This window comes from Opisthocomus hoazin, chromosome 36 (assembly GCF_030867145.1).
Source record: "Opisthocomus hoazin isolate bOpiHoa1 chromosome 36, bOpiHoa1.hap1, whole genome shotgun sequence".
Lineage (NCBI taxonomy): Eukaryota > Metazoa > Chordata > Aves > Opisthocomiformes > Opisthocomidae > Opisthocomus > Opisthocomus hoazin.
The window spans coordinates 504,730-571,533 of NC_134449.1; the positions used below are offsets into that span (position 1 = coordinate 504,730).

At 55.9% G+C, this 66,804-nt stretch overlaps 3 protein-coding genes and 3 long non-coding RNA genes across 16 annotated transcripts in view; 4 read left to right on the plus strand and 2 right to left on the minus strand.

The window, feature by feature from the left end:
- Nucleotides 1-8,544: 8,544 nt before the first annotated feature.
- On the plus strand, nt 8,545-21,026 carry LOC142365346 (medium-chain specific acyl-CoA dehydrogenase, mitochondrial-like). Of its 2 annotated transcripts, none has more exons than XM_075446084.1 (12): nt 8,545-8,707; nt 10,771-10,867; nt 11,589-11,686; nt 11,797-11,866; nt 14,081-14,181; nt 14,273-14,353; nt 15,146-15,276; nt 16,797-16,905; nt 17,276-17,416; nt 17,493-17,588; nt 18,795-19,043; nt 20,939-21,026. In XM_075446084.1, the coding sequence occupies exons 1-12, from the start codon at nt 8,684-8,686 to the stop codon at nt 21,008-21,010; spliced, it is 1,269 nt and encodes a 422-aa protein (XP_075302199.1). In that variant the 5' UTR covers nt 8,545-8,683; the 3' UTR covers nt 21,011-21,026. The 2 variants fall into 2 exon arrangements, with proteins under 2 accessions (XP_075302199.1, XP_075302198.1); XM_075446083.1 differs by having other exon boundaries at nt 8,603-8,707; nt 10,768-10,867.
- LOC142365352 (uncharacterized) lies at nt 19,037-22,212 on the minus strand. Its single transcript, XR_012766441.1, has 3 exons — nt 22,048-22,212; nt 20,689-20,872; nt 19,037-19,673 (listed from the first exon to the last, which is right to left on the minus strand). It is a non-coding gene; the product is annotated as an uncharacterized LOC142365352 (long non-coding RNA).
- A 143-nt stretch (nt 22,213-22,355) lies between these two features.
- LOC142365361 (uncharacterized) lies at nt 22,356-36,174 on the plus strand. 9 transcript variants are annotated; one of them, XR_012766452.1, is made up of 7 exons: nt 22,356-22,608; nt 23,667-24,482; nt 31,285-31,684; nt 32,438-32,601; nt 33,006-33,143; nt 33,688-33,754; nt 34,342-36,160. It is a non-coding gene; the product is annotated as an uncharacterized LOC142365361 (long non-coding RNA). The 9 variants fall into 9 exon arrangements; XR_012766447.1 differs by having other exon boundaries at nt 33,006-35,099; nt 35,177-36,173; XR_012766449.1 differs by having other exon boundaries at nt 33,223-36,173.
- Nucleotides 36,175-38,768: 2,594 nt separating this feature from the next.
- On the plus strand, nt 38,769-51,227 carry LOC142365359 (medium-chain specific acyl-CoA dehydrogenase, mitochondrial-like). 2 transcript variants are annotated; one of them, XM_075446095.1, is made up of 12 exons: nt 38,769-38,891; nt 40,973-41,069; nt 41,791-41,888; nt 41,999-42,068; nt 44,282-44,382; nt 44,474-44,554; nt 45,346-45,476; nt 46,997-47,105; nt 47,476-47,616; nt 47,693-47,788; nt 48,995-49,243; nt 51,140-51,227. In XM_075446095.1, exons 1-12 carry the CDS (start codon nt 38,868-38,870, stop codon nt 51,209-51,211), a joined length of 1,269 nt encoding a protein of 422 aa, XP_075302210.1. In that variant the 5' UTR covers nt 38,769-38,867; the 3' UTR covers nt 51,212-51,227. The 2 variants fall into 2 exon arrangements, with proteins under 2 accessions (XP_075302210.1, XP_075302209.1); XM_075446094.1 differs by having other exon boundaries at nt 38,786-38,891; nt 40,970-41,069.
- LOC142365362 (uncharacterized) lies at nt 49,707-54,967 on the minus strand. Its single transcript, XR_012766454.1, has 3 exons — nt 54,806-54,967; nt 50,890-51,073; nt 49,707-49,873 (listed from the first exon to the last, which is right to left on the minus strand). It is a non-coding gene; the product is annotated as an uncharacterized LOC142365362 (long non-coding RNA).
- Nucleotides 54,968-64,157: 9,190 nt separating this feature from the next.
- The window catches only part of LOC142365360 (uncharacterized), a 5,686-nt gene continuing 3,039 nt past the window's right edge, over nt 64,158-66,804 (plus strand). The window contains exons 1-3 of the mRNA XM_075446097.1: nt 64,158-64,236; nt 64,334-64,426; nt 65,180-65,343. Of these exons, the coding sequence (XP_075302212.1) occupies nt 65,339-65,343 (5 nt within the window). The 5' untranslated portion in view covers nt 64,158-64,236; nt 64,334-64,426; nt 65,180-65,338. The remainder of the gene's footprint in view (nt 64,237-64,333; nt 64,427-65,179; nt 65,344-66,804) is intronic.

The window sequence follows — 66,804 nt, forward strand, 5'->3', positions numbered from 1 at the left end:
GCAGGGTGGGGGTCAGGAGGACGGGGCCAGACTCTTTGCAGTGGTGCCCAGCGGCAGGACAAGGGGCAACGGGCACAAACTGGAGCAGAGGAAGCTCCAGCTGAACCCGAGGAAGAACTTCTTCCCTCTGGGGGTGACAGAGCACTGGCCCAGGCTGCCCAGGGAGGCTGTGGAGTCTCCTTCTCTGGAGATATTCCAGCCCCGCCTGGACAAGGTCCTCTACAGCCTGCTGTAGGTGACCCTGCTTCGGCAGGAGGGTTGGACTAGATGACCCACAGAGGTCCCTTCCAACCCCTACTCTTCTGTGATTCTGTGTTCTCCAGAATGTTGCAGATTCTCTGGCTGCGTGTCCGAGAGGGCAAGAGTTACCCAGCCAATGGTGGGAGTGCTGCTGCACCCCAGTGGGTGCCCAGCGTGCCCTCTGAGCGTGCTGCTCGCACTTGGACCTAGCGGTGCTGCTCCCAGTGGTGTCCCAAACTTGGGGTTGGTTTGCCCGGTGTGCATGACGCCAATGTGCACTCCGAGCAGAGGGGTTTGGCTGCGTGTCTGTGCAGATACGGGTGTCTGTCCTGAGGCAGCAGCCCTCGTTCACAAGCCGACAGCCATTGATGCTCTTCGCATTGCCATAGTCCTCTTCCTAACACACGTGCCCTGTGATTCTGTTAACCGAGTGGTTTGAGTCTCTTTGCGCAGCCTGTAAATTAGTAGGCGTGCTGAGTTTCTTCATCCTTGGAGTGCGGGGTCGAACTGGGGCAGGTGGTCCGTGAGTCGGTGGCTGCGATCTCCCCGTGCCGCAGTTGGCTTTCCCCGAGGTCCCTGTTCCTTTTGGCATTGCCCGCAGCTTTTCACAGCTCGTTAGCTACGCTTACGATTTGTCGCTCTGGGGTTCTGCTTTGGACAGCTTCATCCTTCCATGAAACAGTAACACGTTCTTCACAATCCTGTTTCTTAGTTTCTGTGGTGAATTTTGAACTTACAAGATTACGAAACTTAATTATAGTAAGGGTAGGGCTTTACAAAATTACCTACAGCAGCAATAGCCCAGCTGTTTCGATGATCATGTCACATTTTGATTCCCCTTCTTATTCCTCAGTACAACAGCAGCACGCGTCGGGCCTCGGTGAGAGCCACGTGTTGCGCCAGAAGCTGTGCAGAAGTCGGGTGAACGGTCGCTGCGCGCCGCACGCCGCGTTGGTGAGGACTCTCGATGCCTTGAACGTCTGAGCCAGCGCTGCAGGGCGTGAGCCACGTCTGGTTTTCAGATGACCTGCAACGAAGTGGGAGTGCACACCATCCCGGGCGAGTGATGCTCCTTGACGTGCTGTCCTGATGTCTGTCAACTAGTGACGGATCCGGCGTGCCACCTCTCATGCAGAGCATCTCCTCGGTCCCTCTTCCAGGCAGCCAGCCCAGGCAGAGCAGTCACAGCCATCACCTCTGTCCCTGCTCCGTCAAGCTGTAGGGAATCCGAGGAGCAAGTTGAAGACACTCGGGTGAGAAAACTGTTCATAGAATCACAGAATCTTTAAGGTTGGAAAAGACCTCGAAGGTCATCAAGTCCAACCGTCAACCCAACCCCACCATGCCTGCTCAACCATGTCCTGAAGTGCCACGTCCACACGTTTTTTGAACCCCTCCAGGGATGGTGACTCCACCACTGCCCTGGGCAGCCGGTTCCGCTGCTCGACCACTCTTCAGTGAAGACGTTTTTCCTAATGTCCAATCTAAACGTCCCCTGGTGCGACTTGAGGCCATTGCCTCTCCTCCTATTGCCTGTCACTGGGGAGAAGAGACCGACCCCCAGCTCACTACAGCCTGTGTTCAGGCAGCGGTAGAGAGCGATAAATCCCCCTCAGCCTCCTTTTCTGCAGACGGAACAACCCCAGCTCCCTCAGCCGCTCCTCATAAGACGTGTGTTCTAGACCCTTCTCCAGCCTCATGGCCTTGCTCTGGGCACGCTCCAGCACCTCAACGTCCTTCCATTCTGCTCTGCTGAGAAGAGCCTTTTGTTGCCTTCTGGGGAGAAGCGGGCCCGGAGGACGCCGAAGGATGAGCTTGGAGCAAGCGGTGGCTCCAGCACCGAGCTCGTGGCCAAGCACTGGATCCCATGAGTGTGGGCAGGGTTTCTGGCTGTGGCATGCTGGCATCGGCCCATTGAGAGCCTGCTGGGTGGTGACGTCTGTCCTGGTGACAGTGAGGGCCTTGAGTCATGTTTTGATGGTCCCTTTGGTGTGTCTCCCCTGCAGGCTGCGATATTCCAGCTGACCAGCGCTGGCTGCGGGGACCTGGCTGCTGCGCTCAGCCCCAGTCTGCAGGAGCTGGACCTGGGTGATGGTGACATTGGAGACCCCGGACTTCAGCTGCTGTGCGAGGGGCTGAAGCAACCCACCTGCCCGCTGGAGATCATGGGGTGAGGGACCCGGGGCTCCTCGGGGCAGCCCTTGGTGAGGTCTGGGCTGGGGCTGGGCAGCTGCTGCCGGCGGGGACGGGGAGAGGCTGCCGTGGGTCCCTGCACATCCCATGCTCCCTGCCTGCCCACCCGCAGACAAAGAGGGGAGCGTAAAAGTGTGTCCCTCCAGGCACCTTCTTCCCTTTCCCTGGGTCCTACACCCCTGGGGTGGCTTCCAGGTGAGCCTTGTGGGGCAGAGCGGGTGGATTCTCACTCAACGCCTGAAGAAGTTCGCTGGTAGCTCTAACTGTGCCATTGCTTTGGTCCAGCCACGTCCAGTCAACTCCTGGCCATGTTAGCATCTTGCCTGGAGGGTCGTATCCCGTTTCTAGAATTGCCGCTCCAAGATTTACCTCTTTCTTAAGGCTGTTGAGAGGTTGAACGACATTGCTGTTTGGTGGTGGAAGACCTGAGGTTGGACTTCAGTGGTTGTCCTGTCCCCAGCCAGAATGGAGCAGACTCCACCTCTCCGACACCGGGAGATCTTCGCGCTGCGCGCATGGGTGGGTCGTGCCTCCTCTCAGCGGAAGAAGGGTTCTGGTACCAAGGTCCTTCTTCTGAAGGAAGGGCGGGCTCTGTCAGACCAGAGTCGTTCGTGGGGCTGCTGATGGACTTTTCCCAAGTCCGCGAGGTCTTGCGCTGCGCTGCTTTGGCTGAAGAATCAGCAAAGACGGGCGCCCTGCTGGTTTCCACTGCCTGAAGCCCGGCTGAGTGTCAGTGACCTGGGCGAAGGGTGAGCTGGCTGGGGCTTGCGTGCTTTGGACAGAGACGAATGGCCTCGATGAAGGGTCCTCAGGGGAGCAGAAATCCTCAGACCAGCTCAGCCCATTAACCTCCCCGCTCCCCGCCCCGTGCCAGCTCCCGGGCAGGGAGAACAGCAGCTGGGGAGTGGGGAGGACAGCGAGGGGGGCTCTGGCAGGCGCTCGGGAGTGGGAGGGGGTGAAGCAGAGGTGCTACTGGTGCCCGGTCGTGCAGTGTGCTGGGGTGTCAGGCAGTGGTCAGTGCCAGGCGGATTTAAGAGTTCTTCTTCTCTGCTTCTCTCCAAAGGTTGATCAGATCTGGATTAATGAAGGGACGCAGCAGAAGCTGGCTGTCTGAAAGAGAAAAAGCCGAGGTAGAATAAATTGCACATTTCTGGAGCAGGACGAGGTCCCTGGCCTCATGGTGCTCTCACAGAGACAGGCTGAACACTAAAAGTGAGGCAGGGCTGAGGGGATGTTTGTAGCATTTATGGATATTCCCTTTAATGCCAGAAAGGGGTTACCAGCGTCTCTGGTCGGGACGTGGCTGCAGTCGTGGCTGACTGTCGTGACGAGGGCGGGAGATGCTGCTGGGGACTGAGTTCTGCTCGGGCGCGACGGCAGCTCGAAGGGGTCCTGTCCGGATCCCCGTTAGGGCGCGAGGCGGGCAGAGGGACTTAGGGCAGGGATGCAGAAGAACGGTGCTGAGGGTGCAGACAGAGGAGTGTAGGCCCTCCTGCTTGAAGTTTCTGGGAGCTCTGTATGTCAGGGCGGGTGTTTTTCCTGTTCCCAGGGCCCATGGATGAAGATTTTGATAGTTCTGATTTGACAGCTTCAGAGGAGCTTGCTTCTGTCTCTTTTGTTTGTCTTGCTTTTATGCCGGAGAACTGCTTCTGGTTTTGCAAAGGGGGCCTGGCTCGGGGATCTCCTCAGGTTGTGAGGTTTTCCTCCCCTCCCGTAGCCGGTGCCAGCCTCTGGACTCTCCTGGTGCCAGACGATCCCTAGGGATGCCAGCCATGAAATCTTTCCGGGTCTGGTTTTCAGTCCACGAGCAACAACAACATCGCAGTGGCAAAGCAGGAGCACCCTGACCTGCGGAGACGTCCTCTGCTTTGAACTCCCTTGGCCTCCCAGGAAATCCCTGAAAATACCCGTCCAGGTCCTTCCTCCTCCCACCTGGCTGTTCCTGTGCGTGTGTAGTGACGGGATCACGGATCGGTTCTGACGCGAGGGGACTTCGCCGTGAATGCACAGCAGTTTGTGCCTGTAACCACGCGGACGAGGCGAGCATCCCTGACGGCGCTGGGGCGAGGATTCGTGGAAGCAGAGAATGGCAGAATAGCTGGGCTGGGAAGGACCCAACTGCCTGCTCGAGCTGGGTCGGCGGGAGCAGCTTGCCTCGGTCGTGTCCCATCGGGTCTTGAGTACCCGCAGGGACTGAGAAGCTGCAGCCTCTCCGGGCAGCCAGGTCTGACGCTTGATCACGCGCACAGTAACAAGCTTTTTGTTACGTTTGCAGAGTCCCCAAGTGCGAGGTGCAGCAGCTGGGGGGGACAGGGGACGGAAAGGAGGGGCTCCTGGGCTCGGAGTGCCCGCCAACCCGACAGCCGAAGGTGTCTGCTGGTGCTGCTGGTGGTCTGGGTCTGTCCCAGCCCAGCCCCTGCCTGGCAGAGGGGCTGCGGAGCCGCAGCTGGACCACGCTGAGCGGGATCTCCTGGGGTGCGACAGTGGGGGGGTGCACGGGCTGCTCATCTCTCCTGCTCTGTGCGTGTGGGTGCCAGCGCCGTCCCCGCCAGCAAGTCTCGTTCTGCCTCCAGAACAGCCGAGGAGGAGTCTGTCGGAGCAGCTGCCGTCCTGTGTTCACTGTCCCTGCGGAGAAGCGACTTCGAGCCCATTCTCAGAGCCGGCGAGCCAGTGACCACGCTTGGGCGGACGTGCCCGTCCTCGGGCCCCTCCTCGCGCTTGCGCTCGGTGGCAGCGACAGCCAAACTCCTCCAGCAGTGCCTCCCCGGGGGGTCAGCTACAGGAGAGGTGGTCTGCGGGGGGCTGGGACCAGTCTGTGCAACTCAGACCAGTGACCAGGGGTGATGTTCAGGCAGGGCGAAGAAAGGAGTGTGTGGAGAGCAGGAATGGCGGCCATCCCCGAGCCGGGGCTGCTCTCAGACCCAGTGTCACGGCCCGCAGCCGTCCCCGCCACCTCGATGGCACCTGGCCCTGCCAGCGGGACGGAGCTGGTGCCGAGGGCTGTGTGCTGCGGCTCTGCCCGCGCCGTCCTGCTCCCCGCTGATGCCCAGGGACGATCCCGTAGGGGTCTCATCCAGCATGGCGGCCGGGGAGGGAGCGGGGCCGGTGCTGCGGAGGAGACGGCCCTGCCCGGCAGGAGCTGCGCTGGTGCCCGGGCAGCCGGGCAGAGCTGGGGGGTTGTGCGAACCCTCCCTCCCTGCACCCGTTTCTGCTCTCAGAGAGGGAACAGAGGGTGGGGGGCAACAAAGCCATACAGATTCTTGTTGACATGTCGGTGTTGGAAGGAGCTGTCAGGCAACAATCAAAAACTTTCCATAAATAATAGGATATTTAGAGTTGTTTTGTTATTTATACGAACTTTTAGGGCACCTCGAGGTTTCCGAATGCTCTGCAAAGAAAGGCAGATGTTGGCACGGCCTGATCTCAGCTGTGTGCTCCCCCGTTACGCCCGCTCAGCGCACAGCAGGGCAGCGAACAGAAGGTGCTGCTGCCCTGTATCCTGCCACAGGCAATGAAATCGTGACTTTGTGGCAGCCATGACAGCAATGCAGACAGATAATTTATAGCTCTGCAGAGCGGGACGCCGCGGGCTGTCGGGAGCTGCCACCGCCTCCAGCAGAGCCGGCCCGGGACCCCCGGGAGCCGCGGTCTCTGCCCAGGGCGGGGGACGCGGCTGCTGCCGGCACAGACCCTGCCCGACCGGTACCCCAGCCCGGGTACCGATTCCCCGGTGAGTCCCCCCGCACCCCCCGCCCCGCTGCCTCGGGGGGACACGGACCCTCGCCCCCTTGCCCCAGGCACAGAGCCCCTCACTCACGCCAGTCCCCCCCAGCAGCTGGTTTTGGGGACCCAGACCGTCCCTGCCGCAGTGGCTGGAAGCTAAAGACCCCCAGTTGCTCCCACAGCTGCACGGGGAGCCCACCGGCCCCAGCAGCGGCACTGGGACCCCACTCCCACTCCCCCCCCCAGCCCGGGGCACCCACGCCCTGGGTCTGGCTCCCGTTGCCGGCGCCGGATTCCAGCGAGGGGCAGGGAGGTGTCGCCAGAGCTGGCACTCGTCCCTGCGGCACGCGCACGGCCCCGAGCGGGAGGTTACGCAGAGCTCAGACGAGGTTTTAAGAGACAGGTTAAAAAAGATGCGATGAGACGATACAGCGTGTACAGCGTCTGCCCCGCCTGTTTCTTCACAGCTCCCGTTCGGCAGCTGTAGAGATGTAACCCAGTTGCACAAAAAAAAGTATTTGATGTGTTACATACAGCAGCCAAATTAAAAGCCCTGAGCCTTTGAGCAGATACGGCTTTAGAATTAAAAGAAAAAGAAAAAAAGACTGAAAATTTGAAATGAAGTAACGATTGCGATAGTCAGGAATGAAACAAGCTGAAAACATACCTGGCAATATTTTTATGGAATTTTGCGATGTTCTTTCGCGGCAGCAGCTTCAGTGACCTGAGCTGCATCAGCCCCTGCGTGACGTTCCGGCCCTTGCCCTCGCTTAAAGACCGGCTCAGCAGCAAACGCTAGAACACAGTTTGTAATATTCAAAAAAATAAATTGCAAAACATTTATACCTGTTACAGAAGCTGGCCTCCCGTGACGAATTCAAATTGAGCAGCCAATTGTTAATTAATCAGTTGTGAACTTATTAGCAATAGAATTTATTTAAGCAAGCGATGAAGCAGGCAAAACAGCGCTGGGCGGCCGGGGAGCCTCCTGCTCCGCCAACGGTCCGCACCCCACCCCCCAGCAGAGTCTCTCTTTATAGTTTAGTGGTTCCGGGCTCTATGTGGCACATCCTGGTATATTTTTTTTGCAGCTGCACGTACTGTTGCGAGGGGGTCATCCTGGTCCCTCTGGGGGTCGTGAGAATGAAGGTCGTAGTTTTCCTCCGCGTTGTGGATCAGTTTCTTTTCTCATTTGGTCATGCTGGTCCAGCACGAAGCAGGAAGGATTCGTGCTCGTTTGCTCAGCAGGATGTCGATACTCTGAGGTTTGGTTTGGTGATTTGTCAACGTGCATTTCAAGGCTTACAGCTATCACAGCAGAACATCGCTCAAGTGGTTGGTGGGGTGGGTTGAGAACCGGCTGAGTGGCAGAGCTCAGAAGGTTGGCATCAGCGGCGCGGAGTCTGTTTGGAGACTGGTAATGAGTGGTGTGCCCCAGGGGTCAGTACTGGGCCCAGCCTTGTTTAACTTCTTCATCAACGACCTGGATGAAGAGTTAGAATGTACCCTCAGCAAGTTTGCTGATGACACCAAATTGGGAGGAGTGGTGGACACACCGGCAGGCTGTGCTGCCATTCAGCGTGACCTGGACAGGCTGGAGAGTTGGGCAGAGAGGAACCTGATGAGGTTCAACCAGGGCAAGGGCAGGGTCCTGCACCTGGGGAGGAACAACCCCAGGCACCAGTACAGGCTTGGGGCAGACCTGCTGGAGAGCAGCTCTGCGGAGAGGGACTGGGAGTGCTGGGGGACGACAGGGTGACCATGAGCCAGCAGTGTGCCCTGGGTGCCAAGAAGGCCAATGGGATCCTGGGGTGCATCAAGAGGAGTGTGCGCAGCAGGGCGAGGGAGGTTCTCCTCTCCCTCTGCTCTGCCCTTGTGAGGCCCCATCTGCAGTGCTGTGTCCAGTGCTAGGCTCCCCAGTTCAAGAAAGATGAGGAGCTACTGGAGAGAGTCCAGCGCAGGGCTACGAGGATGAGGAGGGGACAGGAGCATCTCTCCTGCGAGGAGAGGCTGAGGGAGCTGGGCTTGTTCAGCCTGGAGAAGAGAAGGCTGCGAGGGGACCTTAGAAATGCCTCTAAATATCTGCAGGGTGGGGGTCAGGAGGACGGGGCCAGACTCTTTCCAGTGGTGCCCAGCGACAGGACAAGGGGCAACGGGCACAAACTGGAGCAGAGGAAGCTCCAGCTGAACCCGAGGAAGAACTTCTTCCCTCTGAGGGTGACGGAGCCCTGGCCCAGGCTGCCCAGGGAGACTGTGGAGTCTCCTTCTCTGGAGATATTCCAGCCCCGCCTAGACGCGGTGCTGTGCAGCCTGCTGTGGGTGACCCTGCTTGGGCAGGGGGTTGGGCTGGGTGACCCACAGAGGTCCCTTCCCCCACCCCGCCCCGTGTGTTTGTGACATAGCGCCCGGCCCCGTTCCGCCCTCAGCCTTGGTCACAGCCCAGAGCGAGGCCAGGCCCCGCACCCCACGGCCCCACCGCCGCCCCAGCCGGACAGCGCCGGCAGCTGCCGCGGGTCGCCTGGGCAAGATGTCGGCCTTCGGAGCCTGCCGGGTGAGCGGGGGGGGCCGGGCCGGGCAGGAGGCCATGGGGTGGGGGGCGGCGGGAGCAGCCGCGGGCCGAGGCGCCGGGGTCCTCCCGCCGAGGAGCGGGACACGGGGCGGCCCCCCCCCCCCCCCCCTCGGCCCTGTGCTCCCAAGTGGGTGAAGGGTGAAGGGCGGCGGGGCGGGCGGCCACGGCCCTGGGGCCTCGCCAGCATCGCACTGCCCTTGGCGGCTCTGCTGGCCCTGGTGGTTCTGGTGGCCCTGGTGGTTCTGGTGGCCCTGGCGGCTCTGCTGGTCTTGGTGGTTCTGCTGGCCCTGGTGGTTCTGCTGGCCCTGGTGGTTCTGGTGGCCCTGGTGGCTCTGCTGGTCTTGGTGGTTCTGCTGGCTCTGCTGGCCCGGGTGGTTCTGCTGGCCCTGGTGGCTCTGCTGGCCCTCGTGACTCGGCTGGCCCCGGTGGTTCTGCTGGCTGTGGTGGCTTCGAGTGGCCTCGGTGGCTCTGGTGGCGTTGGGACGCGGCAGGCACTGGGCGTGAGCATGGCTGCGGGTGCCTCGGCGCCCAGCCCACCGAGCTGGGCAGCGGGGTGGCCAGCTGAGTGGGCGGGGGTCGGCCGCACCCCCAGGTGTCGGGAGCGGCGGGTTCCCGGCCGTAACCCACAGGAACGACGTCGCGCGCCGCTCGGGTGCGGACGCCGCGCGAGTTCTCTGGCACGACCTCGGCAGCTGCCTCTGCATTGGGCATCGCCGCCGAGCTCTGGACTTTGGCTGCTTCAGGCCCAGCTTTCTGGTGGCAAAAATTATGACAATTACCTGGCTTTTTCTCAGCCCCATCTGCTTCTTGCCCGCTTCCGGATAAAATAAGGTGTGAAATGTTTTGGGGGGACCCAGATCTTTGCAGCGGTTTGTCGGAGCTGTTTGATCCTGTTGGTTTTACCGTGCGACAGCGGCCGCAGCGAGGGGAGAACGCTCAGCCGGGCAGGTGGGGCTGGGGGAAGGCAGCGACCTGGCCAGGCTGGAGAGTTGGGCAGAGAGGAACCTGATGAGGTTCAACCAGGTCAAGGGCAGGGTCCTGCACCTGGGGAGGAACAACCCCAGGCACCAGGACAGGCTGGGGCGGCCCTGCTGGAGAGCAGCTCTGTGGAGAGGGACTGGGAGTGCTGGGGGACGACAGGGTGACCATGAGCCAGCAGTGTGCCCTGGGTGCCCCGAAGGCCAATGGGACCCTGGGGTGCATGAGGAGGAGTGTGGGCAGCAGGGCGAGGGAGGTTCTCCTTCCCCTCTGCTCTGCCCTGGGGAGGCCTTATCTGCAGTGCTGTGTCCAGTGCTGGGCTCCGCAGTTCAAGAAAGATGAGGAGCTACTGGAGAGAGTCCAGCGCAGGGCTACGAGGATGAGGAGGGGACTGGAGCATCGCTCCTGCGAGGAGAGGCTGAGGGAGCTGGGCTTGTTCAGCCTGGAGAAGAGAAGGCTGCGAGGGGACCTTAGAAATGCCTGTAAATATCTGCAGGGTGGGGGTCAGGAGGATGGGGCCAAGCTCTTTCCAGTGGTGCCCAGCGACAGGACAAGGGGCAACGGGCGCAAACTGAGGCACAGGAAGTTCCGTCTGAACGTGAGGAAGAACTTCTTCCCTCTGAGGGTGACGGAGCCCTGGCCCAGGCTGCCCAGGGAGGCTGTGGAGTCTCCTTCTCTGGAGGTATTCCAGCCCCACCTGGACGCGGTGCTTTGCAGCCTGCTCTGGGTGACCCTGCTTGGGCAGGGGGTTGGGCTGGGCGACCCCCAGAGGTCCCTTCCAACCCCGACCATCCTGTGACGCACCGTGCCGCAGCGGCTGGCGGTGGCGAGCGGTCCAGGCGCAACGCAGTGCCTGCTGGCAAGCACGGTCCCGAGCTACGATGCCCTCATCGGCGGTCCCGTGCTTAGCAGCGGCCGGCCTGCGCTTCGTCACCCTTTACCTTCGCAGACGTTTTCCGTTTTCTCTGGAAACGCCTCGTCTCCCCCTGGTCCTGCCTTGTGCTCTCCCCGCTGCGGCGCGCGGGAGCGGCGGAGATCTCACACCCGTCTGCTTGCTTCCTCAGCAGATGCTGCGAGCCGTGGCGGGGCGCGGGTGGAGGCCGCGCTCCAGCAAACCCGCTCCCAGCGCACACGCCAAGAGGCCCGGGGCTGGCTTCAGCTTTGGTAAGTACGGCAGGTTTGGGGAGGAATACGGCGTTACGGACAAATCAGAGTTAGGAGGAAAGCCAGCCGCGCTGCGGTTCGGTGGGAATTTACAAGGGGTTTATTCTGAGTAGATTTCTGTTCTCTTTTAAAAAATCATTTGAAAACCAAAATCACTTTCCTCTCCAGCTGAGGAAAGCCGGGCACGTTTGTGATGTTTATGGGGTTTTATTCTTTTTCGAACTGATGTCTGTCTTCAGCTTTTTCATTGCCAGAGTTCCCTCAGCTTTGAAGAATGATCTCAAGTTGGCTTTTACAATGTTAAAATAACTGTCTGTAGTCTTAGCGGAATGCGGTTGTAAAGAAATTCCCCCCCGTTTAGGCCTGGTACGTAGGTAAGAGCAGATTTAGCAGCCAGACGTTTGGAGCGAGTAGCCAGAACCACCAGATGAGGAACGCCGCTCTGCCTCTGTCTCCTCCTCCGTTACGCAGCGCTCCCCGCTGCGTCGCCGCTGGCGTGCGGATGAGTCGGTCAGAGATCAGCGCGGGTTTTCTCTGGAGCGAAGGAGGAGGTCGAGCCGCTTGGTTGCTGGAGAGGCACGGGGAGGCGGGTCCGCGCGGTCTGGGTTGTCCTGGGAGGAACTCATGCTTGGTTCTTCTTTTCTCGTCACCTGACAACTGGCAGAATGAAAAAGAGTACGGAATTTGCGAGGTGGGTTTTTTTACGTTGTTTTTTTGCTAGAACTGACTGATGAACAGAAAGAGTTTCAAGCCACTGCTCGGAAATTTGCTGTGGAAGAAGTTATTCCTGTTGCTGCACAGTACGACAAAACTGGAGAGGTAAATTACCATAGAGTAGGGGGGGAAAAGTCGATTTTTATCTTAATCTGTGTCAAATTTATAATGTTAACGGTGACGAATCCGGAAGTGATTCTGCCTGTCTGTTCCAGTATCCTCTGCCGCTCATAAAACGAGCTTGGGAGCTTGGTCTTATGAATTCGCACATACCGGAGAGCTGCGGTAAGTAACCGTTCTTTTTCATCTGTAAAATAAAACAAAGAAAAGGCCTTTGAGGAGATTTATATGTTCCGTATAAAACGAACAGTCGCCCACTCGACGCTCTAAACTTCCTCAGCAGGCAGGCTGGCGCCTGCAGCTGGTGCCGGGGGCGGACGTCGTCTGGCCACAAACTGGGCAGATCACGATTTCCTAATTTGTGACCAGGTTTTCTACCGTGGCGACAGCTGCCCGACGGTCCCCTGGCGCGGCGCGGCCGCTGGTGGGGCGGAGGGGTCAGAAGGTTGCGTTTTGATCTCGTTTCTGACGCAGGCCGGAGCAATTTCCGAGTTTAGTCCGGAAGGACGGTGTTCCAGTTTAGGTGCCGTGCGGTACGGCAGCGCATTGGTGTGTGACTGACCTTGGAAAGAAACGTTACATTTCAGATTTTCCTTTTGCGTTTATATTACCTGAAAACGAAGCTGGGGAAATGTCCATAGCAGAGCCTGTATTTTTGAAGAGTCAGCGGAGGGTGGACCTTTTATCAAAAATTTAATTAATAAGGAAGAAAGAGACAAAAGGAGTAATTGTGAGGAGCAGCCACAAATTCTAGGGAAACTCGAGGCTGAAAGAGCATTAAATTAAAACTTAGAAGGGACAAACTGGACGCCATTCCTTTACAAGGTCTGCAAGGGAGAGCGGGGAAAATGCACCCCAGTCAGCCTGATGCACCGCGTAAATTAAGAACACGATGAAGTACAGTGGAGCAGACACGCCTCCGGCACGCCGTGGGGTTTTCCTAAAAGGAAGTCAGGGCACAAAAAATAAATGGAGTTTGCTGCAGGAGCTGATAAGCCTGTGAACACCTGGGTGGTATAAAATGCTCAAACTTTGGAAATGAATGTGAACAATCAGCTGGTTTCATAGCGGAAAAATCAGCAGCACAGACTGGCTGGCGCTTGGGCTGAAGAACCGGGGAGAGGGTGTCCCCAGGGAGGTCACAGAGTTTGCTGGGAATACCGAGTTACTCCGTGTCGAAAAGGTGTGAAGAGCTGCAGGGGAAGGCTGTGAAACTGGGCGACTGTTAAAATGGCAGACGAAAATCAGAACAGGAAAAATGATGCACCCAGGAAAGGAAAGAAGCAATCCAAGCTTCCCAGAGCAAATGGTGTCGTCTGAGCAAGTTAGTGCCTCTGGAAAAAAAAACAAGATTTGGGGGGTTAGAATATAAAGTGTTGTGAAGATGTCAGCAAAATGCCCACAAGTGGTCAAAGCCATAAACTTCAGGTCAGAAATTAAGAAGAGAATGATGAAAAAAGCAGAAGGCATAATTCTGCTGCTGCCTGAATCCAAACTGCGCTTGCCTCTGCAGTTCTTTAAGCAGCCTGATCCTGCCACCTGGAAAGGGTGTCGTGGGAAGGGAGGAGATTCCTAAAAAGGTGACAAAGATGGTAAAAGGTACAGAACAGCTGCTGAGTGAGAAACACTGCAGCCGTCAGCGTGGTGGGGCGTCTGAGAAGGGACCGCTAGCTCACCGTCCCTTCGGTGCGACCCGAAGGCAGCAGGGCCAGAGCAAGTGAAAGGAGGTGGCTCCACACTAAGTGCAGAGTTAATTTGTGCGGCTCGTTACCCCTGGATGATACCGGTGCTCAAATTGTACGTGGGGGCAAAAAGAGAGTGGGCAAATCCCCAGAAGAAATCTCTTGTCGGGGGCTGGCTGACAGAGAGACCAAGGAAACTTGTGGCTGAGGAAGTCACCTGAAGGCTGAGGAAAATATTCTGAGGACGTATAGCTGTATCGTTACTGCGTTTTTATCCACTTGCCAAAGTGTTGGCTGCTGTCGGGAGCAGATTACCGGGTTGGTTTTCTGACCGATGCTTGGTTTTTGTATTCCTGAGTGCTGTGGTAGCTCAGGAGCCCGTGTCGCCCTTCCTCTGCTTCCTAAGAACTCTTCAGAAGATTCTCAGATGTGAGGTAGTTGAAAGGCTTTGGCAGTGCATTCTCGCAGTTGTCCCACGTCAAGCCCGTCACCCTGGAACGGAGAAATGTGATTTTTAAGTCATCTGTTACTAATCTGCAAAAACTTTTCTTTAGAAGGCTTGCGTGGGAACGTCTGATCGAACACAGGGCACAATCAGATGCATGAGGGGGAATGTGTTTCCGATAATTAATTTTTGTCGCTCACTGATGTGTTCCACTTCAGCCTCGTTTTAGTCAGTGAAATATTTGAACTGTAGGTGGTCTGGGCCTCGGCACTTTTGAGTCCTGCCTCATAACGGAAGAGTTAGCGTACGGATGCACGGGGGTTCAGACTGCCATTGAGGGGAACTCCCTAGGGGTAAGCGCTGTCCCTTCCTGCCTCCTTTCAGCTGGAGTCCGTGCCCTTTAGAAAGGTGGCTTAACGCTCTAAATATTTAATTTTCTTTCAGGAAATGCCAGTAATCATTGCGGGAAATGAGCAGCAGCAGAAGAAATACTTGGGAAGAATGATAGAGGAACCACTTATGTGTGTAAGTAGGACTTGGGAACACTGTAGAATGTTCCGAAATTACATTCATTGGGTTTTTTGGGCTGTTTAAAACACTGATATCTACTCACAACTTAGCCTGTGTTGGTTTTTAAACAAACCGTGGGCGTTTACTGAAAGCCAGGGAGTACTGAATTAGATGTAAGCAGGAAGCAAACAGAAGATACTGCCTGGAAAAGCATCCGAAGTCGCTTCCAGGAAATTAACGCCTTTGAATTCACTCTCAAGGGAAGCTGCAGGGGTGTAAGGAAAATGCAAGGTTTGTAGGAGCACAGACGCAATCAGATGGGCATTAAACTGCACTTAGGGATGTCAGGTGATATTTAAGCAGAACTTGTCACATAGAAAGATGTAAAGATTTATGTGCAGTGCGTTAAAATGGGAGAAACTAAGCCTCATGAAATGAAGAGCACGGTTCCCATAAAATTTTACTCTGTGCTCTTACTTTCAGATTTCAAAGATCGTCAGCTTTCGTGTCAGAGTTTGTGAAGCATAAGGGAGGGGGGTGACTTATTAAAAGTTACAGAATGGTTCTGGTTATCATTAGAAGATCATTCCAATTATTATTATGGATTTATAAGGAGAACTAACCCTATGTGCTTGGACTCTTGCTCAGACAGCTGTTGGGGTTTTTCGCTGTAGTATTTTGGGGTTTTCCACACAGTCCATTTAAGACTTTTACAGATCAGTTTGGTGCACGTGATTCTGCAATAATTTCTGGTTGCTTAAAACCAGAGTTTTATTCCTCAATATTTGGCATTTTCTTTTCTTCTAGGCTTACTGCGTAACCGAGCCTGGCGCAGGCTCTGACGTGGCCGGTATAAAAACCAAGGCTGAGAAGAAAGGAGACGAATATGTCATCAATGGTCAGAAGATGTGGATCACAAACGGTGGGAAAGCAAACTGGTGTGTTGGCTTTTGACTGGCGTCCCATTCTGTTACTCTGTTCCGACCTGAGGTGCCCCCCACGCCCCCCAGTTAGACACCAGCGGTTCTCTGAAGGTCTGGCACAAAGCTGAGCCTTCGTCATGGTGCATCTCGCTGCCCTTGGACCTGTGACCAGTTCGTCAGGGCAAGGTGTGAGGCAGGGCCGTGTGAGGCAGGGCCGTGCAGCGTCTCACATGGACACTGAGCGATGACGGGACAACTCCGCTCAAGAAGGCCTCTCAATTTTTGCTGCTGTCAAACAAAACCAGTTCCGCTGTCTCTTCCGGGAAGGGCAGCACCAGTCAGAGTTAACTGGCCCAGTGCTCAAGAGGCTCCTGTTACAAGGGACCTTGCTCTGTGGCTGTGGTGGCCCAGATCAGTTGCTTCTGATTCTGCTGGAAACGTCTCTCACTTCCAGTGAAGACAGAAAAATGCCAGCATTGTGGTGTGACCTTTTATTTTGCTAAGGGAAGACATTTGCCCAGTGCCAACGGATCCAGGTTTTGCTGTGGCGTCTGTGGAGGTGCTTTACAACACAGACCTCCTTCATCACGTCTCACACAAGAGCATGCTCATCCCCACCACACAGATTCTTTTGAATTCAAGAGGAAAAACTTGACACATTTATGTCTAAAGCTGGATTTTCTTGTTATTTATTTCTCTGTTCAAGGCAGACCCCTCAAGGAGAATCTACCACAGAATCACAGAATCACAGAATGGTAGGGGTTGGAAGGGACCTCTGTGGGTCATCTAGTCCAACCCTCCTGCCGAAGCAGGGTCACCAACAGCAGGTTGTAGAGGACCTTGTCCAGGCGGGTCTGGAATATCTCCAGAGAAGGAGACTCCACAGCCTCCCTGGGCAGCCTGGGCCAGGGCTCCGGCACCCTCAGAGGGAAGAAGTTCTTCCTCGTGTTCAGACAGAACTTCCTGTGCCTCAGTTTGTGCCCGTTGCCCCTTGTCCTGTCGCAGGGCACCACTGGAAAGAGCTTGCCAACCAACCAGCTCTCTTTGATGTTACTGAGCACCATCAGTGTGATTTAGCACTGTTTGATTTCTAACGGAAAAAAACTCCTTTATAGCTTATACTTAGCAGAACAAAACTGAGATCTTCGAAATCAGCTGATAACTTGAAGGTTCTGCACGCAGTACTGTGATTCCTGATTTTTACGTGCGTGCTGTGAAGTGGTTTCTGTTGTACTGTGCGTGAAGCCGATGGGAATGTTAAGACTTAAAATACATGGAAAAGGTGAAGGACCTTTGCGTGCTGACCTGAGGTGACTGTAGTAAATCTGGACTTTGGCAGTAAGAGACGCACTGACACTTCCTCTCTCTCGCTGCCTCTCCGTTTATTTTTGGCAGGGCCAAAGGGTTGTTAACTGAGTGGCAGATCTATTATATGGTAGAAAGACACATAAAAGCATCCCATGTGTTAGCTAAAAAAGTACCTGATCGTTAATTGCGAGGAGAAACGGACTGCCCTCGTCTCTGTTTTACACCAGGTATTTTCTGCTAGCGCGTACCGATCCAGACCCAAAAGCTCCCGCAGGCAAAGCCTTTACTGGATTCATTGTGGAAGCGAATAGCCCTGGAATCCAAGTCGGAAGAAAGGTGAGGAGCGTACCTCTGCTTTGACAAGCCATGAGTTTTCATTCGCTTCTAAAGCGGTAACGCAACAATCCGCCGTTCACACTGGACACCCTGGGCTAGTTCTCTTTGGGGAAAGAAAGACAAACGAATGATTACGGCTGCAGAATCGATTTCACAAACAGAGACAGGAAACTGCTTGGACAAACTACGGGCATGGCGATCTGTAAATGCAAAGCTAGTGTTTGTTGTGTACGTGATGATTTTTAGACAAAGCCAAAGTGTTTGGGGGAAAAAAAAATTACCTGATGCTTTGAGTAAACTGAAGAATGAAAATGTGTTGCACCTTGGCAGAATCCCATTGAGTTGCACCTCTGTCAACTTCCCTGTACAGGAAATGAACATGGGCCAGCGCTGCTCCGACACAAGAGGTATTGTCTTTGAAGATGTCAGAGTTCCGAAAGAAAATGTATTACTAGGTGAAGGAGCTGGCTTTAAAATCGCAATGGGAGCTTTTGATAAGACCAGACCACCCGTAAGTATCAGAAAGAAGTTACTTAGAAATTCCCTTTATATTTTCCGATTTTCATGCTGTGCTGTGTTTAATTCAGGTAGCAGCTGGTGCTGTTGGGTTAGCAAAAAGAGCGCTCGATGAAGCTACCAAATATGCCTTGGAAAGAAAAACCTTTGGGAAACCAATTGTTGAAGTAAGTTAAATATATAAAAATAAGTATATCCAAAAGCTGCGTTTTCATACCTGATGTACTACGAGTGAATTTTCAGCGTTGTTCCTTTACATTCAGGACGTGAGATTTATGGTATCTCTGCCACTGCTTGGCTTTTCAAGTATATAGGTCAGCGCTATCTGAGTAAATCTAGTTATGCAGTAACTCCTGGGATTCTTCAGTAATTTATTGATGATAATAGCAAAATCACAAAGAAAACTCCACCCAAAACCCTGAAACTGTCAGGACACACTGAAGCTCTTCAATGCTCATGAGCAGGGATTTTCAGGGAAGGAGGAAATCTCCCTGAGGCAGGGACACAAGACTCACAGTATTAATACTAACGGAACACATTGCCAATCACACTGCTTTCCTGGCTTAAAGAAATATCCATAAACATCCGACTAAATACAGATCTCATAAAAAGGAAAGCACAACTTCATCAATCAATACTTAATCCCTGTGACTAAGTGGATTTTAGAATTAAAAACTTAAAAGTCTGGGTGGCCCAAACGGTTCAGGAACGGGGCTTGAGGTGAACCGGTGTGCTACACCGAGGGATGGAAAGGGGAATCAAAACATGAAGTGATAACTGGAGGGCTGGAGCACCTCTCCTCCGAGGACAGGCTGAGGGAACTGGGGCTGCTCAGCCTGGAGGAGAGAAGGCTCCGGGGTGACCTTAGAGCAGCTGCCAGTGCCTGGAGGGGCCGACAGGAAGGATGGAGAGGAGCTTTTCACAAGGGGGTGCAGTGATAGGACAAGGGGGAACGGCTCTAAACTAAAAGAGGGCAGATTTAGAGTAGACACAGGAAAGAAATTCTTCCCTCTGAGGGTGGTGAAGCACTGGCCCAGGCTGCCCAGAGAAGCTGTGGCTGCCCCCTCCCTGGCAGGGCTCAGGGCCAGGTTGGATGGAGCTCTGAGCACCCTGGGCTGGTGGGAGGGGTCCCTGCTGATGGCAGGGGGTTGGACCCAGATGATCTTTAAGGTCCCTTCCAACCCTTACTATTCCATGATTCTATTCCATGATTCCATGATTTTGAGAGCCTGATCCAAATTCTGGAGAACTCAAGTATGATTTCCTGAGCGCGCTGAGCTTGCAAATTAAGATATTAAGAAGACTTTATTCTGCTTGGATGTCAGAGGGTTTTAGGCAGGCAACGTTAACATGGTTTGTTTCCTCAACCACAGCACCAAGCAGTGTCTTTCATGCTTGCTGAAATGGCCATGAAAGTGGAGCTGGCCAGGATGGCTTACCAGAGGGCTGCGTGGGAAGTCGACGCTGGCCGCAGGAACACCTACTACGCTTCCATCGCAAAGGCCTTCGCCGGTGATGTTGCGAACCAAGTAGCTACGGACGCAGTGCAGATTTTTGGAGGAAATGGATTTAATACTGAATATCCTGTGGAAAAACTCATGAGAGATGCTAAAATCTACCAGGTGAGTAAAAGAGAGGATGCAATCTGTATAGTCATGCATACATTTTATATAAAATACACTAGTGGCTACTTATTTGAAATGGTGACGTGCACACACATAGAAGTTTTGAGGCTGAGAGCAATAATCCTTCCATTTAAAAAAAGGGCATGCAAATCAGGCAAATTCTTGCCTACAAAACTCTGTGTGCATGAGATCAACAGCTTAACCTGCCCAAGAGGAACAGCTGCGTCTTCCTCTCAGCCCCATACCTGGTGCAGAGAACGGTCGCTGGAAATCGCATCCTGTGCCTTGTCATACCCAAAGCGGGCGCACAGAACAAGCGACGCGCGGTGGCTGCACCGAGTGTGCCGCTTGCCTCCCTCCTCGTTGAGTCTAGAGGAGAACACTCCAACAGCTTCTGCCTCATTCCTCATCAGTCACGGTGGGGGTTGGTTTAGGGGTGTTTTTTTTTCCTTTCTGCTTCCCAGGCTCTGCATCACTTCTTGCTGTGCTCTGAACCTTCTGCCTGAAACTTTGGTGTCGTAAGCTGGGCTTTACTTCACCTGAGATATCACCAGCACTGAGTGTCACGTGTTAGTTATCTTGTGTGTGTTCATTAACAGAAGTGTGGCGCAGCCTGCAGTGATTAGCCTTTAAAAAAAAAAAAAAAAAAGCCCAGAACAAAACCCCCAACAAAATGTTCCCATATTTACTCATATTTAGCCCATAGTGGCTCATAATCCCCAGATCTTTTTCTTCAGCGTTATTACCAAGAAATTATTCCCCATCATAATTCTTCTCGTAGCATATACTATGCTACAGTTCTTTATTTGGAAAGATTGATTGAATTATGTTCAGGAAAACCAGGAATCTTTTATCTTTTCACATCTTCCTGACATTAATAATGACTAGAAAAAAACACACCGAAACAGAGGACAACAAGAAATGCATGTGGGCCGTGACCCGCAGCGCTGTAACAGGTGTCATTCTGAAGATTCTAGGTAGTTGAAATTTCGTTTATTGCTGACTTCACAACTATTCTCACTAGCTGAGAATTTTTCTCTACCTCAGGACAGAAAACTGCTGGTTTGGAATCTAAAGGTTCTTCGTATTAATCACACTCCTGCAACTGGGGAAATGAATGAGTAACTGAATTTGTCATGATTGGGCTTTTTTGCTGTCAGGCTCCACCCTAATGTGACCACAGGTTACAGCGTCTTTATTTCTGCGAAGCTGCCTAAGGTTCTTGGGAGGATTATCCCCGTTTTATGACTACAGACAAAGTGAAATTCCATACCTCTGAGCAATCTGCCAAAGATTCGCTTTGGCAGAGCTGGGAGCTGAAAGACTTCAGCCCCTGAGCTCTGTTTCTGGAGGAAAATGTAAAAATACATGCTCAAGAAAAAAAGGAGGAAATAGTGTGTTGAAGACAGTATTAGTTCAGAAAGAGTAGTGGGAATAAATGGATGAAAGGGACCGTTTGCTATGGCCTTGAAAGGCTAGTCAAAGGAAATGCAGCACTTCCAGCGCAGGTCACCTCCTCCCCTCCACCCACCGTTTCCAAACCCGCTTTGTGAAGCCTAAGTTACGTATTTTCTTCCCCAGAGAAGACATTTCCCCCATCCTTCTTTACTCACTACCTCTGTTAATTCCATGAGAACCTTACTGAGTTTTGCTGAGCGCATCGGAGAGAACAAGACGGTCACTTGGGATCTCGTGTGGGATTTATTGCATTCAGCCCGCTGTAGTTACTCCAGACACACTGGAATTTTGTTCAGTTTTCTCTGTCTTTTGGCACGCCCTAACCCACACAGGGGTAGTGCTATGAAGGTTTACACGTGTAGAAAGATCTGTTAAAATATTAAAAACAACACAAAACAAAAATCAGCTAACATTATTGTAATTCTTCTTTTCAGATTTATGAAGGAACTGCTCAGATTCAAAGGATGATCATAGCCCGGGAACATATCGGCAAATACAAGGCTTAAAGAAACGTTTCAGGCACGTCTGGTGTGGCTGTAGTGTTCTGTGTTCTAATGGAAGAGGATCTGGGAGCGTTTCTCAAGACAGAAGGGCATGGAAAGACACCTTTTCCTTCAAAATCTTTGCTGTGCACATGATTAAGCAGTCCTGCTGCACCCCCCGTCCATTCCCTCACTTCGCTCCTTCTGGCGAAAGGAGCCTGGCAGGGACCCTCCCCGTTCCTAGGATACGTGTGAAGTTTGAGGTGGCAAGACAAGCAAGCAGCCCCAGTCTCTGTGCCTCTGTGCGAGCAGTGCCATGGGCAGATGAGGCTGAGCAACAGCTTTCCAGGCTAGCCCCTTCTGGCTGCCAGCTACCAGCAGACTTTCTCATTTTCGGAGGAGGGCTGCGAAAGGAGCTTGGCAGCGACCCTCTCCGTTCCCAGGCTGCGTGTGAAGTTTGAGGTGGCAAGACAAGCAAGCAGCCCCAGTCTCTGTGCCTCTGTGCGAGCAGTGCCATGGGCAGATGAGGCTGAGCAACAGCTTTCCAGGATAGCCCTTTCTGCCTGCCAGCTACCTGCAGACGTTCGTATTTTCGGAGCAGGGCTGCTGGAGGGAGCCTGGCAGGGACCCCCCCTCATTCCCCCTAAGCTACGTTTGAAGTTTGAGGTGGCAAGACAAGCAAGCAGCCCCAGTCTCTGTGCCTCTGTGCGAGCAGTGCCATGGGTAGAAAGGTGTCTTTGCCTTTCCATGTGCCCTAAGGACTGGCGTGGGCCTTTCGGGAGAATCGAGCAGCTGCAAAAGGGTATTTTGGTGCCTCCCAAGGGCCTCCATTTCTCCTTTTGTGCTTTCCAGGCCGCTCTGTTTGCCCTCTGGTGTGGCTTGCAGCTCTACAGGTGCCGTTTGGTGCAGCCCACAGCTCTACGTCTGCCCTCGGCTGACACCCAGAACCCTCCCTCTGCCTTTCTCTGTGCCCCACAAATGCCTTTACCCTCTTCTCCCCTCAGGATTGGCTCCAGTGGCCTCCCACCCTGTCCTCAACAAGAGGAAGCTGGGGGACGCACCGGGCACACACGGCGCTTTGGGTCTGGGGGGGCCCCCGGCGGGCGATTCCCGGCGCTGCCGGCTCCACCCCGCGCCCGTCCGCCGGGGAGCGAGGGCCCTGCTCCCGCCGCACAGCCCCCGGCCCGGCTCCCCTCACGGGCGCTGCCTCCCTTCGCGGGGTCCTTCCGTGCCGCGGGGTGCCCGTTCACCGCCTGCGTGCCGCGGGGTGCCCATTGCCATCGCCTGCGTGCGGCGCCGCCTCGGAGCGCCGGCGCGGGTCAGGCGAGCGGCGCGTGCAGCTCCGGCGGGGTCCTGGCGGGAGGGGTCCTGGCTGGCGCGGCGAGGCGGGAGGCGGCGGCGCTCGATGGCTCTCAGCGCGGAACGGCGCTGGGCGCGGGCTGCGGTACCGGTGGGGCAGGGTCTGTGCCGGCAGCAGCCGCGCCTCCCGCCCTGGTGGGGGGGGGGTGATGCGATGAACCGCGCAGTCCCTGGACGTGTCGGACTCGAACCCTCCCTTCTGCCCCGACCGCCGCGGTGCCTGGCGCTGGTTACCGACAGCCACAAATTAGCTCGTCAACGCGGTAAGAACATCCCGTCACAAAACGGGTTTCATTCCTTAAAGTCAGCAATGCTAACCTGGGCTGAAGTGTGGTTTTTTTAGTAGCAGCTATAAATGTTTTGCTATTTATTCTTTTTTTAATATTACAAACTGTGTTCCAGCGTTTGCTGCTGAGCCGCAGAATCACAGAATGGTCGGGGTTGGAAGGGCCCTCTGTGGGTCACCCAGCCCAACCCCCTGCCGAAGCAGGGTCACCTGCAGTAGGTTGTAGAGGACCTTGTCCAGGCGGGTTTGGAAGGAGACTCCACAACCTCCCTGGGCAGCCTGGGCCAGGGCTCCGTCACCCTCAGAGGGAAGAAGTTCTTCCTCGGGTTCAGCTGGAGCTTCCTCTGCTTCAGTTTGTGCCCGTTGCCCCTAGTGCTGTCGCTGGGCACCACTGGAAAGAGCTTGGCCCCATCCTCCTGACCCCCACCCTGCAGATATTTAGAGGCATTTCTAAGGTCCCCTCGCAGCCTTCTCTTCTCCAGGCTGAACAAGCCCAGCTCCCTCAGCCTCTCCTCGCAGGAGAGATGCTCCAGTCCCCTCCTCATCCTCGTAGCCCTGCGCTGGACTCTCTCCAGTAGCTCCTCATCTTTCTTGACCTGGGGAGCCCAGCACTGGACACAGCACTGCAGATGGGGCCTCACAAGGGCAGAGCAGAGGGAGAGGAGAACCTCCCTGGACCTGCTGCCCACACTCCTCCTGATGCACCCCAGGATCCTCCCATTGGCCTTCTTGGCACCCAGGGCACGCTGCTGGCTCATGGTCACCCTGTCGTCCCCCAGCACTCCCAGTCCCTCTCCACAGAGCTGCTCCCAGCAGGTCCGCCCCAAGCCTGTACTGGTGCCTGGGGTTGTTCCTCCCCAGGGGCTGGACCCTGCCCTTGCCCTGGTTGAACCTCATCAGGTTCCTCTCTGCCCAACTCTCCAGCCTGTCCAGGTCACGCTGGATGGCAGCACAGCCTGCTGGTGTATCCACCATTCCTCCCAGTTTGGTGTCATCAGCAAACTTGCTGAGGGTACACTCTAACTCTTCATCCAGGTTGTTGATGAAGAAGTTAAGCAAGACTGGGCCCAGTACTGACCCCTGGGGCACACCACTGGTTACCGGCCTCCAACCAGACTCCGCGCCGCTGATGCCAACCCTCTGAGCTCTGCCACTCAGCTGGTTCTCAACCCACCCCACCGACCACTTGAGCGATGTTCTGCTGTGATAGCTGTAAGCCTTGAAATGCACGTTGACAAATCACCAAACCAAACCTCAGAGTATCGACATCCTGCTGAGCAAACGAGCACGAATCCTTCCTGCTTCGTGCTGGACCAGCATGACCAAATGAGAAAAGAAACTGATCCACAACGCGGAGGAAAACTACGACCTTCATTCTCACGACCCCCAGAGGGACCAGGATGACCCCCTCGCAACAGTACGTGCAGCTGCAAAAAAAATATACCAGGATGTGCCACATAGAGCCCGGAACCACTAAACTATAAAGAGAGACTCTGCTGGGGGGTGGGGTGCGGACCGTTGGCGGAGCAGGAGGCTCCCCGGCCGCCCAGCGCTGTTTTGCCTGCTTCATCGCTTGCTTAAATAAATTCTATTGCTAATAAGGTCACAACTGATTAATTAACAATTGGCTGCTCAATTTGACTTCGTCACGGGAGGCGAGCTTCTGTAACAGGTATAAATGTTTTGCAATTTATTTTTTTGAATATTACAAACTGTGTTCTAGCGTTTGCTGCTGAGCCGGTGTTTCAGCGAGGGCAAGGGCCGGAACGTCACGCAGGGGCTGATGCAGCGCAGGTCACTGAAGCTGCTGCCGCGAAAGAACATCGCAAAATTCCATAAAAATATTGCCAGGTATGTTTTCAGCTTGTTTCATTCCTGACTATAGCAATCGTTACTTCGTTTCAAATTTTCAGTCTTTTTTTCTTTTTCTTTTAATTCTAAAGCCGTATCTGCTCAAAGGCTCAGGGCTTTTAATTTGCCTGCTGTATGTAAACACATCAAATACTTTTTTTTGTGCAACTGGGTTACATCTCTACAGCTGCCGAACGGGAGCTGTGAAGAAACAGGCGGGGCAGACGCTGTACACGCTGTATCGTCTCATCGCATCTTTTTTAACCTGTCTCTTAAAACCTCGTCTGAGCTCTGCGTAACCTCCCGCTCGGGGCCGTGCGCGTGCCGCAGGGACGAGTGCCAGCTCTGGCGACACCTCCCTGCCCCTCGCTGGAATCCGGCGCCGGCAACGGGAGCCAGACCCAGGGCGTGGGTGCCCCGGGCTGGGGGGGGGAGTGGGAGTGGGGTCCCAGTGCTGCTGCTGGGGCCGGTGGGCTCCCCGTGCAGCTGTGGGAGCAACTGGGGGTCTTTAGCTTCCAGCCACTGCGGCAGGGATGGTCTGGGTCCCCAAAACCAGCTGCTGGGGGGGACTGGCATGAGTGAGGGGCTCTGTGCCTGGGGCCAGGGGGCGAGGGTCCGCGTCCCCCCGAGGCAGCGGGGCGGGGGGTGCGGGGGGACTCACCGGGGAATCGGTACCCAGGCTGGGGTACCGGTCGGGCAGGGTCTGTGCCGGCAGCAGCCGCGTCCCCCGCCCTGGGCAGAGACCGCGGCTCCCGGGGGTCCCGGGCCGGCTCTGCTGGAGGCGGTGGCAGCTCCCGACAGCCCGCGGCGTCCCGCTCTGCAGAGCTATAAATTATCTGTCTGCATTGCTGTCATGGCTGCCACAAAGACACGATTTCATTGCCTGTGGCAGGATACAGGGCAGCAGCACCTTCTGTTCGCTGCCCTGCTGTGCGCTGAGCGGGCGTAACGGGGGAGCACACAGCTGAGATCAGGCCGTGCCAACATCTGCCTTTCTTTGCAGAGCATTCGGAAACCTCGAGGTGCCCTAAAAGTTCGTATAAATAACAAAACAACTCTAAATATCCTATTATTTATGGAAAGTTTTTGATTTTTGCCTGACAGCTCCTTCCAACACAACATGTCAACAAGAATCTGTATGGCTTTGTTGCCCCCCACCCTCTGTTCCCTCTCTGAGAGCAGAAACGGGTGCAGGGACGGAGTGTTCGCACAACCCCCCAGCTCTGCCCGGGTGCCCGGGCCCCAGCGCAGCTCCCGCCGGGCAGGGCCGTCTCCTCCACAGCACCGGCCCCGCTCCCTCCCCGGCCGCCATGCTGGATGAGACCCCTACGGGATCGTCCCTGGGCATCAGCGGGGAGCGGGACGGCGCGGGCAGAGCCGCAGCACACAGCCCTCGGCACCAGCTCCGTCCCGCTGGCAGGGCCAGGTGCCATCGAGGTGGCGGGGACGGCTGCGGGCCGTGACACCGGGGCTGAGAGCAGCCCCAGCTCGGGGATGGCCGCCATTCCTGCTCTCCAGACGCCCCGAGCCCTCACCTGACGTTCCAGGGCTGGGGCTGGAGCTGGACGTGAGCGTCAGTCTGGGCACAGCGGCGCGGCAGAGCCCCCAGGCAGCTCTCGGACCCCTCGGGAGCCCGCCCGGAATCACGGAGGGTGAAGCAGAGCTGTGCTGCCGGCATTGCCACCCCGTGAATGCTCCCCGACCTCTGCAAATGGAGGCATTTCCCAGTTGTCACAGCCTGCCAGTGTTTCTGCCCAGAAACCTCTGCTACACGCTGCCTTTCCTGGGGGTCTTGGCGGAGACCTGCGCTCCCAGGTTCCCCAGTTCCGTGAGCAAGCAGCCGCTCGCTGGCGGCTTTCCGCACGGGGCTGTTCAGCAGGGATTTGCAACAGCTGGCGGGTGCTGCTTGCAGACACGAGTGGGAAAAGACAGGGAAAACCTTGGGTTAAAATTCTTCCCATTCTGCTCTTCAAGTGCCTCTACGCTGTCTTGGGCTGCCTTTAAGCCTGAGCCCTTCATTCCCCGTTGCAAGTCGCTCGCTGAAGGGAAGGAGAGCAAATTCTGATGTGCCTAAGAAGAACCCGTGCCTCAGTACGAGGGACACTGGCGATACTGGAGAGAGGGAGACCTTGTTGCGGCCGCCAGTACTTAAAGGGGGGTTGTAGGAAAGCTGGGGACAGCCTTTTCAGCAGGGCCTGTTGTGACAGGACAAGGGATAGCAGTTTTAAACTGAAAGAGGGTAGATGTAGATCAGATCTAAGGAAGGCATTTTTTTTGGAGGAGGGTGGTGGGACAGTGGAACAGGTTGCCCAGAGAAGCTGTGCAGGTCCCATCCCTGGCAACGTTCCAGGTCAGGTTGGACAGGGGCTTTGAGTAGCCTCGTCTCGTGGAAGATGTCTCTGCCCGTCTCAGCAGGATGTTCTGACTGGGTGATCCCCGAAGGTCCCTCCCAACCCAACCCATGATTCTGTGGCTCTCAGCCCGTGGATGGTGGTAAGTGCTTCTGAGGTCACTCGTGCCCCGGTACGTGGTGGGCCGGCAGCAGGCGCAGGGGGTGGGCAGGTCTTGTCTCCTTGTAGGAAAACCCTGAAGCAGCTCCCGCGTCCAGACTGGAGCGTGAGGCCGTACGTCGTAGTCTCGGCCCCGCTCTGTGCCTGGCGCGGGGCAGCCCGCAGCCACCTCCAAAGTGTCATCCCTGCGGGTCCCTGCTACCAAAACCCTGCTGATTGCGCCCAGTACAGGCACTTTTACGTTCATCCTTGGAGTGCGGGGTCGAACAGGGGCAGGTGGTCCGTGAGTCGGTGGCCGCGATCTCCCCGTGCCGCAGTTGGCTTTCCCCGAGGTCCCTGTTCCTTTTGGCATTCCCGGCAGCTTTTCACAGCTCATTAGCTACGCTTACGATTTGTCGCTCTGGGGTTCTGCTTTGGACAGCTTCATCCTTCCATGAAACAGTAACACGTTCTTCACAATCCTGTTTCTTAGTTTCTGTGGTGAATTTTGAACTTACAAGATTACGAAACTGTAGCTATGCTAAGGGTAGGGCTTTACAAAACTACCTACAGCAGCAATAGCCCAGCTGTTTCGATGATCATGTCACATTTTGATTCCCCTTTTTATTCCTCAGTACAACGCCGGGGCTGGAGCTCAGGGTGGTGCTGGCCGAGCCCTGGGGCGAGGGGACAGGGCTGAGCTCTGCCCGGCTGGGTCCCTGCCATGCTTGGCCCGTCCGCCTCGTGGCTGCGGCAGCGGCTCCGGGCAGCGCTGCGGTCTCAGGCCGGCGTTGCGGCGTGAATCCCGGCCCCTTTTCCCGGGGCGTTTGCAGCATCGCCCCGTGGCGCGGGAGGCGAAGCCCCAGGATTCCTCGTGGAAGTGCTGAGGGATCTCGCCGTGGGCGAGAAGTTCAGGCGTCGAGGGTGGCGTGTGGACTTTGAAGGCGCGCAGCGTCTGCCCCGGGGGTTGGTTTGAGGAACCTGGTGCCGCAGTCCGCTTGCTGGGCGCGTGGGCTAGCGCCGAGGTGCGGACGTTGCTGTGGGTGGGGGAGGCCTCTAAATATCTGCAGGGTGGGGGTCAGGAGGACGGGGCCAGACTCTTTGCAGTGGTGCCCAGCGGCAGGACAAGGGGCAACGGGCACAAACTGGAGCAGAGGAAGCTCCAGCTGAACCCGAGGAAGAACTTCTTCCCTCTGGGGGTGACGGAGCCCTGGCCCAGGCTGCCCAGGGAGGCTGTGGAGTCTCCTTCTCTGGAGATATTCCAGCCCTGCCTGGCCGCGGTGCTGTGCCCCCTGCTCTGGGTGACCCTGCTTGGGCAGGGGGTTGGGTTGGGGGACCCACAGAGGGCCCTGCCAACCCTGAACATTCTGTGATTCTGTGGTGCATGGGTACCCCCAAACACCATGGCCACCCTGGTTCTGGTTCAGCCGTGGCTCTGAGCGTTCTCAGACCCGTCCAGATGCAGCCCCTCGAGGGCTGTATCCCGTAGGCAACCTCCCTGGGGCAGCTCCTTGCCCTCCTACCAGGGCACTGGGCGCCTGCTCATGGCACCAGCTGTCTTCACGTGGTGGGCTTGGTCCCTGGGGCTTTTCCCCGTGGGAGCTGTGTGCTCGGTGGGGAGCGCAATCGCCCTTTTCCCAGCAGCAGTGTTTAATGCTCGGAAAGGGTCTGCAGCTGACGAAGGAAAGGGTTGGCAGCGCAAGTGAGGGCTGCAGATGTGCTCCTGTTCCCGTCCCCTGCACAGGGACACGGGTCGTTCGCTCTTGTTGCGGGGCAGTTTCAGTTCTCGCAAGCGTCTCTGTTCCTGGAATTCCAGAGAAACCTTTGTATCTGTTTGGAGGCTGAGGTGGTCCTGGAGAGCCCCGTCCCGTGTCCAGGCAGCCCAGTGCTCCGCTCCTCGAGGGCTTGCTGGTCCGAGTGAAAGGCAGCAGCTTGCTTTCCCTGGGAACCCCTCCTCCAAAGCTGGCCAAAGCAAGCACAGTCTTTGTGTGTGAATGGCAACAGTCTGTGCATGGGTAAGTGTCCCGGTTCGTGTCGATCTCTCAAATTTACAGGACAACGCACTTTGTAAATTCAGATTTATTTCGCAAGCTCCTCTGGTTAAAAAAAAAAACAATCAAGCAAAGGCTTAGTCCCCTTTGTACAGATGAGTCTGCCATGTGAATTCTCTAATTCATTAACTTGTGGATTTGCTGCACCTTCTCAAATACCTCGTGTGTGATGGAGCAGCTTATGCTGGAGGCCATCATGAAGCAAGTGGAGGAAAAGAAGGTTATCAGGAGTAGTCAGCATGGATTCACCAAGGGGAAATCATGCCTGACCAATCTGATAGCTTTCTACAATGACATGACTGGCTGGGTAGACGAAGGGAGAGCCGTGGATGTTGTCTACCTCGACTTCAGCAAGGCTTTCGACACTGTCTCCCATGATATCCTCCTAGGGAAGCTGAGGAAGTGTGGGCTGGATGAGTGGTCGGTGAAGTGGATTGAGAACTGGCTGAATGGCAGAACTCAGAGGGTTGTCATCAGCGGCGCTGAGTCTGGTTGGAGGCTGGTAACAAGTGGTGTCCCCCAGGGGTCAGTACTGGGCCCAGCCTTGTTTAACTTCTTCATCAACAACCTGGATGAAGAGTTAGAATGTACCCTCAGCAAGTTTGCTGATGACACCAAACTGGGAGGTGTGGTAGATACACCAGAAGGCTGTGCTGCCATTCAGCGTGACCTGGATAGGCTGGAAAGCTGGGCAGAGAGGAACATGATGAGGTTCAACAAGGGCAAGGGCAGGGTCCTGCACCTGGGGAGGAACAACCTCATGCACCAGGACAGGCTTGGGGTGGACCTGCTGGAGAGCAGCTCTGTGGAGAGGGACTGGGAGTGCTGGGGGACGACAGGGTGACCATGAGCCAGCAGTGTGCCCTGGGTACCAAGAAAGCCAATGGGATCCTGGGGTGCATCAAGAAGAGTGTGGCCAGCAGGACGAGGGAGGTTCTCCTTCCCCTCTACACTGCCCTAGCGAGGCCTCATCTAGAGTACTGTGTCCAGTTCTGGGCTCCCCAGTTCAAGAAAGATGAAGAGCTACTGGAGAGAGTCCAGCGGAGGGCTACAAGGATGATGAGGGGAGTGGAACATATCCCCTACGAGAAGAGGTTGAGGGAACTGGGCTTGTTCAGCCTGAAGAAGAGAAGGCTGCGAGGGGACCTTATAAATGCTTACAAATATCTGAAGGGTGGGTGTCAGGAGGATGGGGCCAAGCTCTTTTCAGTGGTGTCCAGTGACAGGACAAGGGGCAACGGGCACAAACTGGAGCAGAGGAAGCTCCAGCTGAACCCGAGGAAGAACTTCTTCCCTCTGAGGGTGACAGAGCACTGGCCCAGGCTGCCCAGGGAGGCTGTGGAGTCTCCTTCTCTGGAGATATTCCAGCCCTGCCTGGACAAGGTCCTCTACAGCCTGCTGTAGGTGACCCTGCTTCGGCAGGAGGGTTGGACTAGATGACCCACAGAGGTCCCTTCCAACCCCTACTCTTCTGTGATTCTGTGTTCTCCAGAATCTTGCAGATTCTCTGGCTGCGTGTCTGAGAGGGCAAGAGTTACCCAGCCAATGATGGGCGTGCTGCTGCACCCCAGTGCGTGCCCAGCGTGCCCTCTGAGCGTGCTGCTCGCACTTGGACCTAGCGGTGCTGCTCCCGGTGGTGTCCCAAACTTGGGGTTGGTTTGCCCGGTGTGCAGGACGCCAATGTGCACTCCGAGCAGAGGGGTTTGGCTGCGTGTCTGCGCAGATACGGGTGTCTGTCCCGAGGCAGCAGCCCTCGTTCACAAGCCGACAGCCATTGATGCTCTTCGCATTGCCATAGTCCTCTTCCTAACACACGTGCCCTGTGATTCTGTTAACCGAGTGGTTTGAGTCTCTTTGCGCAGCGTGTATATTAGTAGGCGTGCTGAGTTTCTTCATCCTTGGAGTGCGGGGTCGAACTGGGGCAGGTGGTCCGTGAGTCGGTGGCTGCGATCTCCCCGTGCCGCAGTTGGCTTTCCCCGAGGTCCCTGTTCCTTTTGGCATTCCCCGCAGCTTTTCACAGCTCGTTAGCTACGCTTACGATTCGTCGCTCTGGGGTTCTGCTTTGGACAGCTTCATCCTTCCATGAGACAGTAACACGTTCTTCACAATCCTGTTTCTTAGTTTCTGTGGTGAATTTTGAACTTACAAGATTACGAAACTTAATTATAGTAAGGGTAGGGCTTTACAAAACTACCTACAGCAGCAATAGCCCAGCTGTTTCGATGATCATGTCACATTTTGATTCCCCTTCTTATTCCTCAGTACAACACCAGCACGCGTCGGGCCTCGGTGAGAGCCACGTGTTGCGCCAGAAGCTGTGCAGAAGTCGGGTGAACGGTCGCTGAGCGCCGCACGCCGCGTTGGTGAAGACCCTCGATGCCTTGAACGTCTGAGCCAGCGCTGCAGGGCGTGAGCCACGTCTGGTTTTCAGATGACCTGCAACGAAGTGGGAGTGCACACCATCCCGGGCGGGTGATGCTCCTTGACGTGCTGTCCTGATGTCTGTCAACTAGTGACGGATCCGGCGTGCCACCTCTCATGCAGAGCATCTCCTCGGTCCCTCTTCCAGGCAGCCAGCCCAGGCAGAGCAGTCACAGCCATCACCTCTGTCCCTGCTCCGTCAAGCTGTAGGGAATCCGAGGAGCAAGTTGAAGACACTCGGGTGAGAAAACTGTTCATAGAATCACAGAATCTTTAAGGTTGGAAAAGACCTCGAAGGTCATCAAGTCCAACCGTCAACCCAACCCCACCATGCCTGCTCAACCATGTCCTGAAGTGCCACGTCCACACGTTTTTTGAACCCCTCCAGGGATGGTGACTCCACCACTGCCCTGGGCAGCCGGTTCCGCTGCTCGACCACTCTTCAGTGAAGACGTTTTTCCTAATGTCCAATCTAAACGTCCCCTGGTGCGACTTGAGGCCATTGCCTCTCCTCCTATTGCCTGTCACTGGGGAGAAGAGACCGACCCCCAGCTCACTACAGCCTGTGTTCAGGCAGCGGTAGAGAGCGATAAATCCCCCTCAGCCTCCTTTTCTGCAGACGGAACAACCCCAGCTCCCTCAGCCGCTCCTCATAAGACGTGTGTTCTAGACCCTTCTCCAGCCTCATGGCCTTGCTCTGGACACGCTCCAGCACCTCAATGTCCTTCCATTCTGCTCTGCTGAGAAGAGCCTTTTGTTGCCTTCTGGGGAGAAACGGGCCCGGAGGACGCCGAGGGATGAGCTTGGAGCAAGCGGTGGCTCCAGCACCGAGCTCGTGGCCAAGCACTGGATCCCATGAGTGTGGGCAGGGTTTCTGGCTGTGGCATGCTGGCATCGGCCCATTGAGAGCCTGCTGGGTGGTGACGTCTGTCCTGGTGACAGTGAGGGCCTTGAGTCATGTTTTGATGGTCCCTTTGGTGTGTCTCCCCTGCAGGCTGCGATATTCCAGCTGACCAGCGCTGGCTGCGGGGACCTGGCTGCTGCGCTCAGCCCCAGTCTGCAGGAGCTGGACCTGGGTGATGGTGACATTGGAGACCCCGGACTTCAGCTGCTGTGTGAGGGGCTGAAGCAACCCACCTGCCCGCTGGAGATCATGGGGTGAGGGACCCGGGGCTCCTCGGGGCAGCCCTTGGTGAGGTCTGGGCTGGGGCTGGGCAGCTGCTGCCGGCGGGGACGGGGAGAGGCTGCCGTGGGTCCCTGCACATCCCGTGCTCCCTGCCTGCCCACCCGCAGAGCAAGAGGGGAGCGTAAAAGTGTGTCCCTCCAGGCACCTTCTTCCCTTTCCCTGGGTCCTACACCCCTGGGGTGGCTTCCAGGTGAGCCTTGTGGGGCAGAGCGGGTGGATTCTCACTCAACGCCTGAAGAAGTTCGCTGGTAGCTCTAACAGTGCCATTGCTTTGGTCCAGCCACGTCCAGTCAACTCCTGGCCATGTTAGCATCTTGCCTGGAGGGTCGTATCCCGTTTCTAGAATTGCCGCTCCAAGATTTACCTCTTTCTTAAGGCTGTTGAGAGGTTGAACGACATTGCTGTTTGGTGGTGGAAGACCTGAGGTTGGACTTCAGTGGTTGTCCTGTCCCCAGCCAGAATGGAGCAGACTCCACCTCTCCGACACCGGGAGATCTTCGCGCTGCGCGCATGGGTGGGTCGTGCCTCCTCTCAGCGGAAGAAGGGTTCTGGTACCAAGGTCCTTCTTCTGAAGGAAGGGCGGGCTCTGTCAGACCAGAGTCGTTCGTGGGGCTGCTGATGGACTTTTCCCAAGTCCGCGAGGTCTTGCGCTGCGCTGCTTTGGCTGAAGAATCAGCAAAGACGGGCGCCCTGCTGGTTTCCACTGCCTGAAGCCCGGCTGAGTGTCAGTGACCTGGGCGAAGGGTGAGCTGGCTGGGGCTTGCGTGCTTTGGACAGAGAGGAATGGCCTCGATGAAGGGTCCTCAGGGGAGCAGAAATCCTCAGACCAGCTCAGCCCATTAACCTCCCCGCTCCCCGCCCCGTGCCAGCTCCCGGGCAGGGAGAGCAGCAGCTGGGGAGTGGGGAGGACAGCGAGGGGGGCTCTGGCAGGCGCTCGGGAGTGGGAGGGGGTGAAGCATAGGTGCTGCTGGTGCCCGGTCGTGCAGTGTGCTGGGGTGTCAGGCAGTGGTCAGTGCCAGGCGGATTTAAGAGTTCTTCTTCTCTGCTTCTCTCCAAAGGTTGATCAGATCTGGATTAATGAAGGGACGCAGCAGAAGCTGGCTGTCTGAAAGAGAAAAAGCCGAGGTAGAATAAATTGCACATTTCTGGAGCAGGGCGAGGTCCCTGGCCTCATGGTGCTCTCACAGATACAGGCTGAACACTAGAAGTGAGGCAGGGCTGAGGGGATGTTTGTAGCATTTATGGATATTCCCTTTAATGCCAGAAAGGGGTTACCAGCGTCTCTGGTCGGGACGTGGCTGCAGTCGTGGCTGACTGTCGTGACGAGGGCGGGAGATGCTGCTGGGGACTGAGTTCTGCTCGGGCGCGACGGCAGCTCGAAGGGGTCCTGTCCGGATCCCCGTTAGGGCGCGAGGCGGGCAGAGGGACTTAGGGCAGGGATGTAGAAGAACGGTGCTGAGGGTGCAGACAGAGGAGTGTAGGCCCTCCTGCTTGAAGTTTCTGGGAGCTCTGTATGTCAGGGCGGGTGTTTTTCCTGTTCCCAGGGCCCATGGATGAAGATTTTGATAGTTCTGATTTGACAGCTTCAGAGGAGCTTGCTTCTGTCTCTTTTGTTTGTCTTGCTTTTATGCCGGAGAACTGCTTCTGGTTTTGCAAAGGGGGCCTGGCTCGGGGATCTCCTCAGGTTGTGAGGTTTTCCTCCCCTCCCGTAGCCGGTGCCAGCCTCTGGACTCTCCTGGTGCCAGACGATCCCTAGGGATGCCAGCCATGAAATCTTTCCGGGTCTGGTTTTCAGTCCACGAGCAACAACAACATCGCAGTGGCAAAGCAGGAGCACCCTGACCTGCGGAGACGTCCTCTGCTTTGAACTCCCTTGGCCTCCCAGGAAATCCCTGAAAATACCCGTCCAGGTCCTTCCTCCTCCCACCTGGCTGTTCCTGTGCGTGTGTAGTGACGGGATCACGGATCGGTTCTGACGCGAGGGGACTTCGCCGTGAATGCACAGCAGTTTGTGCCTGTAACCACGTGGACGAGGCGAGCATCCCTGACGGCGCTGGGGCGAGGATTCGTGGAAGCAGAGAATGGCAGAATAGCTGGGCTGGGAAGGACCCAACCGCCTGCTCGAGCTGGGTCGGCTGGAGCAGCTTGCCTCGGTCGTGTCCCTTCGGGTCTTGAGTACCCGCAGGGACCGAGAAGCTGCAGCCTCTCCGGGCAGCCAGGTCTGACGCTTGATCACGCGCACAGTAACAAGCTTTTTGTTACGTTTGCAGAGTCCCCAAGTGCGAGGTGCAGCAGCTGGGGGGGACAGGGGACGGAAAGGAGGGGCTCCTGGGCTCGGAGTGCCCGCCAACCCGACAGCCGAAGGTGTCTGCTGGTGCTGCTGGTGGTCTGGGTCTGTCCCAGCCCAGCCCCTGCCTGGCAGAGGGGCTGCGGAGCCGCAGCTGGACCACGCTGAGCGGGATCTCCTGGGGTGCGACAGTGGGGGGGTGCACGGGCTGCTCATCTCTCCTGCTCTGTGCGTGTGGGTGCCAGCGCCGTCCCCGCCAGCAAGTCTCGTTCTGCCTCCAGAACAGCCGAGGAGGAGTCTGTCGGAGCAGCTGCCGTCCTGTGTTCACTGTCCCTGCGGAGAAGCGACTTCGAGCCCATTCTCAGAGCCGGCGAGCCAGTGACCACGCTTGGGCGGACGTGCCCGTCCTCGGGCCCCTCCTCGCGCTTGCGCTCGGTGGCAGCGACAGCCAAACTCCTCCAGCAGTGCCTCCCCGGGGGGTCAGCTACAGGAGAGGTGGTCTGCGGGGGGCTGGGACCAGTCTGTGCAACTCAGACCAGTGACCGGGGGTGATGTTCAGGCAGGGCGAAGAAAGGAGTGTGTGGAGAGCAGGAATGGCGGCCATCCCCGAGCCGGGGCTGCTCTCAGACCCAGTGTCACGGCCCGCAGCCGTCCCCGCCACCTCGATGGCACCTGGCCCTGCCAGCGGGACGGAGCTGGTGCCGAGGGCTGTGTGCTGCGGCTCTGCCCGCGCCGTCCTGCTCCCCGCTGATGCCCAGGGACGATCCCGTAGGGGTCTCATCCAGCATGGCGGCCGCGGAGGGAGCGGGGCCGGTGCTGCGGAGGAGACGGCCCTGCCCGGCAGGAGCTGCGCTGGTGCCCGGGCAGCCGGGCAGAGCTGGGGGGTTGTGCGAACCCTCCCTCCCTGCACCCGTTTCTGCTCTCAGAGAGGGAACAGAGGGTGGGGGGCAACAAAGCCATACAGATTCTTGTTGACATGTCGTGTTGGAAGGAGCTGTCAGGCAAAAATCAAAAACTTTCCATAAATAATAGGATATTTAGAGTTGTTTTGTTATTTATACGAACTTTTAGGGCACCTCGAGGTTTCCGAATGCTCTGCAAAGAAAGGCAGATGTTGGCACGGCCTGATCTCAGCTGTGTGCTCCCCCGTTACGCCCGCTCAGCGCACAGCAGGGCAGCGAACAGAAGGTGCTGCTGCCCTGTATCCTGCCACAGGCAATGAAATCGTGACTTTGTGGCAGCCATGACAGCAATGCAGACAGATAATTTATAGCTCTGCATAGCGGGACGCTGCGGGCTGTCGGGAGCTGCCACCTCCTCCAGCAGAGCCGGCCCGGGACCCCCGGGAGCCGCGGTCTCTGCCCAGGGCGGGGGACGCGGCTGCTGCCGGCACAGACCCTGCCCGACCGGTACCCCAGCCCGGGTACCGATTCCCCGGTGAGTCCCCCCGCACCCCCCGCCCCGCTGCCTCGGGGGGACACGGACCCTCGCCCCCTTGCCCCAGGCACAGAGCCCCTCACTCACGCCAGTCCCCCCCAGCAGCTGGTTTTGGGGACCCAGACCGTCCCTGCCGCAGTGGCTGGAAGCTAAAGACCCCCAGTTGCTCCCACAGCTGCACGGGGAGCCCACCGGCCCCAGCAGCGGCACTGGGACCCCACTCCCCCCCCCAGCCTGGGGCACCCACGCCCTGGGTCTGGCTCCCGTTGCCGGCGCCGGATTCCAGCGAGGGGCAGGGAGGTGTCGCCAGAGCTGGCACTCGTCCCTGCGGCACGCGCACGGCCCCGAGCGGGAGGTTACGCAGAGCTCAGACGAGGTTTTAAGAGACAGGTTAAAAAAGATGCGATGAGACGATACAGCGTGTACAGCGTCTGCCCCGCCTGTTTCTTCACAGCTCCCGTTCGGCAGCTGTAGAGATGTAACCCAGTTGCACAAAAAAAAGTATTTGATGTGTTACATACAGCAGCCAAATTAAAAGCCCTGAGCCTTTGAGCAGATACGGCTTTAGAATTAAAAGAAAAAGAAAAAAAGACTGAAAATTTGAAATGAAGTAACGATTGCGATAGTCAGGAATGAAACAAGCTGAAAACATACCTGGCAATATTTTTATGGAATTTTGCGATGTTCTTTCGCGGCAGCAGCTTCAGTGACCTGCGCTGCATCAGCCCCTGCGTGACGTTCCGGCCCTTGCCCTCGCTGAAACACCGGCTCAGCAGCAAACGCTAGAACACAGTTTGTAATATTCAAAAAAATAAATTGCAAAACATTTATACCTGTTATAGAAGCTCGCCTCCCGTGACGAATTCAAATTGAGCAGCCAATTGTTAATTAATCAGTTGTGAACTTATTAGCAATAGAATTTATTTAAGCAAGCAATGAAGCAGGCAAAACAGCGCTGGGCGGCCGGGGAGCCTCCTGCTCCGCCAACGGTCCGCACCCCACCCCCCAGCAGAGTCTCTCTTTATAGTTTAGTGGTTCCGGGCTCTATGTGGCACATCCTGGTATATTTTTTTTGCAGCTGCACGTACTGTTGCGAGGGGGTCCTCCTGGTCCCTCTGGGGGTCGTGAGAATGAAGGTCGTAGTTTTCCTCCGCGTTGTGGATCAGTTTCTTTTCTCATTTGGTCATGCTGGTCCAGCACGAAGCAGGAAGGATTCGTGCTCGTTTGCTCAGCAGGATGTCGATACTCTGAGGTTTGGTTTGGTGATTTGTCAACGTGCATTTCAAGGCTTACAGCTATCACAGCAGAACATCGCTCAAGTGGTTGGTGGGGTGGGTTGAGAACCGGCTGAGTGGCAGAGCTCAGAGGGTTGGCATCAGTGGCGCGGAGTCTGTTTGGAGGCTGGTAATGAGTGGTGTGCCCCAGGGGTCAGTACTGGGCCCAGCCTTGTTTAACTTCTTCATCAACGACCTGGATGAAGAGTTAGAATGTACCCTCAGCAAGTTTGCTGATGACACCAAATTGGGAGGAGTGGTGGACACACCGGCAGGCTGTGCTGCCATTCAGCGTGACCTGGACAGGCTGGAGAGTTGGGCAGAGAGGAACCTGATGAGGTTCAACCAGGGCAAGGGCAGGGTCCTGCACCTGGGGAGGAACAACCCCAGGCACCAGTACAGGCTTGGGGCAGACCTGCTGGAGAGCAGCTCTGCGGAGAGGGACTGGGAGTGCTGGGGGACGACAGGGTGACCATGAGCCAGCAGTGTGCCCTGGGTGCCAAGAAGGCCAATGGGATCCTGGGGTGCATCAAGAGGAGTGTGGCCAGCAGGGCGAGGGAGGTTCTCCTCTCCCTCTGCTCTGCCCTTGTGAGGCCCCATCTGCAGTGCTGTGTCCAGTGCTAGGCTCCCCAGTTCAAGAAAGATGAGGAGCTACTGGAGAGAGTCCAGCGCAGGGCTACGAGGATGAGGAGGGGACAGGAGCATCTCTCCTGCGAGGAGAGGCTGAGGGAGCTGGGCTTGTTCAGCCTGGAGAAGAGAAGGCTGCGAGGGGACCTTAGAAATGCCTGTAAATATCTGCAGGGTGGGGGTCAGGAGGACGGGGCCAGACTCTTTCCAGTGGTGCCCAGTGACAGGACAAGGGGCAACGGGCACAAACTGGAGCAGAGGAAGCTCCAGCTGAACCCGAGGAAGAACTTCTTCCCTCTGAGGGTGACGGAGCCCTGGCCCAGGCTGCCCAGGGAGACTGTGGAGTCTCCTTCTCTGGAGATATTCCAGCCCCGCCTAGACGCGGTGCTGTGCAGCCTGCTGTGGGTGACCCTGCTTGGGCAGGGGGTTGGGCTGGGTGACCCACAGAGGTCCCTTCCCCCACCCCGCCCCGTGTGTTTGTGACATAGCACCCGGCCCCGTTCCGCCCTCAGCCTTGGTCACAGCCCAGAGCGAGGCCAGGCCCCGCACCCCACGGCCCCACCGCCGCCCCAGCCGGACAGCGCCGGCAGCTGCCGCGGGTCGCCTGGGCAAGATGTCGGCCTTCGGAGCCTGCCGGGTGAGCGGGGGGGGCCGGGCCGGGCAGGAGGCCATGGGGTGGGGGGCGGCGGGAGCAGCCGCGGGCCGAGGCGCCGGGGTCCTCCCGCCGAGGAGCGGGACACGGGGCGGCCCCCCCCCCCCCCCCCTCGGCCCTGTGCTCCCAAGTGGGTGAAGGGTGAAGGGCGGCGGGGCGGGCGGCCACGGCCCTGGGGCCTCGCCAGCATCGCACTGCCCTTGGCGGCTCTGCTGGCCCTGGTGGTTCTGGTGGCCCTGGTGGTTCTGGTGGCCCTGGTGGTTCTGGTGGCCCTGGCGGCTCTGCTGGTCTTGGTGGTTCTGCTGGCCCTGGTGGTTCTGGTGGCCCTGGTGGTTCTGGTGGCCCTGGCGGCTCTGCTGGTCTTGGTGGTTCTGCTGGCTCTGCTGGCCCGGGTGGTTCTGCTGGCCCTGGTGGCTCTGCTGGCCCTCGTGACTCGGCTGGCCCCGGTGGTTCTGCTGGCTGTGGTGGCTTCGAGTGGCCTCGGTGGCTCTGGTGGCGTTGGGACGCGGCAGGCACTGGGCGTGAGCATGGCTGCGGGTTCCTCGGCGCCCAGCCCACCGAGCTGGCCAGCGGGGCGGCCAGCTGAGTGGGCGGGGGTCGGCCGCACCCCCAGGTGTCGGGAGCGGCGGGTTCCCGGCCGTAACCCACAGGAACGACGTTGCGCGCCGCTCGGGTGCGGACGCCGCGCGAGTTCTCTGGCACGACCTCGGCAGCTGCCTCTGCATTGGGCATCGCCGCCGAGCTCTGGACTTTGGCTGCTTCAGGCCCAGCTTTCTGGTGGCAAAAATTATGACAATTACCTGGCTTTTTCTCAGCCCCATCTGCTTCTTGCCCGCTTCCGTATAAAATAAGGTGTGAAATGTTTTGGGGGGATCCAGCTCTTTGCAGCGGTTTGTCGGAGCTGTTTGATCCTGTTGGTTTTACCGCGCGACAGCGGCCGCAGCGAGGGGAGAACGCTCAGCCGGGCAGGTGGGGCTGGGGGAAGGCAGCGACCTGGCCAGGCTGGAGAGCTGGGCAGAGAGGAACCTGATGAGGTTCAACCAGGGCAAGGGCAGGGTCCTGCACCTGGGGAGGAACAACCCCAGGCACCAGGACAGGCTGGGGCGGCCCTGCTGGAGAGCAGCTCTGCGGAGAGGGACTGGGAGTGCTGGGGGACGACAGGGTGACCATGAGCCAGCAGTGTGCCCTGGGTGCCCCGAAGGCCAATGGGATCCTGGGGTGCATGAGGAGGAGTGTGGGCAGCAGGGCGAGGGAGGTTCTCCTCCCCCTCTGCTGTGCCCTGGGGAGGCCCCATCTGCAGCGCTGTGTCCAGTTCTGGGCTCCCCAGTTCAAGAAAGATGAGGAGCTACTGGAGAGAGTCCAGCGCAGGGCTACGAGGATGAGGAGGGGACAGGAGCATCTCTCCTGCGAGGAGAGGCTGAGGGAGCTGGGCTTGTTCAGCCTGGAGAAGAGAAGGCTGCGAGGGGACCTTAGAAATGCCTCTAAGTATCTGCAGGGTGGGGGTCAGGAGGACGGGGCCAAGCTCTTTCCAGTGGTGCCCAGCGACAGGACAAGGGACAACAGGCACAAACTGGAGCAGAGGAAGTTCCGTCTGAACGTGAGGAAGAACTTCTTCCCTCTGAGGGTGCCGAAGCCCTGGCCCAGGCTGCCCAGGGAGGCTGTGGAGTCTCCTTCTCTGGAGATATTCCAGCCCCACCTGGACGTGGTGCTGTGCAGCCTGCTCTGGGTGACCCTGCTTGGGCAGGGGGTTGGGCTGGGTGACCCCCAGAGGTCCCTTCCAACCCCGACCATCCTGTGACGCACCGTGCCGCAGCGGCTGGCGGTGGCGAGCGGTCCAGGCGCAACGCAGTGCCTGCTGGCAAGCACGGTCCCGAACTACGATGCCCTCATCGGCGGTCCCGTGCCCAGCAGCGGCCGGCCTGTGCTTCGTCACCCTTTACCTTCGCAGACGTTTTCCGTTTTCTGTGGAAACGCCTCGTCTCCCCCTGGTCCTGCCTTGTGCTCTCCCCGCTGCGGCGCGCGGGAGCGGCGGAGATCTCACACCCGTCTGCTTGCTTCCTCAGCAGATGCTGCGAGCCGTGGCGGGGCGCGGGTGGAGGCCGCGCTCCAGCAAACCCGCTCCCAGCGCACACGCCAAGAGGCCCGGGGCTGGCTTCAGCTTTGGTAAGTACGACAGGTTTGCGGAGGAATACGGCATTACGGACAAATCAGAGTTAGGAGGAAAGCCAGCCGCGCTGCGGTTCGGTGGGAATTTACAAGGGGTTTCTTCTGAGTAGATTTCTGTCCTCTTTTAAAAAACCATTTGAAAACCAAAATCACTTTCCTCTCCAGCTGAGGAAAGCCGGGCACGTTTGTGATGTTTATGGGGTTTTATTCTTTTTCGAACTGATGTCTGTCTTCAGCTTTTTCATTGCCAGAGTTCCCTCAGCTTTGAAGAATGATCTCAAGTTGGCTTTTACAATGTTAAAATAACTGTCTGTAGTCTTAGCGGAATGCGGTTGTAAAGAAATTCCCCCCCGTTTAGGCCTGGTACGTAGGTAAGAGCAGATTTAGCAGCCAGACGTTTGGAGCGAGTAGCCAGAACCACCAGATGAGGAACGCCGCTCTGCCTCTGTCTCCTCCTCCGTTACGCAGCGCTCCCCGCTGCGTCGCCGCTGGCGTGCGGATGAGTCGGTCAGAGATCAGCGCGGGTTTTCTCTGGAGCGAAGGAGGAGGTCGAGCCGCTTGGTTGCTGGAGAGGCACGGGGAGGCGGGTCCGCGCGGTCTGGGTTGTCCTGGGAGGAACTCATGCTTGGTTCTTCTTTTCTCGTCACCTGACAACTGGCAGAATGAAAAAGAGTACGGAATTTGCGAGGTGGGTTTTTTTACGTTGTTTTTTTGCTAGAACTGACTGATGAACAGAAAGAGTTTCAAGCCACTGCTCGGAAATTTGCTGTGGAAGAAGTTATTCCTGTTGCTGCACAGTACGACAAAACTGGAGAGGTAAATTACCATAGAGTAGGGGGGGAAAAGTCGATTTTTATCTTAATCTGTGTCAAATTTATAATGTTAACGGTGACGAATCCGGAAGTGATTCTGCCTGTCTGTTCCAGTATCCTCTGCCGCTCATAAAACGAGCTTGGGAGCTTGGTCTTATGAATTCGCACATACCGGAGAGCTGCGGTAAGTAACCGTTCTTTTTCATCTGTAAAATAAAACAAAGAAAAGGCCTTTGAGGAGATTTATATGTTCCGTATAAAACGAACAGTCGCCCACTCGACGCTCTAAACTTCCTCAGCAGGCAGGCTGGCGCCTGCAGCTGGTGCCGGGGGCAGACGTCGTCTGGCCACAAACTGGGCAGATCACGATTTCCTAATTTGTGACCAGGTTTTCTACCGTGGCGACAGCTGCCCGACGGTCCCCTGGCGCGGCGCGGCCGCTGGTGGGGCGGAGGGGTCAGAAGATCGCGTTTTGATCTCGTTTCTGACGCAGGCCGGAGCAATTTCCGAGTTTAGTCCGGAAGGACGGTGTTCCAGTTTAGGTGCCGTGCGGTACGGCAGTGCTTCGGTGTGTGACTGACCTTGGAAAGAAACGTTACATTTCAGATTTTCCTTTTGCATTTATATTACCTGAAAACGAAGCTGGGGAATTGTCCCTAGCAGAGCCTGTATTTTTGAAGAGTCAGCGGAGGGTGGACCTTTTATCAAAAATTTAATTAATAAGGAAGAAAGAGACAAAAGGAGTAATTGTGAGGAGCAGCCACAAATTCTAGGGAAACTCGAGGCTGAAAGAGCATTAAATTAAAACTTAGAAGGGACAAACTGGACGCCATTCCTTTACAAGGTCTGCAAGGGAGAGCAGGGAAAATGCACCCCAGTCAGCCTGATGCACCGCGTAAGTTAACAACACGATGAAGTACAGTGGAGCAGACACGCCTCCGGCACGCCGTGGGGTTTTCCTAAAAGGAAGTCAGGGCACAAAAAATAAATGGAGTTTGCTGCAGGAGCTGATAAGCCTGTGAACACCTGGGTGGTATAAAATGCTCAGACTTTGGAAATTAATGTGAAAAATCAGCTGGTTTCATAGCGGAAAAATCAGCAGCACAGACTGGCTGGCGCTTGGGCTGAAGAACCAGGGAGAGGGTGTCCCCAGGGAGGTCACAGAGTTAGCTGGGAATACCGAGTTACTCCGTGTCGAAAAGGTGTGAAGAACTGCAGGGGAAGGCTGTGAAACTGGGCAACTGTTAAAATGGCAGACGAAAATCAGAACAGGAAAAATGATGCACCCAGGAAAGGAAAGAAGCAATCCAGGCTTCCCAGAGCAAATGGTGTCGTCTGAGCAAGTTAGTGCCTCTGAAAAAAAAACAAGATTTGGGGGGTTAGAATATAAAGTGTTGTGAAGATGTCAGCAAAATGCCCACAAGTGGTCAAAGCCATAAACTTCAGGTCAGAAATTAAGAAGAGAATGATGAAAAAAGCAGAAGGCATAATTCTGCTGCTGCCTGAATCCAAACTGCGCTTGCCTCTGCAGTTCTTTAAGCAGCCTGATCCTGCCACCTGGAAAGGGTGTCGTGGGAAGGGAGGAGATTCCTAAAAAGGTGACAAAGATGGTAAAAGGTACAGAACAGCTGCTGAGTGAGAAACACCGCAGCCGTCAGCGTGGTGGGGCGTCTGAGAAGGGACCGCTAGCTCACCGTCCCTTTGGTGCGACCCGAAGGCAGCAGGGCCAGAGCAAGTGAAAGGAGGTGGCTCCACACTAAGTGCAGAGTTAATTTGTGTGGCTCGTTACCCCTGGATGACACCGGTGCTCAAATTGTACGTGGGGGCAAAAAGAGAGCGGGCAAATCCCCAGAAGAAATCTCTTGTCAGGGGCTGGCTGACAGAGAGACCAAGGAAACTTGTGGCTGAGGAAGTCACCTGAAGGCTGAGGAAAATATTCTGAGGACGTATAGCTGTATCGTTACTGCGTTTTTATCCACTTGCCAAAGTGCTGGCTGCTGTCGGGAGCAGATTACCGGGTTGGTTTTCTGACCGATGCTTGGTTTTTGTATTCCTGAGTGCTGTGGTAGCTCAGGAGCCCGTGTCGCCCTTCCTCTGCTTCCTAAGAACTCTTCAGAAGATTCTCAGATGTGAGGTAGTTGAAAGGCTTTGGCAGTGCATTCTCGCAGTTGTCCCACGTCAAGCCCGTCACCCTGCAACGGATAAATGTGATTTTTAAGTCATCTGTTACTACTCTGAGAAAACTTTTCTTTGGAACGCTTGCGTGGGAATGTCTGATCGAACACAGGGCACAATCAAATGCATGAGGGGGAATGTGTTTCCGATAATTAATTTTTGTTGCTCACTGATGTGTTCCACTTCAGCCTCGTTTTAGTCAGTGAAATATTTGAACTGTAGGTGGTCTGGGCCTCGGCACTTTTGAGTCCTGCCTTATAACGGAAGAGTTAGCGTACGGATGCACGGGGGTTCAGACTGCCATTGAGGGGAACTCCCTAGGGGTAAGCGCTGTCCCTTCCTGCCTCCTTTCAGCTGGAGTCCGTGCCCTTTAGAAAGGTGGCTTAACGCTCTAAATATTTCATTTTCTTTCAGGAAATGCCAGTAATCATTGCGGGAAATGAGCAGCAGCAGAAGAAATACTTGGGAAGAATGATAGAGGAACCACTTATGTGTGTAAGTAGGACTTGGGAACACTGTAGAATGTTCCGAAATTACATTCATTGGGTTTTTTGGGCTGTTTAAAACACTGATATCTACTCACAACTTAGCCTGTGTTGGTTTTTAAACAAACCGTGGCGTTTACTGAAAGCCAGGGAGTACTGAATTAGATGTAAGCAGGAAGCAAACAGAAGATACTGCCTGGAAAAGCATCCGAAGTCGCTTCCAGGAAATTAACGCCTTTGAATTCACTCTCAAGGGAAGCTGCAGGGGTGTAAGGAAAATGCAAGGTTTGTAGGAGCACAGACGCAATCAGATGGGCATTAAACTGCACTTAGGGATGTCAGGTGATATTTAAGCAGAACTTGTCACATAGAAAGATGTAAAGATTTATGTGCAGTGCGTTAAAATGGGAGAAACTAAGCCTCATGAAATGAAGAGCACGGTTCCCATAAAATTTTACTCTGTGCTCTTACTTTCAGATTTCAAAGATCGTCAGCTTTCGTGTCAGAGTTTGTGAAGCATAAGGGAGGGGGGTGACTTATTAAAAGTTACAGAATGGTTCTGGTTATCATTAGAAGATCATTCCAATTATTATTATGGATTTATAAGGAGAACTAACCCTATGTGCTTGGACTCTTGCTCAGACAGCTGTTGGGGTTTTTCGCTGTAGTATTTTGGGGTTTTCCACACAGTCCACTTAAGACTTTTACAGATCAGTTTGGTGCACGTGATTCTGCAATAATTTCTGGTTGCTTAAAACCAGAGTTTTATTCCTCAATATTTGGCATTTTCTTTTCTTCTAGGCTTACTGCGTAACCGAGCCTGGCGCAGGCTCTGACGTGGCCGGTATAAAAACCAAGGCTGAGAAGAAAGGAGACGAATATGTCATCAATGGTCAGAAGATGTGGATCACAAACGGTGGGAAAGCAAACTGGTGTGTTGGCTTTTGACTGGCGTCCCATTCTGTTACTCTGTTCCGACCTGAGGTGCCCCCCACGCCCCCCAGTTAGACACCAGCGGTTCTCTGAAGGTCTGGCACAAAGCTGAGCCTTCGTCATGGTGCATCTCGCTGCCCTTGGACCTGTGACCAGTTCGTCAGGGCAAGGTGTGAGGCAGGGCCGTGTGAGGCAGGGCCGTGCAGCGTCTCACATGGACACTGAGCGATGACGGGACAACTCCGCTCAAGAAGGCCTCTCAATTTTTGCTGCTGTCAAACAAAACCAGTTCCGCTGTCTCTTCCGGGAAGGGCAGCACCAGTCAGAGTTAACTGGCCCAGTGCTCAAGAGGCTCCTGTTACAAGGGACCTTGCTCTGTGGCTGTGGTGGCCCAGATCAGTTGCTTCTGATTCTGCTGGAAACGTCTCTCACTTCCAGTGAAGACAGAAAAATGCCAGCATTGTGGTGTGACCTTTTATTTTGCTAAGGGAAGACATTTGCCCAGTGCCAACGGATCCAGGTTTTGCTGTGGCGTCTGTGGAGGTGCTTTACAACACAGACCTCCTTCATCACGTCTCACACAAGAGCATGCTCATCCCCACCACACAGATTCTTTTGAATTCAAGAGGAAAAACTTGACACATTTATGTCTAAAGCTGGATTTTCTTGTTATTTATTTCTCTGTTCAAGGCAGACCCCTCAAGGAGAATCTACCACAGAATCACAGAATCACAGAATGGTAGGGGTTGGAAGGGACCTCTGTGGGTCATCTAGTCCAACCCTCCTGCCGAAGCAGGGTCACCAACAGCAGGTTGTAGAGGACCTTGTCCAGGCGGGTCTGGAATATCTCCAGAGAAGGAGACTCCACAGCCTCCCTGGGCAGCCTGGGCCAGGGCTCCGGCACCCTCAGAGGGAAGAAGTTCTTCCTCGTGTTCAGACAGAACTTCCTGTGCCTCAGTTTGTGCCCGTTGCCCCTTGTCCTGTCGCAGGGCACCACTGGAAAGAGCTTGCCAACCAACCAGCTCTCTTTGATGTTACTGAGCACCATCAGTGTGATTTAGCACTGTTTGATTTCTAACGGAAAAAAACTCCTTTATAGCTTATACTTAGCAGAACAAAACTGAGATCTTCGAAATCAGCTGATAACTTGAAGGTTCTGCACGCAGTACTGTGATTCCTGATTTTTACGTACGTGCTGTGAAGTGGTTTCTGTTGTACTGTGCGTGAAGCCGATGGGAATGTTAAGACTTAAAATACATGGAAAAGGTGAAGGACCTTTGCGTGCTGACCTGAGGTGACTGTAGTAAATCTGGACTTTGGCAGTAAGAGACGCACTGACACTTCCTCTCTCTCGCTGCCTCTCCGTTTATTTTTGGCAGGGCCAAAGGGTTGTTAACTGAGTGGCAGATCTATTATATGGTAGAAAGACACATAAAAGCATCCCATGTGTTAGCTAAAAAAGTACCTGATCGTTAATTGCGAGGAGAAACGGACTGCCCTCGTCTCTGTTTTACACCAGGTATTTTCTGCTAGCGCGTACCGATCCAGACCCAAAAGCTCCCGCAGGCAAAGCCTTTACTGGATTCATTGTGGAAGCGAATAGCCCTGGAATCCAAGTCGGAAGAAAGGTGAGGAGCGTACCTCTGCTTTGACAAGCCATGAGTTTTCATTCGCTTCTAAAGCGGTAACGCAACAATCCGCCGTTCACACTGGACACCCTGGGCTAGTTCTCTTTGGGGAAAGAAAGACAAACGAATGATTACGGCTGCAGAATCGATTTCACAAACAGAGACAGGAAACTGCTTGGACAAACTACGGGCATGGCGATCTGTAAATGCAAAGCTAGTGTTTGTTGTGTACGTGATGATTTTTAGACAAAGCCAAAGTGTTTGGGGGAAAAAAAAATTACCTGATGCTTTGAGTAAACTGAAGAATGAAAATGTGTTGCACCTTGGCAGAATCCCATTGAGTTGCACCTCTGTCAACTTCCCTGTACAGGAAATGAACATGGGCCAGCGCTGCTCCGACACAAGAGGTATTGTCTTTGAAGATGTCAGAGTTCCGAAAGAAAATGTATTACTAGGTGAAGGAGCTGGCTTTAAAATCGCAATGGGAGCTTTTGATAAGACCAGACCACCCGTAAGTATCAGAAAGAAGTTACTTAGAAATTCCCTTTATATTTTCCGATTTTCATGCTGTGCTGTGTTTAATTCAGGTAGCAGCTGGTGCTGTTGGGTTAGCAAAAAGAGCGCTCGATGAAGCTACCAAATATGCCTTGGAAAGAAAAACCTTTGGGAAACCAATTGTTGAAGTAAGTTAAATATATAAAAATAAGTATATCCAAAAGCTGCGTTTTCATACCTGATGTACTACGAGTGAATTTTCAGCGTTGTTCCTTTACATTCAGGACGTGAGATTTATGGTATCTCTGCCACTGCTTGGCTTTTCAAGTATATAGGTCAGCGCTATCTGAGTAAATCTAGTTATGCAGTAACTCCTGGGATTCTTCAGTAATTTATTGATGATAATAGCAAAATCACAAAGGAAACTCCACCCAAAACCCTGAAACTGTCAGGACACACTGAAGCTCTTCAATGCTCATGAGCAGGGATTTTCAGGGAAGGAGGAAATCTCCCTGAGGCAGGGACACAAGACTCACAGTATTAATACTAACGGAACACATTGCCAATCACACTGCTTTCCTGGCTTAAAGAAATATCCATAAACATCCGACTAAATACAGATCTCATAAAAAGGAAAGCACAACTTCATCAATCAATACTTAATCCCTGTGACTAAGTGGATTTTAGAATTAAAAACTTAAAAGTCTGGGTGGCCCAAACGGTTCAGAAACGGGGCTTGAGGTGAACCGGTGTGCTACACCGAGGGATGGAAAGGGGAATCAAAACGTGAAGTGATAACTGGAGGGCTGGAGCACCTCTCCTCCGAGGACAGGCTGAGGGAACTGGGGCTGCTCAGCCTGGAGGAGAGAAGGCTCCGGGGTGACCTTAGAGCAGCTGCCAGTGCCTGGAGGGGCCGACAGGAAGGATGGAGAGGGGCTTTTCACAAGGGGGTGCAGTGATAGGACAAGGGGGAACGGCTCTAAACTAAAAGAGGGCAGATTTAGAGTAGACACAGGAAAGAAATTCTTCCCTCTGAGGGTGGTGAAGCACTGGCCCAGGCTGCCCAGAGAAGCTGTGGCTGCCCCCTCCCTGGCAGGGCTCAGGGCCAGGTTGGATGGAGCTCTGAGCACCCTGGGCTGGTGGGAGGGGTCCCTGCTGATGGCAGGGGGTTGGACCCAGATGATCTTTAAGGTCCCTTCCAACCCTTACTATTCCATGATTCTATTCCATGATTCCATGATTTTGAGAGCCTGATCCAAATTCTGGAGAACTCAAGTATGATTTCCTGAGCGCGCTGAGCTTGCAAATTAAGATATTAAGAAGACTTTATTCTGCTTGGATGTCAGAGGGTTTTAGGCAGGCAACGTTAACATGGTTTGTTTCCTCAACCACAGCACCAAGCAGTGTCTTTCATGCTTGCTGAAATGGCCATGAAAGTGGAGCTGGCCAGGATGGCTTACCAGAGGGCTGCGTGGGAAGTCGACGCTGGCCGCAGGAACACCTACTACGCTTCCATCGCAAAGGCCTTCGCCGGTGATGTTGCGAACCAAGTAGCTATGGACGCAGTGCAGATTTTTGGAGGAAATGGATTTAATACTGAATATCCTGTGGAAAAACTCATGAGAGATGCTAAAATCTACCAGGTGAGTAAAAGAGAGGATGCAATCTGTACAGTCATGCATACATTTTATATAAAATAAACTAATGGCTACTTATTTGAAATGGTGACGTGCACACACATAGAAGTTTTGAGGCTGAGAGCAATAATCCTTCCATTTAAAAAAAGGGCATGCAAATCAGGCAAATTCTTGCCTACAAAACTCTGTGTGCATGAGATCAACAGCTTAACCTGCCCAAGAGGAACAGCTGCGTCTTCCCCTCAGCCCCATACCTGGTGCAGAGAACGGTCGCTGGAAATCGCATCCTGTGCCTTGTCATACCCAAAGCGGGCGCACAGAACAAGCGACGCGCGGTGGCTGCACCGAGTGTGCCGCTTGCCTCCCTCCTCGTTGAGTCTAGAGGAGAACACTCCAACAGCTTCTGCCTCATTCCTCATCAGTCACGGTGGGGGTTGGTTTAGGGGTGTTTTTTTTTTTTTTCTGCTTCCCAGGCTCTGCATCACTTCTTGCTGTGCTCTGAACCTTCTGCCTGAAACTTTGGTGTCGTAAGCTGGGCTTTACTTCACCTGAGATATCACCAGCACTGAGTGTCACGTGTTAGTTATCTTGTGTGTGTTCATTAACAGAAGTGTGGCGCAGCCTGCAGTGATTAGCCTTTAAAAAAAAAAAAAAAAAAAGCCCAGAACAAAACCCCCAACAAAATGTTCCCATATTTACTCATATTTAGCCCATAGTGGCTCATAATCCCCAGATCTTTTTCTTCAGCGTTATTACCAAGAAATTATTCCCCATCATAATTCTTCTCGTAGCATATACTATGCTACAGTTCTTTATTCGGAAAGAATGATTGAATTATGTTCAGGAAAACCAGGAATCTTTTATCTTTTCACATCTTCCTGACATTAATAATGACTAGAAAAAAACACACCGAAATAGAGGACAACAAGAAATGTATGTGGGCCGTGACCCGCAGCGCTGTAATAGGTGTCATTCTGAAGATTCTAGGTAGTTGAAATTTCGTTTATTGCTGACTTCAAAACTATTCTCACTAGCTGAGAATTTTTCTCTACCTCAGGACAGAAAACTGCTGGTTTGGAATCTAAAGGTTCTTCGTATTAATCACACTCCTGCAACTGGGGAAATGAATGAGTAACTGAATTTGTCATGATTGGGCTTTTTTGCTGTCAGGCTCCACCCTAATGTGACCACAGGTTACAGCGTCTTTATTTCTGCAAAGCTGCCTAAGGTTCTTGGGAGGATTATCCCCGTTTTATGACTACAGACAAAGTGAAATTCCATACCTCTGAGCAATCTGCCAAAGATTCGCTTTGGCAGAGCTGGGAGCTGAAAGACTTCAGCCCCTGAGCTCTGTTTCTGGAGGAAAATGTAAAAATACATGCTCAAGAAAAAAAGGAGGAAATAGTGTGTTGAAGACAGTATTAGTTCAGAAAGAGTAGTGGGAATAAATGGATGAAAGGGACCGTTTGCTATGGCCTTGAAAGGCTAGTCAAAGGAAATGCAGCACTTCCAGCGCAGGTCACCTCCTCCCCTCCACCCACCGTTTCCAAACCCGCTTTGTGAAGCCTAAGTTACGTATTTTCTTCCCCAGAGAAGACATTTCCCCCATCCTTCTTTACTCACTACCTCTGTTAATTCCATGAGAACCTTACTGAGTTTTGCTGAGCGCATCGGAGAGAACAAGACGGTCACTTGGGATCTCGTGTGGGATTTATTGCATTCAGCCCGCTGTAGTTACTCCAGACACACTGGAATTTTGTTCAGTTTTCTCTGTCTTTTGGCACGCCCTAACCCACACAGGGGTAGTGCTATGAAGGTTTACACGTGTAGAAAGATCTGTTAAAATATTAAAAACAACACAAAACAAAAATCAGCTAACATTATTGTAATTCTTCTTTTCAGATTTATGAAGGAACTGCTCAGATTCAAAGGATGATCATAGCCCGGGAACATATCGGCAAATACAAGGCTTAAAGAAACGTTTCAGGCACGTCTGGTGTGGCTGTAGTGTTCTGTGTTCTAATGGAAGAGGATCGGGGAGTGTTTCTCAAGACAGAAGGGCATGGAAAGACACCTTTTCCTTCAAAATCTTTGCTGTGCACATGATTAAGCAGTCCTGCTGCACCCCTCGTCCATTCCCTCACTTCGCTCCTTTTGGCGAAAGGAGCCTGGCAGGGACCCTCCCCGTTCCTAGGCTACGTGTGAAGTTTGAGGTGACAAGACAAGCAAGCAGCCCCAGTCTCTGTGCCTCTGTGCGAGCAGTGCCATGGGTGGGCAGATGAGGCTGAGCAACAGCTTTCCAGGCTAGCCCCTTCTGGCTGCCAGCTATCTGCAGACGTTTGCATTTTCGAAGGAGGGCTGCGAAGGAGCCTGGCAGGGACCCTCCCCGTTCCCAGGCTTCGTGTGAAGTTTGAGGTGGCAAGACAAGCAAGCAGCCCCAGTCTCTGTGACTCTGTGCGAGCAGTGCCATGGGCACATGAGGCTGAGCAACAGTTTTCCAGGCTAGCCCCTTCTGGCTGCCAGCTATCTGCACAGTTTCGCATGTTTGAAATAGGGCTGCCGAGGCTCTCGGCACGGACCCCTATGCTACGTTTGAAGTTTGAGGTGGCAAGACAAGCAAGCAGCCCCAGTCTCTGTGCCTCTGTGCGAGCAGTGCCATGGGCAGATGAGGCTGAGCAACACCTTTCCAGGCTAGCCCCTTCTGCCTGCCAGCTATCTGCAGACGTTCGCATTTTCGAAGCAGGGCTGCGAAGGAGCCTGGCAGGGACCCTCTCCGTTCCCAGGCTACGTGTGAACTTTGAGGTGGCAAGACAAGCAAGAAGCCCCAGTCTCTGTGCCTCTGTGCAAGCAGTGCCATGGGCACACGAGCTTGAGCAACAGCTTTCCAGGCTAGCCCCTTCTGCCTGCCAACTATCTGCACAGGTTCGCATTTTCGGAGCAGGGCTGCCCGAGGCGACCAGCACGTACGTCCTAAGCTACGTTTGAAGTTTGAGGTGGCAAGACAAGCAAGCAGCCCCAGTCTCTGTGCCTCTGTGCGAGCAGTGCCATGGGCGGGCATATGAGGCTGAGCAACAGCTTTCCAGGCTAACCCCTTCTGCCTGCCAACTATCTGCAGACGTTTGCATTTTCGAAGGAGGGCTGCGAAGGAGCCTGGCAGGGACCCTCCCCGTTCCCAGGCTACGTGTGAAGTTTGAGGTGGCAAGACAAGCAAGCAGCCCCAGTCTCTGTGCCTCTGTGCGAGCAGTGCCATGGGCAGATGAGGCTGAGCAACAGCTTTCCAGGCTATCCCCTTCTGCCTGCCAGCTATCTGCACAGTTTCGCATATTTGAAATACGCCTGCCGAGGCTCTCAGCACGGAACCCTATGCTACATTTGACGTTTGAGGTGAGAAGACAAGCAAGCAGCCCCAGTCTCTGTGCCTCTGTGCGAGCAGTGCCATGGGCAGAAAAGGCTTAGCAACAGCTTTCCAGGCTAGCCCCTTCTGCCTGCCAGCTATCTGCAGACTTTCGCATTTTCGGAGGAGGGCTGCGGAAGCAGCCTGGCAGGGACCCTCCCCGTTCCCAGGCTACGTGTGAAGTTTGAGGTGGCAAGACAAGCAAGCAGCCCCAGTCTCTGTGACTCTGTGCGAGCAGTGCCATGGGCAGATGAGGCTGAGCAACAGCTTTCCAGGCTAGCCCCTTCTGCCTGCCAGCTACCTGCAGACTTTCTCATTTTCGGAGGAGGGCTGCGAAGGAGCCTGGCAGGGACCCTCCCCGTTCCCAGGCTACGTGTGAAGTTTGAGGTGGCAAGACAAGCAAGCAGCCCCAGTCTCTGTGCCTCTGTGTGAGCAGTGCCATGGGCAGATGAGGCTGAGCAACACCTTTCCAGGCTACCTCCTTCTGGCTGCCAGCTATCTGCAGACGTTCGCATTTTTGGAGAAGGGCTGCTGGAGGGAGCCTGCCAGGGACTCCCCCCTCATTCCCCCTAAGCTACGTTTGAAGTTTGAGGTGGTAAGACAAGCAAGCAGCCCCAGTCTCTGTGCCTCTGTGCGAGCAGTGCCATGGGCAGATGAGGCTGAGCAACAGCTTTCCAGGCTATCCCCTTCTGCCTGCCAGCTATCTGCACAGTTTCGCATATTTGAAATACGGCTGCCGAGGCTCTCAGCACGGACCCCTATGCTACGTTTGACGTTTGAGGTGAGAAGACAAGCAAGCAGCCCCAGTCTCTGTGCCTCTGTGCGAGCAGTGCCATGGGCAGATGAGGCTGAGCAACAGCTTTCCAGGCTAGCCCCTTCTGCCTGCCAGCTATCTGCAGACGTTCGCATTTTCGAAGCAGGGCTGCGAAGGAGCCTGGCAGGGACCCTCTCCGTTCCCAGGCTACGTGTGAACTTTGAGGTAGCAAGACAAGCAAGCAGCCCCAGTCTCTGTGCCTCTGTGCAAGCAGTGCCATGGGCAGATGAGGCTGAGCAACACCTTTCCAGGCTAGCCCCTTCTGCCTGCCAGCTATCTGCAGACTTTCGCATTTTCGGAGCAGGGCTGCCCGAGGCGACCGGCACGTACGTCCTAAGCTACGTTTGAAGTTTGAGGTGGCAAGACAAGCAAGCAGCCCCAGTCTCTGTGCCTCTGTGCGAGCAGTGCCATGGGCGGGCATATGAGGCTGAGCAACAGCTTTCCTGGCTAGCCCCTTCTGCCTGCCAACTATCTGCAGACGTTTGCATTTTCGAAGGAGGGCTGCGAAGGAGCCTGGCAGGGACCCTCCCCGTTCCCAGGCTACGTGTGAAGTTTGAGGTGGCAAGACAAGCAAGCAGCCCCAGTCTCTGTGCCTCTGTGTGAGCAGTGCCATGGGCAGATGAGGCTGAGCAACACCTTTCCAGGCTAGCTCCTTCTGGCTGCCAGCTATCTGCACAGGTTCGCATTTTCGAAGCAGGGCTGCGAAGGAACCTGGCAGGGACCACCCCCATTCCCAGGCTAGATTTGACGTTTGACGTGGCAAGACAAGCAAGCAGCCCCAGTCTCTGTGCCTCTGTGCAAGCAGTGCCATGGGCAGAGGAGGCTGAGCAACAGCTTTCCAGGCTAGCCCTTTCTGCCTGCCAGCTATCTGCAGACGTTCGCATTTTTGGAGCAGGGCTGCTGGAGGGAGCCTGCCAGGGACCCCCCCTCATTCCCCCTAAGCTACGTTTGAAGTTTGAGGTGGCAAGACAAGCAAGCAGCCCCAGTCTCTGTGCCTCTGTGCGAGCAGTGCCATGGGTAGATGAGGCATGTGTCTTTGCCTTTCCATGTGCCCTAAGGACTGGCGTGGGCCTTTCGGGAGAATCGAGCAGCTGCAAAAGGGTATTTTGGTGCCTCCCAAGGGCCTCCATTTCTGCTTTTGTGCTTTCCAGGCCGCTCTGTTTGCCCTCTGGTGTGGCTTGCAGCTCTACAGGTGCCGTTTGGTGCAGCCCACAGCTCTCCGTCTGCCCTCGGCTGACACCCAGAGCCCTCCCTCTGCCTTTCTCTGTGCCCCACAAATGCCTTTACCCTCTTCTCCCCTCAGGATTGGCTCCAGTGGCCTCCCACCCTGTCCTCAACAAGAGGAAGCTGGGGGACGCACCGGGCACACACGGCGCTTTGGGTCTGGGGGGGCCCCCGGCGGGCGATTCCCGGCGCTGCCGGCTCCACCCCGCGCCCGTCCGCCGGGGAGCGAGGGCCCTGCTCCCGCCGCGCAGCCCCCGGCCCGGCTCCCCTCACGGGCGCTGCCTCCCTTCGCGGGGTCCTTCCGTGCCGCGTGGTGCCCTTTCACCGCCTGCGTGCCGCGGGGTGCCCATTGCCATCGCCTGCGTGCGGCGCCGCCTCGGAGCGCCGGCGGCGGTCAGGCGAGCGGCGCGTGCAGCTCCGGCGGGGTCCTGGCGGGAGGGGTCCTGGCTGGCGCGTCGAGGCGGGAGGCGGCGGCGCTGGATGGCTCTCAGCGCGGAACGGCGCTGGGCGCGGGCTGCGGTACCGGTGGGGCAGGGTCTGTGCCGGCAGCAGCCGCGCCTCCCGCCCTGGTGGGGGGGGGGGTGATGCGATGAACCGCGCAGTCCCTGGACGTGTCGGACTCGAACCCTCCCTTCTGCCCCGACCGCCGCGGTGCCTGGCGCTGGTTACCGACAGCCACAAATTAGCTCGTCAACGCGGTAAGAACATCCCGTCACAAAACGGGTTTCATTCCTTAAAGTCAGCAATGCTAACCTGGGCTGAAGTGTGGTTTTTTTAGTAGCAGCAATAAATGTTTTGCTATTTATTCTTTTTTTAATATTACAAACTGTGTTCCAGCGTTTGCTGCTGAGCCGCAGAATCACAGAATGGTCGGGGTTGGAAGGGCCCTCTGTGGGTCACCCAGCCCAACCCCCTGCCGAAGCAGGGTCACCTGCAGTAGGTTGTAGACGACCTTGTCCAGGCGGGTTTGGAAGGAGACACCACAACCTCCCTGGGCAGCCTGGGCCAGGGCTCCGTCACCCTCAGAGGGAAGAAGTTCTTCCTCGGGTTCAGCTGGAGCTTCCTCTGCTTCAGTTTGTGCCCGTTGCCCCTAGTGCTGTCGCTGGGCACCACTGGAAAGAGCTTGGCCCCATCCTCCTGACCCCCACCCTGCAGATATTTAGAGGCATTTCTAAGGTCCCCTCGCAGCCTTCTCTTCTCCAGGCTGAACAAGCCCAGCTCCCTCAGCCTCTCCTCGCAGGAGAGATGCTCCAGTCCCCTCCTCATCCTCGTAGCCCTGCGCTGGACTCTCTCCAGTAGCTCCTCATCTTTCTTGAAGTGGGGAGCCCAGCACTGGACACAGCACTGCAGATGGGGCCTCACAAGGGCAGAGCAGAGGGAGAGGAGAACCTCCCTGGACCTGCTGCCCACACTCCTCCTGATGCACCCCAGGATCCTCCCATTGGCCTTCTTGGCACCCAGGGCACGCTGCTGGCTCATGGTCACCCTGTCGTCCCCCAGCACTCCCAGTCCCTCTCCACAGAGCTGTTCCCAGCAGGTCCGCCCCAAGCCTGTACTGGTGCCTGGGGTTGTTCCTCCCCAGGGGCTGGACCCTGCCCTTGCCCTGGTTGAACCTCATCAGGTTCCTCTCTGCCCAACTCTCCAGCCTGTCCAGGTCACGCTGGATGGCAGCACAGCCTGCTGGTGTATCCACCATTCCTCCCAGTTTGGTGTCATCAGCAAACTTGCTGAGGGTACACTCTAACTCTTCATCCAGGTCGTTGATGAAGAAGTTAAACAAGGCTGGGCCCAGTACTGACCCCTGGGGCACACCACTGGTTACCGGCCTCCAACCAGACTCCGCGCCGCTGATGCCAACCCTCTGAGCTCTGCCACTCAGCCAGTTCTCAACCCACCCCACCGACCACTTGAGTGATGTTCTGCTGAGATAGCTGTAAGCCTTGAAATGCACGTTGACAAATCACCAAACCAAACCTCAGAGTATCGACATCCTGCTGAGCAAATGAGCACGAATCCTTCCTGCTTGGTGCTGGACCAGCATGACCAAATGAGAAAAGAAACTGATCCACAACGCGGAGGAAAACTACGACCTTCATTCTCACGACCCCCAGAGGGACCAGGATGACCCCCTCGCAACAGTACGTGCAGCTGCAAAAAAAATATACCAGGATGTGCCACATAGAGCCCGGAACCACTAAACTATAAAGAGAGACTCTGCTGGGGGGTGGGGTGCGGACCGTTGGCGGAGCAGGAGGCTCCCCGGCCGCCCAGCGCTGTTTTGCCTGCTTCATTGCTTGCTTAAATAAATTCTATTGCTAATAAGTTCACAACTGATTAATTAACAATTGGCTGCTCAATTTGACTTCGTCACGGGAGGCCAGCTTCTGTAACAGGTATAAATGTTTTGCAATTTATTTTTTTGAATATTACAAACTGTGTTCTAGCGTTTGCTGCTGAGCCGGTGTTTCAGCGAGGGCAAGGGCCGGAACGTCACGCAGGGGCTGATGCAGCGCAGGTCACTGAAGCTGCTGCCGCGAAAGAACATCGCAAAATTCCATAAAAATATTGCCAGGTATGTTTTCAGCTTGTTTCATTCCTGACTATCGCAATCGTTACTTCGTTTCAAATTTTCAGTCTTTTTTTCTTTTTCTTTTAATTCTAAAGCCGTATCTGCTCAAAGGCTCAGGGCTTTTAATTTGGCTGCTGTATGTAAACACATCAAATACTTTTTTTTGTGCAACTGGGTTACATCTCTACAGCTGCCGAACGGGAGCTGTGAAGAAACAGGCGGGGCAGACGCTGTACACGCTGTATCGTCTCATCGCATCTTTTTTAACCTGTCTCTTAAAACCTCGTCTGAGCTCTGCGTAACCTCCCGCTCGGGGCCGTGCGCGTGCCGCAGGGACGAGTGCCAGCTCTGGCGACACCTCCCTGCCCCTCGCTGGAATCCGGCGCCGGCAACGGGAGCCAGACCCAGGGCGTGGGTGCCCCGGGCTGGGGGGGGGAGTGGGAGTGGGGTCCCAGTGCCGCTGCTGGGGCCGGTGGGCTCCCCGTGCAGCTGTGGGAGCAACTGGGGGTCTTTAGCTTCCAGCCACTGCGGCAGGGATGGTCTGGGTCCCCAAAACCAGCTGCTGGGGGGGACTGGCGTGAGTGAGGGGCTCTGTGCCTGGGGCCAGGGGGCGAGGGTCCGCGTCCCCCCGAGGCAGCGGGGCGGGGGGTGCGGGGGGACTCACCGGGGAATCGGTACCCGGGCTGGGGTACCGGTCGGGCAGGGTCTGTGCCGGCAGCAGCCGCGTCCCCCGCCCTGGGCAGAGACCGCGGCTCCCGGGGGTCCCGGGCCGGCTCTGCTGGAGGCGGTGGCAGCTCCCGACAGCCCGCGGCGTCCCGCTCTGCAGAGCTATAAATTATCTGTCTGCATTGCTGTCATGGCTGCCACAAAGACACGATTTCGTTGCCTGTGGCAGGATACAGGGCAGCAGCACCTTCTGTTCGCTGCCCTGCTGTGCGCTGAGCGGGCGTAACGGGGGAGCACACAGCTGAGATCAGGCCGTGCCAACATCTGCCTTTCTTTGCAGAGCATTCGGAAACCTCGAGGTGCCCTAAAAGTTCGTATAAATAACAAAACAACTCTAAATATCCTATTATTTATGGAAAGTTTTTGATTTTTGCCTGACAGCTCCTTCCAACACGACATGTCAACAAGAATCTGTATGACTTTGTTGCCCCCCACCCTCTGTTCCCTCTCTGAGAGCAGAAACGGGTGCAGGGACGGAGTGTTCGCACAACCCCCCAGCTCTGCCCGGGTGCCCGGGCCCCAGCGCAGCTCCCGCCGGGCAGGGCCGTCTCCTCCGCAGCACCGGCCCCGCTCCCTCCCCGGCCGCCATGCTGGATGAGACCCCTACGGGATCGTCCCTGGGCATCAGCGGGGAGCGGGACGGCGCGGGCAGAGCCGCAGCACACAGCCCTCGGCACCAGCTCCGTCCCGCTGGCAGGGCCAGGTGCCATCGAGGTGGCGGGGACGGCTGCGGGCCGTGACACCGGGGCTGAGAGCAGCCCCGGCTCGGGGATGGCCGCCATTCCTGCTCTCCAGACGCCCCGAGCCCTCACCTGACGTTCCAGGGCTGGGGCTGGAGCTGGACGTGAGCGTCAGTCTGGGCACAGCGGCGCGGCAGAGCCCCCAGGCAGCTCTCGGACCCCTCGGGAGCCCGCCCGGAATCACAGAGGGTGAAGCAGAGCTGTGCTGCCGGCATTGCCACCCCGTGAATGCTCCCCGACCTCTGCAAATGGAGGCATTTCCCAGTTGTCACAGCCTGCCAGTGTTTCTGCCCAGAAACCTCTGCTACACGCTGCCTTTGCTGGGGGTCTGGGCGGAGACCTGCGCTCCCAGGTTCCCCCGTTCCGTGAGCAAGCAGCCGCTCGCTGGCGGCTTTCCGCACGGGGCTGTTCAGCAGGGATTTGCAACAGCTGGCGGGTGCTGCTTGCAGACACGAGTGGGAAAAGACAGGGAAAACCTTGGGTTAAAATTCTTCCCATTCTGCTCTTCAAGTGCCTCTACCCTGTCTTGGGCTGCCTTTAAGCCTGAGCCCTTCATTCCCCGTCGCAAGTCGCTCGCTGAAGGGAAGGAGAGCAAATTGTGACGTGCCTAAGAAGAACCCGTGCCTCAGTACGAGGGACACTGGCGATACTGGAGAGAGGGAGACCTTGTTGCGGCCGCCAGTACTTAAAGGGGGGTTGTAGGAAAGCTGGGGACAGGCTTTTCAGCAGGGCCTGTTGTGACAGGACAAGGGATAGCAGTTTTAAACTGAAAGAGGGTAGATGTAGATCAGATCTAAGGAAGGCATTTTTTTCTGAGGAGGGTGGTGGGACAGTGGAACAGGTTGCCCAGAGAAGCTGTGCAGGTCCCATCCCTGGCAACGTTCCAGGTCAGGTTGGACGGGGGCTTTGAGTAGCCTCGTCTTGTGGAAGATGTCTCTGCCCGTCTCAGCAGGGTGTTCTGACTGGGTGATCCCCGAAGGTCCCTCCCAACCCAACCCATGATTCTGTGGCTCTCAGCCCGTGGATGGTGGTAAGTGCTTCTGAGGTCACTCGTGCCCCGGTACGTGGTGGGCCGGCAGCAGGCGCAGGGGGTGGGCAGGTCTTGTCTCCTTGTAGGAAAACCCTGAAGCAGCTCCCGCGTCCAGACTGGAGCGTGAGGCCGTACGTCGTAGTCTCGGCCCCGCTCTGTGCCTGGCGCGGGGCAGCCCGCAGCCACCTCCAAAGTGTCATCCCTGCGGGTCCCTGCTACCAAAACCCTGCTGATTGCGCCCAATACAGGCACTTTTACGTTCATCCTTGGAGTGCGGGGTCGAACAGGGGCAGGTGGTCCGTGAGTCGGTGGCCGCGATCTCCCCGTGCCGCAGTTGGCTTTCCCCGAGGTCCCTGTTCCTTTTGGCATTCCCCGCAGCTTTTCACAGCTCATTAGCTACGCTTACGATTTGTCGCTCTGGGGTTCTGCTTTGGACAGCTTCATCCTTCCATGAAACAGTAACACGTTCTTCACAATCCTGTTTCTTAGTTTCTGTGGTGAATTTTGAACTTACAAGATTACGAAACTTGTAGCTATGCTAAGGATAGGGCTTTACAAAACTACCTACAGCAGCAATAGCCCAGCTGTTTCGATGATCTTGTCACATTTTGATTCCCCTTTTTATTCCTCAGTACAACGCCGGGGCTGGAGCTCAGGGTGGTGCTGGCCGAGCCCTGGGGCGAGGGGACAGGGCTGAGCTCTGCCCGGCTGGGTCCCTGCCGTGCTTGGCCCGTCCGCCCCGTGGCTGCGGCAGCGGCTCCGGGCAGCGCTGCGGTCTCAGGCCGGCGTTGCGGCGTGAATCCCGGCCCCTTTTCCCGGGGCGTTTGCAGCATCGCCCCGTGGCGCGGGAGGCGAAGCCCCAGGATTCCTCGTGGAAGTGCTGAGGGATCTCGCCGTGGGCGAGAAGTTCAGGCGTCGAGGGTGGCGTGTGGACTTTGAAGGCGCGCAGCGTCTGCCCCGGGGGTTGGTTTGAGGAACCTGGTGCCGCAGTCCGCTTGCTGGGCGCGTGGGCTAGCGCCGAGGTGCGGACGTTGCTGTGGGTGGGGGAGGCCTCTAAATATCTGCAGGGTGGGGGTCAGGAGGACGGGGCCAGACTCTTTGCAGTGGTGCCCAGCGGCAGGACAAGGGGCAACGGGCACAAACTGGAGCAGAGGAAGCTCCAGCTGAACCCGAGGAAGAACTTCTTCCCTCTGGGGGTGACGGAGCCCTGGCCCAGGCTGCCCAGGGAGGCTGTGGAGTCTCCTTCTCTGGAGATATTCCAGCCCTGCCTGGCCGCGGTGCTGTGCCCCCTGCTCTGGGTGACCCTGCTTGGGCAGGGGGTTGGGTTGGGGGACCCACAGAGGGCCCTGCCAACCCTGAACATTCTGTGATTCTGTGGTGCATGGGTACCCCCAAACACCATGGCCACCCTGGTTCTGGTTCAGCCGTGGCTCTGAGCGTTCTCAGACCCGTCCAGATGCAGCCCCTCGAGGGCTGTATCCCGTAGGCAACCTCCCTGGGGCAGCTCCTTGCCCTCCTACCAGGGCGCTGGGCGCCTGCTCATGGCACCAGCTGTCTTCACGTGGTGGGCTTGGTCCCTGGGGCTTTTCCCCGTGGGAGCTGTGTGCTCGGTGGGGAGCGCAGTCGCCCTTTTCCCAGCAGCAGTGGTTAATGCTCGGAAAGGGTCTGCAGCTGACGAAGGAAAGGGTTGGCAGCGCAAGTGAGGGCTGCAGATGTGCTCCTGTTCCCGTCCCCTGCACAGGGACACGGGTCGTTCGCTCTTGTTGCGGGGCAGTTTCAGTTCTCGCAAGCGTCTCTGTTCCTGGAATTCCAGAGAAACCTTTGAATCTGTTTGGAGGCTGAGGTGGTCCTGGAGAGCCCCGTCCCGTGTCCAGGCAGCCCAGTGCTCCGCTCCTCGAGGGCTTGCTGGTCCGAGTGAAAGGCAGCAGCTTGCTTTCCCTGGGAACCCCTCCTCCAAAGCTGGCCAAAGCAAGCACAGTCTTTGTGTGTGGATGGCAACAGTCTGTGCATGGGTAAGTGTCCCGGTTCGTGTCGATCTCTCAAATTTACAGGACAACGCACTTTGTAAATTCAGATTTATTTCGCAAGCTCCTCTGGTTAAAAAAAAAAACAATCAAGCAAAGGCTTAGTCCCCTTTGTACAGATGAGTCTGCCATGTGAATTCTCTAATTCATTAACTTGTGGATTTGCTGCACCTTCTCAAATACCTCGTGTGTGATGGAGCACCTTATGCTGGAGGCCATCATGAAGCAAGTGGAAGAAAAGAAGGTTATCAGGAGTAGTCAGCGTGGATTCACCAAGGGGAAATCATGCCTGACCAATCTGATAGCTTTCTACAATGACATGACTGGCTGGGTAGACGAAGGGAGAGCCGTGGATGTTGTCTACCTCGACTTCAGCAAGGCTTTCGACACTGTCCCCCATGATATCCTCCTAGGGAAGCTCAGGAAGTGTGGGCTGGATGAGTGGTCGGTGAAGTGGATAGAGAACTGGCTGAATGGCAGAACTCAGAGGGTTGTCATCAGCGGCGCTGAGTCTGGTTGGAGGCTGGTAACAAGTGGTGTGCCCCAGGGGTCAGTACTGGGCCCAGCCTTGTTTAACTTCTTCATCAACGACCTGGATGAAGAGTTAGAATGTACCCTCAGCAAGTTTGCTGATGACACCAAACTGGGAGGAGTGGTGGACACACCGGCAGGCTGTGCTGCCATTCAGCGTGACCTGGATAGGCTGGAGAGCTGGGCAGAGAGGAACCTGATGAGGTTCAACAAGGGCAAGAGCAGGGTCCTGCACCTGGGGAGGAACAACCTCATGCACCAGTACAGGCTGGGGCGGTCCTGCTGGAGAGCAGCTCTGTGGAGAGGGACTGGGAGTGCTGGGGGACGACAGGGTGACCATGAGCCAGCAGTGTGCCCTGGCTGCCAAGAAGGCCAATGGGATCCTGGGGTGCATCAAGAAGAGTGTGGGCAGCAGGGCGAGGGAGGTTCTCCTTCCCCTCTACACTGCCCTAGTGAGGCCTCATCTAGAGTACTGTGTCCAGTTCTGGGCTCCCCAGTTCAAGAAAGATGAGGAGCTACTGGAGAGAGTCCAGCGGAGGGCTACGAGGATGATGAGGGGACTGGAACATATCCCCTACGAGGAGAGGTTGAGGGAACTGGGCTTGTTCAGCCTGAAGAAGAGAAGGCTGCGAGGGGACCTTATAAATGCTTACAAATATCTGAAGGGTGGGTGTCAGGAGGATGGGGCCAAGCTCTTTTCAGTGGTGTCCAGCGACAGGACAAGGGGCAACTGAGGTACAGGAAGCTCCAGCTGAACCCGAGGAAGAACTTCTTCCCTCTGAGGGTGACAGAGCACTGGCCCAGGCTGCCCAGGGAGGCTGTGGAGTCTCCTTCTCTGGAGATATTCCAGCCCCGCCTGGACAAGATCCTGTGCAGCCTGCTGTAGGTGACCCTGCTTCGGCAGGAGGGTTGGACTAGATGACCCACAGAGGTCCCTTCCAACCCCTACTATTCTGTGATTCTGTGTTCTCCAGAATCTTGCAGATTCTCTGGCTGCGTGTCCGAGAGGGCAAGAGTTACCCAGCCAATGGTGGGAGTGCTGCTGCACCCCAGTGCGTGCCCAGCGTGCCCTGTGAGCGTGCTGCTCGCACTTGGACCTAGCGGTGCTGCTCCCGGTGGTGTCCCAAACTCGGGGTTGGTTTGCCCGGTGTGCATGACGCCAATGTGCACTCCGAGCAGAGGGGTTTGGCTGCGTGTCTGCGCAGATACGGGTGTCTGTCCCGAGGCAGCAGCCCTCGTTCACAAGCCGACAGCCATTGATGCTCTTCGCATTGCCATAGTCCTCTTCCTAAAACACGTGCCCTGTGATTCTGTTAACCGAGTGGTTTGAGTCTCTTTGCGCAGCCTGTAAATTAGTAGGCGTGCTGAGTTTCTTCATCCTTGGAGTGCGGGGTCGAACTGGGGCAGGTGGTCCGTGAGTCGGTGGCTGCGATCTCCCCGTGCCGCAGCTGGCTTTCCCCGAGGTCCCTGTTCCTTTTGGCATTCCCCGCAGCTTTTCACAGCTCGTTAGCTACGCTTACGATTCGTCGCTCTGGGGTTCTGCTTTGGACAGCTTCATCCTTCCATGAGACAGTAACACGTTCTTCACAATCCTGTTTCTTAGTTTCTGTGGTGAATTTTGAACTTACAAGATTACGAAACTTAATTATAGTAAGGGTAGGGCTTTACAAAATTACCTACAGCAGCAATAGCCCAGCTGTTTCGATGATCATGTCACATTTTGATTCCCCTTCTTATTCCTCAGTACAACACCAGCACGCGTCGGGCCTCGGTGAGAGCCACGTGTTGCGCCAGAAGCTGTGCAGAAGTCGGGTGAACGGTCGCCGCGCGCCGCGTTGGTGAAGACCCTCGATGCCTTGAACGTCTGAGCCAGCGCTGCAGGGCGTGAGCCACGTCTGGTTTTCAGATGACCTGCAACGAAGTGGGAGTGCACACCATCCCGGGCGGGTGATGCTCCTTGACGTGCTGTCCTGATGTCTGTCAACTAGTGACGGATCCGGCGTGCCACCTCTCATGCAGAGCATCTCCTCGGTCCCTCTTCCAGGCAGCCAGCCCAGGCAGAGCAGTCACAGCCATCACCTCTGTCCCTGCTCCGTCAAGCTGTAGGGAATCCGAGGAGCAAGTTGAAGACACTCGGGTGAGAAAACTGTTCATAGAATCACAGAATCTTTAAGGTTGGAAAAGACCTCGAAGGTCATCAAGTCCAACCGTCAACCCAACCCCACCATGCCTGCTCAACCATGTCCTGAAGTGCCACGTCCACACGTTTTTTGAACCCCTCCAGGGATGGTGACTCCACCACTGCCCTGGGCAGCCGGTTCCGCTGCTCGACCACTCTTCAGTGAAGACGTTTTTCCTAATGTCCAATCTAAACGTCCCCTGGTGCGACTTGAGGCCATTGCCTCTCCTCCTATTGCCTGTCACTGGGGAGAAGAGACCGACCCCCAGCTCACTACAGCCTGTGTTCAGGCAGCGGTAGAGAGCGATAAATCCCCCTCAGCCTCCTTTTCTGCAGACGGAACAACCCCAGCTCCCTCAGCCGCTCCTCATAAGACGTGTGTTCTAGACCCTTCTCCAGCCTCATGGCCTTGCTCTGGACACGCTCCAGCACCTCAATGTCCTTCCATTCTGCTCTGCTGAGAAGAGCCTTTTGTTGCCTTCTGGGGAGAAGCGGGCCCGGAGGACGCCGAGGGATGGGCTTGGAGCAAGCGGTGGCTCCAGCACCGAGCTCGTGGCCAAGCACTGGATCCCATGAGTGTGGGCAGGGTTTCTGGCTGTGGCATGCTGGCATCGGCCCATTGAGAGCCTGCTGGGTGGTGACGTCTGTCCTGGTGACAGTGAGGGCCTTGAGTCATGTTTTGATGGTCCCTTTGGTGTGTCTCCCCTGCAGGCTGCGATATTCCAGCTGACCAGCGCTGGCTGCGGGGACCTGGCTGCTGCGCTCAGCCCCAGTCTGCAGGAGCTGGACCTGGGTGATGGTGACATTGGAGACCCCGGACTTCAGCTGCTGTGCGAGGGGCTGAAGCAACTCACCTGCCCGCTGGAGATCATGGGGTGAGGGACCCGGGGCTCCTCGGGGCAGCCCTTGGTGAGGTCTGGGCTGGGGCTGGGCAGCTGCTGCCGGCGGGGACGGGGAGAGGCTGCCGTGGGTCCCTGCACATCCCGTGCTCCCTGCCTGCCCACCCGCAGAGCAAGAGGGGAGCGTAAAAGTGTGTCCCTCCAGGCACCTTCTTCCCTTTCCCTGGGTCCTACACCCCTGGGGTGGCTTCCAGGTGAGCCTTGTGGGGCAGAGCGGGTGGATTCTCACTCAACGCCTGAAGAAGTTCGCTGGTAGCTCTAACTGTGCCATTGCTTTGGTCCAGCCACGTCCAGTCAACTCCTGGCCATGTTAGCATCTTGCCTGGAGGGTCGTATCCCGTTTCTAGAATTGCCGCTCCAAGATTTACCTCTTTCTTAAGGCTGTTGAGAGGTTGAACGACATTGCTGTTTGGTGGTGGAAGACCTGAGGTTGGACTTCAGTGGTTGTCCTGTCCCCAGCCAGAATGGAGCAGACTCCACCTCTCCGACACCGGGAGATCTTCGCGCTGCGCGCATGGGTGGGTCGTGCCTCCTCTCAGCGGAAGAAGGGTTCTGGTACCAAGGTCCTTCTTCTGAAGGAAGGGCGGGCTCTGTCAGACCAGAGTCGTTCGTGGGGCTGCTGATGGACTTTTCCCAAGTCCGCGAGGTCTTGCGCTGCGCTGCTTTGGCTGAAGAATCAGCAAAGACGGGCGCCCTGCTGGTTTCCACTGCCTGAAGCCCGGCTGAGTGTCAGTGACCTGGGCGAAGGGTGAGCTGGCTGGGGCTTGCGTGCTTTGGACAGAGAGGAATGGCCTCGATGAAGGGTCCTCAGGGGAGCAGAAATCCTCAGACCAGCTCAGCCCATTAACCTCCCCGCTCCCCGCCCCGTGCCAGCTCCCGGGCAGGGAGAGCAGCAGCTGGGGAGTGGGGCGGACAGCGAGGGGAGGTCTGGCAGGCGCTCGGGAGTGGGAGGGGGTGAAGCATAGGTGCTGCTGGTGCCCGGTCGTGCAGTGTGCTGGGGTGTCAGGCAGTGGTCAGTGCCAGGCGGATTTAAGAGTTCTTCTTCTCTGCTTCTCTCCAAAGGTTGATCAGATCTGGATTAATGAAGGGACGCAGCAGAAGCTGGCTGTCTGAAAGAGAAAAAGCCGAGGTAGAATAAATTGCACATTTCTGGAGCAGGGCGAGGTCCCTGGCCTCATGGTGCTCTCACAGAGACAGGCTGAACACTAAAAGTGAGGCAGGGCTGAGGGGATGTTTGTAGCATTTATGGATATTCCCTTTAATGCCAGAAAGGGGTTACCAGCGTCTCTGGTCGGGACGTGGCTGCAGTCGTGGCTGACTGTCGTGACGAGGGCGGGAGATGCTGCTGGGGACTGAGTTCTGCTCGGGCGCGACGGCAGCTCGAAGGGGTCCTGTCCGGATCCCCGTTAGGGCGCGAGGCGGGCAGAGGGACTTAAG

Coding starts and splice junctions, on each gene's coding strand:
- LOC142365346 (XM_075446083.1), top strand. CDS start 8,684: ATGTCGGCCTTCGGAGCCTGCCGG. Junction 10,868..11,588: donor CGGGGCTGGCTTCAGCTTTG/GTAAGTACGGCA, acceptor TTTTTTTGCTAG/AACTGACTGATGAACAGAAA. Junction 11,867..14,080: donor GCACATACCGGAGAGCTGCG/GTAAGTAACCGT, acceptor TTTGAACTGTAG/GTGGTCTGGGCCTCGGCACT.
- LOC142365359 (XM_075446094.1), top strand. CDS start 38,868: ATGTCGGCCTTCGGAGCCTGCCGG. Junction 45,477..46,996: donor AACGGTGGGAAAGCAAACTG/GTGTGTTGGCTT, acceptor GTTTTACACCAG/GTATTTTCTGCTAGCGCGTA. Junction 47,106..47,475: donor GAATCCAAGTCGGAAGAAAG/GTGAGGAGCGTA, acceptor TTCCCTGTACAG/GAAATGAACATGGGCCAGCG.